We start from the raw sequence: 72089 nt of genomic DNA on the forward strand, positions 1-72089 counted from the left end.
AATTACCCACACATCCCACTTCCTTTTTTCTATAATATCATTTAAGCCTGATAATTACTAAAGCAATTTGTCTGAGCATGTCTGTGTGTGTGTGTGTGCGTGCCTCTGGTTGTGTGTGTCGGGCACACCTCAGCGTTGTAATTACAGCGAGGGCTTTGAAGTGGTGGAATGTTGCCGGTGATGAGGAGCGGCGGCTCACACACTGTTTACATTCCCACCGCGACTCCTGCCACCGAGCGGCAGACCGGAATCACCGGAAGCGGAAATCAAACGTGAGAACGTCAGCCGCGGAATGTGAGTTACTCCTCACGTTGGGATGAGTTGCTCTACTTCCTCCTGACGTTCCTGTGGTTTTATTTCCGCTTTCAGACTTCTCCAATATCAATAAACAGTATCGCAATATGGCATAATCAAATAATCTAATTGATGCACTAACCTGCCGGTAAGCATGAAGTCAAAGTACTTTCTGCTTCTTTTTTTCGGTTTTATTTATTTTTATTTTTGTCTTTGGGTGTATACGTATATATATATATATATATATATATATATATATACCGTATATATAAATATATCATTTTGCCCTGTTTTATTTTATTTATTTTATGTTTATATCTGACATTTTTGTATTTTATGTTAATATATCTAAACGAATAGAAAAAGTTTAGGGCTGTGAAACGATAACAAATTTTAATCGAGTTAATCACAGGTTTTTGTGGATTAATCATGATTAATCACATATTACTGATATTCTCGGTATATTTTGTGAGAACATAGAGATTTATGACAAAAGACGGATATATACATTTATACATTCTTCTATACAATGGTGCTGCAACTCAGCAGTTATTTAGCAGTTTTCTTCCATATGGAACATTAATACATCTTCATCCTAAACAGAATGTTTAACCCTCCTGTTGCCTTTCGGGTCAATTTGACCCCATTCAATGTTTAATGTTGGTGTTCTTTGGGGTCAATTTGACCCCAGGCTGTTTTTCACTGTGTCAAACATATCAGAAATATCAACTTTTTTATTTCTTTAAAGGGCTATTTAGGTAGTCAACAAACAAACATAAAGTACCTCACACTTAAACTTTGGAAGCAATATTAATTCTAATAATTTTCTGGAGGTTTTAATTGCTGGGGTCAAATTGACCCCGAGGGTAAAATATGTTAGTAAATGTAAAGGTAACAGGAGGGTTAAACAGAACATGTTTCTCTTGTTTGTCAACCATTAACTCCACCATGATACAATCTAAAGGCCTCTAGTCTTCCTCTAGCAGCTGCTGAGGCAAACTGACTGTGTGGGTTTTCTTCATGAACTGGGCCGTGATGAAAGGGACGGCGGGGACACCGCTGCAAAGCTGAACCCTCACCGGCCCGGACAGGTGGACAGATTGACAAGTGACTTTTTTTTTGCTCGGTCCCGATGCGCGCGCACGGAGCTCTGTGGCGCGCGAGATGGAGATCGATAAGTGTTAACGCAACGCGAAGAGACAGAAATGACATGCTGCTGTGGAGATACGATCAACAACAGACGTTTAGTTTAATAAAAGAACAAAGACGTGCTCTAGAGAACATGTCAGGGGGCGGGCCAATCTCTTTAATGTCATGCCATCTACCAACACTACGCCGCGATCGACTGGCAGGTCGCGATCGACGTGTTGAGACCCTGATCTACAGGAAGTAAAAGTCGTAACAAGGTTTCCGGAGGTGAACCTGCGGAAGGATCATTACGATGAACAGACCGTCTGCATGAGAGCGGACAGAGTTCAGATTGAAGTGGTGGATTGGAAGCTCATTTTGCAAGTGACTTTTTTTTCGTCCCGACGACCAACAACAGACGGATTGGAAGCTCATTCTGCGCATGCGTTAAATGCGTAAAAAAAAAAAAAACTAGTTAAACCTGTAATTGAATTAACTGAGTTAACGCGTTATTTTTCACAGCACTAAAAAAGTTATAAACAATTTTAAAAAGTACTTTCAATTTTTTTCAATTGTGTTAAAAAAAGGTCCCGACTAATTGTTATATATATATATATATTTATATATATAATAATAAATATCAAAAGATATGTTTAGGCTATACCGTTGGAATATGATATATATACTTTGGTATTTTCCTACTTCTAAAGAACTTCATAACTCTTTGATTTCACCCTCCGATGCGTGTGATCATGTGATCATGTGATCAATTTGACATTTAAGAGCGCTTTGATTTTTAAATTCCATATCAGAAGTCTCATTGTTGTGCACGTGACTCTTTGATCTTTCATAATTGGACGTGTAATCGGTTCAGAAGCTTCTGTGTCACTCGGTGGCGGCAGTTGATGTCTTTGTGCTCGACACGCAATTAAAATTTTTGTTTAGCATGTTAAAAAAAAAAAAAAAAAAAAATAAGATCATTCATTAACTTTAATTTATTGATTTCATACTTATTAATCTACTTCATTCACGTATTTGCATGACTTTACTATTGTTTGACTGCTGGACTTTTATTTTGAAGGTCTCCCACGCTCTCATGTTCTGCAAAAGCAACCTGCAGGGCGGAAGCTTCACCTCCTTTTGAAGAGAAGAGAAATTAAATGTTCCATAATGTACATTTAGAGTAAAGTTCTTCCCTGTGAGGGACTGGTCCGACCGGCGGGGCCGACATTACCAACTGACACATTCACACACGCACAATCACCGGGCCTGTCGTCACACACCTACACATCCCCCCCCCCCCCCCCCCCACCCGAGCCTCAGCCTGTAATGCTCCTCAATGACTACCTTGAATGCCTCGCCGGCCGCCCACGCCTCTCTCTCTCTCTCTCTCTCTCTCTCTCTCTCTCTCTCTCTCTCTCTCGCTCTCTCTCTCTCTCTCTTTCCTGTAACGTGAAAGATTGATGCCCACTTTGCTAATGACAAGAGGAGTCAGGCCACCGGCCGCTGGGCTCGGCCCCCCGGGGCCACGGTACAGGAGGGTCAGCTGACCTGAGGGGGGGGGGGGGGAGGGGGAGTCACTCATGGGATTGAATGGGAGACGCACAGGTACATGCACACACATGTTTGTTTACAGACTCTGGGTCAGAGGTCAGCAGGTTCGATCCCCACCTGAGTCCAGGTGTCCTTGAGCAAGGCACTTAACCCTGAGTGTCTCCCTGGAGCTGCGTCTACGGGGTATACATGTAACACGTATGACCTCATGGAACCGACTTCAGGTCACGTATGACCTCATGGAACTGACTTCACGTCACGTATGACCTCATGGAACCGACTTCACGTCACGTATGACCTCATGGAACCGACTCCACGTCACGTATGACCTCATGGAACTGACTTCACGTCACGTATGACCTCATGGAACCGACTTCACGTCACGTATGACCTCATGGAACTGACTCCACGTCACGTATGACCTCATGGAACAGACTTCACGTCACGTATGACCTCATGGAACCGACTCCACGTCACGTATGACCTCATGGAACCGACTCCACGTCACGTATGACCTCATGGAACCGACTTCACGTCACGTATGACCTCATGGAACTGACTTCACGTCACGTATGACCTCATGGAACAGACTTCACGTCACGTATGACCTCATGGAACAGACTCCACGTCACGTATGACCTCATGGAACCGACTTCACGTCACGTATGACCTCATGCAACCGATTTCACGCCACGTATGACCTCATGGAACAGACTCCACGTCACGTATGACCTCATGGAACCGATTTCACGCCACGTATGACCTCATGGAACAGACTTCACGTCACGTATGACCTCATGGAACCGACTTCACGTCACGTATGACCTCATGGAACAGACTCCACGTCACGTATGACCTCATGGAACCGACTTCACGTCACGTATGACCTCATGGAACCGATTTCACGTCACGTATGACCTCATGGAACTGACTCCACGTCACGTATGACCTCATGGAACAGACTTCACGTCACGTATGACCTCATGGAACAGACTTCACGTCACGTATGACCTCATGGAACTGACTTCACGTCACGTATGACCTCATGGAACAGACTTCACGTCACGTATGACCTCATGGAACCGACTTCACGTCATGTATGACCTCATGGAACTGACTTCACGTCACGTATGACCTCATGGAACAGACTTCACGTCACGTATGACCTCATGGAACAGACTCCACGTCACGTATGACCTCATGGAACCGACTTCACGTCACGTATGACCTCATGGAACCGATTTCACGTCACGTATGACCTCATGGAACTGACTCCACGTCACGTATGACCTCATGGAACTGACTTCACGTCACGTATGACCTCATGGAACAGACTTCACGTCACGTATGACCTCATGGAACTGACTTCACGTCACGTATGACCTCATGGAACCGATTTCACGTCACGTATGACTTCATGGAACTGACTCCACGTCACGTATGACCTCATGGAACAGACTTCACGTCACGTATGACCTCATGGAACCGATTTCACGTCATGTATGACCTCATGGAACCGACTTCACGTCACGTATGACCTCATGGAACAGACTTCACGTCACGTATGACCTCATGGAACCGACTTCACGTCACGTATGACCTCATGGAACCGACTTCACGTCACGTATGACCTCATGGAACCGACTTCACGTCACGTATGACCTCGTGGAACCGACTCCACGTCACGTATGACCTCGTGGAACCGATTTCACGTCACGTATGACCTCGTGGAACCGACTCCACGTCACGTATGACCTCATGGAACCGACTCCACGTCACGTATGACCTCATGGAACCGACTTCACGTCACGTATGACCTCATGGAACAGACTTCACGTCACGTATGACCTCATGGAACTGACTTCACGTCACGTATGACCTCATGGAACCGATTTCACGTCACGTATGACTTCATGGAACTGACTCCACGTCACGTATGACCTCATGGAACAGACTTCACGTCACGTATGACCTCATGGAACCGATTTCACGTCATGTATGACCTCATGGAACCGACTTCACGTCACGTATGACCTCATGGAACAGACTTCACGTCACGTATGACCTCATGGAACTGACTTCACGTCACGTATGACCTCATGGAACAGACTTCACGTCACGTATGACCTCATGGAACAGACTCCACGTCACGTATGACCTCATGGAACCGACTTCACGTCACGTATGACCTCATGGAACCGATTTCACGTCACGTATGACCTCATGGAACTGACTTCACGTCACGTATGACCTCATGGAACAGACTTCACGTCACATATGACCTCATGGAACTGACTTCACGTCACGTATGACCTCATGGAACCGATTTCACGTCACGTATGACTTCATGGAACTGACTCCACGTCACGTATGACCTCATGGAACAGACTTCACGTCACGTATGACCTCATGGAACCGATTTCACGTCATGTATGACCTCATGGAACCGACTTCACGTCACGTATGACCTCATGGAACAGACTTCACGTCACGTATGACCTCATGGAACTGACTTCACGTCACGTATGACCTCATGGAACCGACTTCACGTCACGTATGACCTCATGGAACCGACTTGACCTCATGGAACCGACTTCACGTCACGTATGACCTCATGGAACCGACTTCACGTCACGTATGACCTCATGGAACCGACTTCACGTCACGTATGACCTCGTGGAACCGATTTCACGTCACGTATGACCTCACGGAACTGACTCCACGTCACGTATGACCTCATGGAACCGACTTCACGTCACGTATGACCTCATGGAACCGACTTCACGTCACGTATGACCTCATGGAACTGACTTCACGTCACGTATGACCTCATGGAACCGACTTCACGTCACGTATGACCTCATGGAACCGACTTCACGTCACGTATGACCTCATGGAACCGACTTCACGTCACGTATGACCTCATGGAACCGACTCCACGTCACGTATGACCTCATGGAACCGACTTCACGTCACGTATGACCTCATGGAACCGACTCCACGTCACGTATGACCTCATGGAACCGACTTCACGTCACGTATGACCTCACTCCACGCCGTGTCGTTACAGCGTCACGTGTCATGGCGGACTCCTTCCCATGTGAGTCGTTAGCGTGTTGCGTGTCAGCAGAACGCCGTGACGCGTGACGCGTGACTCAGGCGTGAGGGAAAGCCGGCCCTCCGGCCGCGCGGCGGGTAACGACCGGTTGCCCTGAGGCCGCGATGCTCTCCGATGAAGTGTTCCACGCCACCGTGTACTTACACCGCGGCGTGTAATGGAGGCGCGGCTTCACCTCGCCGGAACCCGTCATTATTGGATCTCGCTCGACAATCTCAGGAACTGAAATATTACACTCGACATCTTCGCCTTCCTCGTTTCCCCGTGTGCAGGTCAGCTGTGACAGCGCGAGCCAGCAGCTCTTTAAGACGTCACCTCCGTGGCTCGGTGGCTGATCCGGATTTTTCGACATCTTGCAGGAGAAGATGCTGACGTTGCATTCAGAGGTTTTCGGAAAATTGACCACCGGGTGCCATCGGGATGAGAGAAAAGGAGCATCACCGGACCCCTGTGACTCACGATGGCCCCATGACTCGGGTTTAAATGTGTCCGCAGAGCGAGAGAGAGAGAGAGAGAGAGAGAGAGACTCGCCAGCTGTGCAGCTTCCCTTTGACACACTACAGCTCAATCCTTTGTGACAGGGTTGATTTATGACGAGGTCGTCATGTAAATCAAAAAGGAGGCTTGTTATTACGGAGAGGCTCTGAAGTGGTATAATTGTTTTTAAGTGTTGCTGAAGGCCGTGTGTGTGAGTGTGTGTGTGTGTGTGTGTGTAGCATCTGATCCTGTGAACTTGCCCAATGTTCTGGGAACTTTTCCAGCGTTTGGGGAAATCCGACTTTCAACTCGACAAACAAGTTAAACCACAAAAACAAATCTGTTTTAAGACGGTTATTTTCTTTCTCATTACAGCGAATAACATTTGATGGTCGTATAAAAGCCTCGACTTTCCCAGCCGCCACGGCGGCGTTACACGCACCCTCAGAGCGACATGCACACGGGAACAACACAAGGGCACGTTGCGCAGGAAGAAACATCCTCAATGTTCCATTCACATTCAATGTGTTTTGACCATCTGCATTAACCCTTAAAACTTAACTGGCATTATGCTTTCATATTTTTATATATATTAGACATTTTATTTATATATTTTTCTTTTTGTCATTTTTTCTTTATTTATATTTTAATATATATTTTATTTTCAAATATATATAATATTATATACATTTATTTAATTTATATATCTTTATTTTTGTTATATTTTTAGTTGTTTATTTATTCATTTATATTTTAATATATACATTTTATTTTCATATATATATTATATACATTTATTTAATTTATATATTTTTATTTGTGTTATATTTTTAGTTGTTTATTTATTCATTTATATTTTAATATATACATTTTATTTTCATATATATATATATTCTATTTATATATTTTTATTTTATTTGTATATTTTCATTTATATATTTTCCTTTTTGTTATCTTTCTTTGTTTATTTATTTACATTTTAATATATATATATATTTTGTTTTCATATATATTATATTTATATAATTTTATTTTACTTATATATTTTCATTTATATATTTTTATTTTTGTTATATTTCTTTGTTTATTTATTTACATTTTAATATATTTTATTTTCATATCTACATTTTATTTTCATATATATATTATAATTACATATTTTTTATATTTTTTATATATTATTATCTTTTAATTAGTTTTAATTTTATTGAAAGTAGGCGTTAAAGAGACACTTACAGATTTCTTTCAGACATTTGGCATGTGCAGATTTTTAGATGATGCTCTTTTTATTTGTTTACATATTTATAGCAAGAAGTGTAAAACAGGATAAACAACAACAAAGAGACAAAAAGAAAACAATGTATAACTAGGGAGTGATCTATTCTCTATTATTCATTAATTAATTAATACAATCAGGTCGATGAGGTGCTACGGATGAAACACATTTTTCCCAATAAGGCATTTTTTTTAAATAAACTGATTTATAATTATTTATATCTCGTTCCTCATGGACTTCTGAACATCTTTCCCTTCCTACCACCGGAGTTTCTCCGTCTCCTCTCTTTACTTGGTGGCGCCGGCCGGTCCGGCTTTACATCTTTTACGTCTTTAGAGATTCAAGTTTCCGCCCCGTGTGTTTTGCGTTATACCTTTGAGGTGAAGTGGGTGTCCAGCGAGAGTTTTTTATGGAGTCATAAAGACCAGAGCACTTCACCGAGTAAACAAAGCGGCCGCTCGGCCACGACGGGAGAACAGAGCGACTTCAAAGCTGCTGCTGGTTCGACCGCCGGCAGCCGGCTGGGCTTCACTCTGCAAGACGAGCGAGAAGCTCACCGAGCGCTGCCCTCTGACGGAGTCCTGTCTGACTCTGTGTGTGTGTGTGTGTGAGTGTGAGAGCTTCGCTCTGACCCTGCGGAGGGGGAACCGCCACCGGGGTCCCTGGCGGTGACCCATTCCTTCGCCCACGGGGTCAAAGGTCACGCACCCCTCTACATGTGTCCTTTGAAACGCAGCAACAGGGGCCGTACCTGCAGGAGAGCGATTACCCAAATACTTGTCCAATATATATATAAATATAGACAGACAGATAGACAGACAGACAGTCGATGTAAACAGAGCAACATTGAAATCATAAACAGAAGTCACGTGAAAGTGGATCTTACATTCGTCAATTTGCCAGATGAACGACTCAAAATAGTTTCTCATGCAAAGTCTAAATGTCATGAAATGACATATAATAACATGTAATATCAATATAATAACATGTAATATACATATAATAACATGTAATATACATATAACATGTAATATACATATAATAACATGTAATATACATGTGATGACATGTGATGTAATGACATGTAACAGTCTTATGTAACTGATTCAGGGTCCATGACCCCGTGAGGTCATCAGGTTCTGCAGGTCTAGAATTCTCTCTCTCTCTCTCTCTCACACACGAGCCTTTCAAGTTGAGCTGTCTGCTGATCTCTAGATAATGGTAAGACCAGCCAGGAAATGGGGTGATCAACTCCAGATGAGGAGGGAGAGAGAGGTAGGGAGGGGAAAGAGAGGGAGGGAAAGAGAGGGAGGGGAAAGAGAGGGAGGGGAGAGGGAGTGAGAGAGGAGTTAGAGGGATGGGAGGGAGGGAGAAGGATGGAGAGAGAGAAGGAGGGAGAGACTGAAGTACAGATATTCTCCGTGTGAGGTCACACAATCATGTTCCTGGTCAAATCCTCATCAGATTAAAGTAGACGAGCATCAAGGGCTCTGGAGTCGACGCCTCACTAATTGAAAGGCAACTACCCACAATCCAACAGCATTACCCACAATCCAACAGCACTACCCACAATCCAACAGTGCTGGAGCGGCACTTAAACACACGATGCGCTCGTGTTCTCGTCCATCTCTCCGCCCTCAGTGACTGACACTGTTTGCCTTTCGGAGTAATGGCCGTCATTACGGGGGAATTACTCCCCAACGCCAACACCCAGCCCCCCCCCCCCCCCCCGCGGTGCCTCGTTACAATCAATTAAGCTGATTACAAGCTCTATCTCCACCACTTCAAAGGAGCCACCGCGGCAGGTCAGACTGGCTGTCTCTCCGCCGCTCGCCGCTTCACCAACGTCACACGCTCTGCCGCTAAAAACACGCCACGGAAAAGAACGATTTCTTTTTTTGGGGGGTGTTGAACGCTGGAAAACGGACAATTCGTCTGGCGCTGATGAAAGGACGAGCGCCGAGCCGGAGCCGATCGGAGGTGGACCCGTCGGCGGGTCAGACGATACGCGGAGCGAGACGCCGGGTCTAGACGGCGTGGTTAGGGACCCTCCCTGATTGCTTTGTTCTGCGCCATGTCGAAAGATAATTACCTCCTCAAACCACCGGGAGCCGTCGACATGGGCGAGGCGGACGAGACGGAGGAAAAGAAAATTAAAGAAGGAAAATTATGAAATGAACGAGGGTCAGGACGGAGCGCGTGAGAATGACCCGCTCTTTCAAATATCTACGATGAAAGAGATATTCATGTTTTTGAGATTAGATTTGGCTTTATTGGTCGAGTAAGGCGTGTGTTAGTTTGACGACGTTGATACGACATTTCTTTGAATGCATTTACATAGAAATATAAATAACAGCTGGACAGGTGGAGGTAAAGAAATGACTGTTGTGAAACAGTATGTTATATAATCTATACAACAATAAGGTTGCAAACAAAGACAAATAAAAAAACATATATACTTAAATTAAATAATGCTAACTAGAAGCTAAACATTAACATGCTCAGTTGCCCCCGAGTCGTCTTTAAATGAACGGTGTTACTGCCGCTGACAGATAGGGGGCAGCAATTCACCACAACAACACATCCAAAATACCTAAATGTATCGGAGTTGAACACAACATCGCACCCGACATCGAACGTGACATCGCACACGACATCGAACACAACTCTTTCCTCGCGGGTCGTGGTACATTCCACATGTTTTTCTTGTTGCTGGGCGGATCACACTTCACCCATAAGCATGCAATGTACTAATCTTTGCAAGAAATCTATTCAATAGAGGTGTCAATCATACAAAACAATAACAATTATGAGTATAGTGATAAGTTGATGATGATTACAGTGATTAACTAGAGTTCCACCACACACACATAATTACTAACGTAGCTGCGTTGCCGCTGAATGATCAGCCTATTAACTCTTGCTTTAGACATTTATTTTATTTATTTGGTGAGCGTTATTATTTATTTATTTCAGTGCAGCGAAATGCATTTATGTGTGTGCGCCACAACTCTATTTTCTTTCAAATTAATTTGGTTTAAAAACCAACCAAGAATCAGTGGTTTAAAAAATGTAATAAATAAATAATACAATTGCAATCATTGAAGATACATTATGTTGGACCAACATCCAGATGGGAAAACGGCAATAATAAAACCGTATCTCATCAAAACATGAATAAGATGACATTTAGATTCAGATATGATGAATTATGGTCAATTTGTAATTATATCTTTACTTGATTAGAGGGCTTCTCCAAAATCAAATGTCTTTCTGAATCTCCCACGAAGAGCTCACAACCATACAGTCAAAACAATGTTTGCGTTGCCTTTTTATGATCATGAAACACGAGCGTGAATCATTTATGAAAAGGGGAACAAACAATTTGATGGTAAGATGTAAACTCACACACTTGATGAAGGACAGATCATTTACTGCAGGAGGCTTCAACCCTCCTGTCTCGTCATATCGATCACATCACTCACGACTTGTGAATATCAATCAGCTCAGAACTAATGAAATGAGTAAGTGCAGTACCTGTCATGGCCTCCAGGAGTCTGAAATATGCTGGTGCAGTACCTATCATGGCCTCCAGGAGTATGAAATGAGTCGGTGCAGTACCTGTCATGGCCTCCAGGAGTCTGAAATAAGCTGGTGCAGTACCTATCATGGCCTCCAGGAGTATGAAATGAGTCGATGCAGTACCTGTCATGGCCTCCAGGAGCTGATGCAGTACCTATCATGGCCTCCAGGAGTATAAAATGAGTCGGTGCAGTACCTGTCATGGCCTCCAGGAGTCTGAAATAAGCTGGTGCAGTACCTATCATGGCCTCCAGGAGTATGAAATGAGTCGATGCAGTACCTGTCATGGCCTCCAGGAGCTGATGCAGTACCTATCATGGCCTCCAGGAGTATGAAATGAGTCGATGCAGTACCTGTCATGGCCTCCAGGAGCTGATGCAGTACCTATCATGGCCTCCAGGAGTATGAAATGAGTCGGTGCAGTACCTGTCATGGCCTCTAGGAGCTGGTGCAGTACCTATCATGGCCTCCAGGAGTCTGCATGGTCAAGAAGCTGAACAGACATTTTTCTCCTGATCCTGGAGCTTCAGTGGAAAGTGAAATACCCTCTGGCATGAGGTTACCATCGACTGTGTGTGTGTGTGCGTGTATGTCTCTGTATGTGTGTGTGTGTGTGTGTGTGTGTGTGCGTGTTTGGTTGTGTGACTATGTATGTGTGTGTATGTGTGTGTGGAACCTTAAAACTCAAACTATTCCTTGGATGAAAACAGACACACTGCAATAGTTTTGCTTGAAGAAAAAACAAACATTTTAAATGTTGGACTAACAGTTGCCGACCTTGCCCTTTCACTCACAGGCACACACACACTCACACAAACACACGCACACTCTGCAATATTGCTCTGTCAGCCGACATTTAAAAAAGATTAACCTCTAAAAACTTGCCCAAAGGCATCCTGACTCTCCTCTCCCCGCCCCCCCGCCCCCCCCTCCCCCCCAGCCAGCGCTCCCCTCTCTGTGAATACTTGCGCAACAAGTGGCGCCGCCGCAGAGCCCCCGAGGCATTAGAGGGTTGAGTGGCGTCCCGGAGAGCCGTATAATTACACCTGCCGCCACTCCGGTGATTTAAAGGTCCGGGAACACGCTGACCCGCGCACGGCACCAGAACACGTTACACGCCGACACACGCGTGTGTTCACATTATTTATTCTCCCACCTCGCGTGTCACAATTACATATTTTTAAGTGCAAAAACACATCTGCAAATCATTTTTTTTCTTCATGTTTCAACAGACGTCAAATGAACTTCTTACCTCCGGCAAGAATACACGTCTTACTACCGTCCCTTAAAGGCAATAATAATAATAATAGTCTGATGCAGGTTTTGATCGTCTTCATGAGGCCTTTATGTGCTTTCGGATGACATCATCTACAGTGCAATGAGTTCATTAAGCAGGGTTCATACACATGTGGACCGATGCCTTCCCATGACCTTTCCATGACCTTTCCAGGACTTTAAACCACATTTCTATGACCAACCATTTGGGGAAATCTCGGTGTATAATTGACACAAATGAATGAGAGATTAAAAGAATAAATATTGATTTAAATGTGTATTCTTTTAATCAAACTGCGGAAATCAGGGGTGTCAAACTCATTTTTACCGTGGGCAGCATCATGGCCGCCCTCTTAAAGGGCCGGTACTGAAACACTGTATAAACTACTCCGGAACATATTGTTAAATAACTCTCTTAGCATCTGATTATTGTTTATTTAAGTGTAGAAATAAACTACATCAGAACGTTCCTCTAATGTAACATGAATCCATTTAATTTGAAACCTTCAAAATAAAAGCACAGGATATTTTTCTTCACGTCTTTCAAGTCATCAGGGGCCACATAAAAATGACGTGACGGGCTGGATTTGGCCCGCGGGCCTCGTGTTTGACACCTGTGGCATAAATATAACATTTACATAACTTTTCCAAAACTTCTAATCTTTTTCAAGGACTTGAAATAACCATTTTTAAATTCGATGACCTTTCCAGGTTTTCCATGAACAAACAAACTCTGTTCAAGGAAACACAAAACTGCATTTGTACAACCAATCCTGCTAAGTGGACACTTTTAGAAAACAAATGATAATTGTACACAAATGATACTCGCAAGAACGTTGGACTTCTGACAGGCTGTAATTCAGGAGAAAGGGTTGATCATTATGTCCGCTTAGACTCCGCCCCTCGCAGACATCGTGGTGACAACAGGGAATGCTCCTCTTTGAACAAGGTCAGGGCTAATGCTGCTTAATGGGAAGGGGATGTCCCTCTGGCCCAGCACTCCTCTTCAGTCCTCTCTCTCTTATCTTCTCTCGTCTTCTTCAGTTTAACAAGTTGTTGTGAGCGAGCGGTCGCGGTGATGTCACCGGCATTTCATTCCACCCTCTGGAATCTTTTGATGTTGCATTGAATCACAGACTTTACGCCCAGTTCTGCACATGGACACGCACATGTGAAGCTCTAAATAAGTATTGTTGTATGGGTGTATATCTGACGGAGAACCCCTGGAGTTCTCCAAAAACAACGAGTCACGTAATAAATGTGCCATCTGTTAACTCAAATGGCACAGATGGTGCTTAAATGCGCCTAATTGCACATTTTGGGGACCTCGCCTAAACTCTCTTTACTAAAAACTCTAACTTTTTTCTGCTTCTTTTTTTCAAAGTCAAACTTTGCAGAGAGGCTGTTCACACGCTGTGCTATTATCTGACTTAGTTTGGACCTTTGCTCTGCATCCTTCCCAGAGATATTCATCCTGAAAGTGTTTCTTTTTTTTCCAGGCAAATCTGAAACTTTTATTTTTGCTGTGTTTCATATTTATTTACTCTTAACCAGTAACATATATATATACTCATATTTACACATCTGAACAAAAGTTCACATATGTTGCCTTTATTATAACACCAACATTATTCAAATAGCCTTTGTGGTTGCAGAGATACACCTCTTTTATTTTGGGTATGTTATTTCGAGCAAAAACCAAAAAAAATTGATATTTTAAAAGGTTAAAGGAGAAAGAAGGCGGAGGGGGAGGAGCCTAACAGATGAGCATTAGTACAAAGAGAGATTATAAATGCTTTCCTTTCACTGAGGGTTTTCTCGCTGTTAGCAAATGAGGTATTAAAGTTTCCTTTTTTCCTGTTGAGATTTCACGTCTGACATCATTACAGAAAGTATACCTTTATACTTGTAATCCTGCACATTAGGGCTGTAGGTGCAGCTCCATTACTTCAGGAATGACTCGGGAGAGAATATAATGGCTTCTTAATTGGAAGTTTTGAAGTGCATGAAATACCTGAGGCTCAGCCTGCCGGCTCAGCGATAGTAAGTTCACAGATTAGCTTTTTTAGTTCCAAACTGGCTCTCCTTTTCTTTTTTAAACCAAACTCTTTATTGTATAGTTATTGTGTTTTTATAACGATGTTTGCACTTGTGACATGCAAAGGCCTCCATGAGAGATCTGTTACGCCTACTACTGCAACTGGAAAAATACAGAAAAGACTATATATACATACATATATTTATATACATATTATACATGCATAAATATAGATACATGCATATATTTATATACATATTATACATGCATAAATATAGATACATGTGTAGGAGCGCGGGAATGAATGATATGGACAAAGTCACTTTCTTTGGCTGCACACCTCTGTGGCCGTTTATTTCCTCACACAAAACATTTCCCCCGTGACACTGACACCTCGTGACCTTTAAACCCCTCGACGCCACCCCGTTGCCCTGGTTACGCTCCCAGCTCTTAAAGGGACCCGGTCACATATCCTGCACACCACCCTACTAGTCTTGTGAATTATGTGCTCCCAACAGAGTCCCCTACACATGCATATATTTATATATATATGCAAACATATGCACATATATATATATGCATAGATACATGCAAATATATAAATGCATATACATGCATACATAAGTATATATACATGCATGCATACTTACACACTCACAGTATCAAGTGAGTAAGAAAAGCATGTCTTGTGTAGAACATGCATACATACACACACATATATATATATATATATAAACGCACACACACACACACAGTATCATGCGAGTAAGAAGAGCATGGGTCTTGTGTTAACACCATTGTCACCCAGCCAGCGCGGTGAGGCTGCACCGTGACACCCTTCATTATCCTCAGGCCTGACATCTGTCCAGCCGATGATGCCGTATGATTACCGGCTCTGACCGGCCGTAGTGGACGGGTTAAGTCCCGTCCTTTGTCCTCAGAGACGGATTCAAAGTGTCCATTAGCGACAACACAAGACTCGCAACCGACACTCGGATGCCAACGGATAGTTGTCTCACTGCGGGGAGCTAACGGAATTCTCACACATTGAATCCTCTCCAAGAAAGACAACGTTGGAAGAGAACATTTATTCTCCATTTTTAATATATTCGTGCTTCAGATTTTTCCAGCAGTGTTTTTATTTTATTTTTTATACTTTTTTGATTTTTGTCTCGTTTTACTGAACAAAAAAGAACCAAGTCCAGACTAATACTGTACTGACTAGTGTGATAATACACATACCAGGGTTCATACACGTGTCGACCAATGGGTGTCCAGGACTTTAAACCAAATTTCAATAACCAAACATTTTTTTGCAATCTCGGTGTAAACATGAAAAAGTGAGAAATGACTCAAATGAATGAGACAATAGTTTAGATTAAAAGAATAAACATTTATGTCTTTTTTAGTTACGGTGCGTTCACTTGCAGCGCGGAAAAATGTGCGAAAGAGCGTCTGCCGGCATATATTTAGAGCGTCTTTCTTTTAAAAAGCATATTAATTTAAAACTCAGCATTAATGAAAATTGAGTATAACATTTCCATGACTTTTACAAAACTTTGGGGACTTTTCCCCCGTGACAAAACATTGGAAATGACAAAAATAACTAAATTAAAATAAAGAAAAGACAGATACAAGTCCAACATATATAGTTAATAGCAGTGTTTTTTTATTGTTGGTTTTGGGAGTCCACCCCCCAGCGCTGACTCCCATTTGCACACATGAAGGACTCAAAGAAAAGGACGCGTGACTGTAACCCTGCTGCTGTGACGTCAGTCGCTGTAACTGAGCCGCTCTATTAAGTTACTGCTAATTCAAACCGCCACAGTAGTTCACATGAAAAAGCCTGTTTATCAAAACAATGTGAGTTTTCACTTTAAACCCACATGTTCCTCTTCTGAGGTATTACAACAACAACAAAAAGAGCTGTTCATTATTGTATGAAATAACACGCAATGTTGCGTAATCACCCACAGGACCGGGAAGTGATACGCGTCTTTCTAACATAGGAAGCTCGCATCCGGGTAAACTGGCCATAAACACCTCAACACTTACTCCTATGATGAGCTGTCAATCTGATGGATCTCGTTTCACTTCTCAGGCACGTTGACGTGCATCAAGACAAACTTCTGCATAAAAAATAAAAAAACCATCATCTTCCCAGGCCTTCGACCATGTGACCTGCATTGTCGCCGTGAGAACGAGGCGCCGCCGTTTCCGATCGAACAAGCGGTGGAAAAACGAAAAGAGGCTGACGGGCAACAGGATGTCAATTACACGGCAGTTGGTGAAATCCACACTTCATGTCGGCTTAAAGCTGTCAGCTGTCAACGGAGGAGAGGAATGCCAGACAGAAGCGCTGGAGTCGGCCTCGGAGAACAGAAGGCCGTGTGTGTGTGTGTGTGTGTATTTATACATGTTGTAACTGTAATTGGAAACAGTCATTCTCCCCTTCCACAAGTGTTGCACAAACAGCATTTTCACATCGGGCACACAAAGACGCCTCTGACAGCAAATTACTAGGAAGAAAAAGAACAAGTCGTGGACACTTTTGCCAGGAATCAGACGGGTGCAATTATCACGTTAGCCGGTTTCTGCGTCGGCGGCAGCGGCAGTCGGCATTGTTGAAGACGGACAGATTGTTGTTCGCTTGTTTAGACACAACCGGAGAGAAGACATGCAGAGAGGGAAGGTGTTACACCGAGTCTGTTCTCTCAAGTTCCTTGACTCCTGATTACTGGACTTTAAATGATTGACAACGCTAAACGTCTAATGCTAATAAAGCCGTCCTGTGAGGCTCGGTACACCAAAGTCAGTAAGTAATTAGTATGCAAGTAAGTGAGTGAAGAAGTAAGTAAGTAGGTAAGTTAGTAGTAAGGTAAGTAAGTAATTAGTAGGCAAGTAGTAAGTAAGTAGGTAAATAAGTAATTAGTAAGTGAGTAAGTAGTTAATAAGTAGTAAGTAAGGTAAGTGAGTGAGTAAGTAGTTAAATAAGTAGTAAGTAAGGTAAATAATTAGTAGGTAATTAATAAGTAAGGTAATTAAGTAATTAGTAGGTAAGTAAAGTAAGTAAGTAGGTAAATAAGTAAGGTTTATTTATATTGCACTTATCACAGACAAAGACTAGTTTAAAAACCCTCTGAGCCAAAAGTTACTCACAACTTTACTTCTAATATCCACTTAAATCTACTTTTAGAATTTGCATTAAAACTTCAAAAGAACATTAAGAAGAAATAAACTAAAAACTAACGATGTGACTGGAGTTTATTCTATTGTTCCAATATTTACACACGCTGATTGCACTTAGCAGGAGATAAGTACAGCGGTCCGTGGTGACTGCTGCTTCCCATCGGCTCCCTGGCAGCGTGGAATCAACCGGAGCTTTTTATTCGTCTCTGAAAAGAGGCTTTGCTAGATGACAGAGCGCTGTTGTCCACGTGCCCCAACTCACCACTCAAAGGGTTTGTTAGCACCCTGTTGACACCCCAGACCTGCATGACTGGAGAGACCAATGGGCGTAGGCAAGCGGGATTTAATACATTACTAATTAACTTTCGCTTGAAATTATATTGTAATAATTATGTTTTTGCGGCCTTTACAAGTCTGAATAACCTTGAGTTGAAAGACGCTGAAACCGGACCCCAGAATGTGTGTAGAGCGAGCAAAGACACACACACTATAATTTAGTGGGTAAATAACTCAAACCCGATGGGAAATTGCAATTGACCCTGTGTGTGTGTGTGTGTGTGTGTGTTCTCTTGTGCGTGTTTCCTCTAAATTAAGGATTTATTAGGACTTAAAAACGGTCTCCTATTTCACTCTGGGAACCTCTGGGGGAAACGAGGATTACTCTTCAAAGCCAGCGGCTCTTTTTATGATGTAACACTTAATATTTAGTGTTGGATTGATGGTCGGGCCTTCAGAGAGGTCACATGTTCGCTCTGCAGTAGCCAAGTGTGTGTCTCATGGATCTGATCGTCCTGACAGAAAACAAATGACTTACAAACATTTAGTTTGGCCGTACAGTCACAACTTTGATCCTCGTGGTCTGTTTGTTGTCGTTTGCTTTTAAATTCAATTTAATATTTGACAGATTTTGAGACTCACTCAATTTTCCAAACACCGAATATCCCGTAAAGGTAATAATTGGAAATTACCAAATACTTTAGTTTATTTTGATGACAGGAGTCCAGAGCGACTAATACTGACTAGTGTGATGATGATACATACACCAGGGTTCATACACATGTTGACTAAAGGATTTCCAGGACTTCAAACCAAATTCCCATGACCAAACATTTGGTGAAATCTCAGTGTAAACAAGTAAATACCTCAAATGACACAATAGTTTAATTAAAATAATTAAGACTTATATAAATGTGTATTCTTTTAATCAAACGTAGCGTAAATGAAGATAATACAACAAATTTCCATGACGTAAAAAAAAAAAAAAAAAAGTTGAGGCCTGGACATAACAATTTTAAAATTCCATGACTTTTCCAGGTGTTCCATGACCTCATGATATACACATCCATATGCAGCTAGTATTGAAACATAAACTTAGAGCAGCATCAAAGAGTTATGGTTCATAGAAAGGGACGTTTCACACTGCTGTAAATATAGCATGAAGCTGGAATATTGCATGAAGGGTTTCCAAGACAACGAGGTGTCCAATCAGGGCCCGTTATGCCTGCAGTTCATACGTCTTACAGGGGTCATACACGTGTCGACCAATGGGTGTCCAGGACTTTAAACCAAATTTCTATGACCAAACTTTTTTTTAAGCACACATGAAAAAGTGAAAACATTTTGTATTTAAACTAACAAAGAGAATTCCAGAGCATACACTTTAATTTACTCAGCACTTTACTTTGTTTTCCCCCTGTATATTTAGTATTAGTATTAAGTTTTGTGTTTTATATTTATTTTCATTGATGCTCTGATGTGCACTGCTGCTGTGATTTTTGAAATTTCCCCACTGTTTTGTGAATAAAGGAATATCATATCATATATAATCTTAAATGACTCAAATGAATGAGAGACAATAGTTTAGATTAAAAGAATAAACATTTATGTCTTTTCAGTTACGGTGCGTTCACTTGCAGCGCGGAAAAATGTGCGATTATATGAAAGAGCGTACGCCGACTTATATTTAGAGCGTCATTCTTTTAAAAAGCATATTAATCATAGAAAACTCAGCATAAATGAACATATGAATATAACACTTATCCATGACTTTTCCCAAACTTTGGGGACTTTTCTTTTTATTCCCACGACTTTTTTAAGCCTGGACATGACCATATTATAATTCCATGACTTTTCCAGCTATTCCATGACAGTAGGAACCCCGATCTTCACATTAACGGGCACAGAGGGGGAATATACGGCTGCTTCAGAGTCGGAAGAGATTCTTAATGACTTAAACTCCATAACAAAGAAAAAGGTCGTGATTAAAAAGTCGTTTATCTGCGAGCCGGTGTTTACACGTGTCTTCATCTGGAATCAGACTGTTTGCCGACTGTAGTCAGGGAGTCGTCCCGACTACAAAGGCCGCCGTTGAATAAATATAAATCGTTGTAATTATCGGCTAACCTTTTAAGGAACAGATCTACGCACATGAAAGTAATGCGCGTAAGGTAAATATATACAAAGACGGGGGGTAAATTAGTCGATTGATGAAAGCCGTGCAGATGAAAATGGGATAATGATGTTGTGGCGCTCTTGTCACGTCATGTTCTAGTCAATGGAGTCTTTTATTATGATCAAACCTGTGTGGAGATGTCTCCTCACCTCACTCCGCCTGTCATCAGATTGCATTAGCTCTCTGGTCTAAATGCACCGAGGGGGGGATATCACATTTCTCACGGCATTGAGACAGAGACGGATTGTGAATCAAAAAGGCCCGAGACGGGTCCCCGGTGGAGACGGTCCTCAGGACAGTGTGGGGCTCATTGTTCTTTGGAGTCTGACACAACAAGGAAACTCTACCCGTCCCCATCATGACGGACTCACTCATAAACGTCGCGGCTCGGTTTCAAACCGGAGAACCTGTTTTGTGATTTTTTGTTGTTGTATGCCCGTCACTTAACCTGCTCACGACTCATCGCCCATTACAACCGTCTCTGGGGAGGTAGGCTGGGCAGGGTGTGTGTGTGTGTGTGTGTGTGGTTACAGGAATTGAAACCGTTTTCCAGTGTAATTTTTTTTGCTGTTTGTTTTTCTCTATTCATACACAACAGTTCAGTCTGTTCCCCAAAATGCAAAGCATATGCAAAATCAAAAGTTTTATTGTTGTGGGTTGCCATTTTCTACGTGTCAGATGGAGAGGGAAGTGTATAAATTTGTTTTAATATGTAAAGTTTTGGAGCTCTGTGTAGAGTACAAGTTCAAACGTAGGGCGACTGTGGGTCAGTCTTTCAACCAGGGGGTTGGCGGTTCAATCCCCGCCCTAGTCGATGTGTCCTTGAGCAAGACACATGACCCTGAACCGTTTCCTGTAGCTGATTGTACGTCTCTTTGGATAAAAGCGTTAGCTAAATGATGTAATGCTACAGCGGGACTGTAGTATCCCGTGTTCGTCGACGTCCTTCTCGAGTTCTCTCCGGCTCCTGGTCAACGACTTTGCCTTGGTCCTCAGTCCGGTGTTCAGTCAGCTGATGTCGCGTTTTCTCGTTTTCATACCGTCTCTTGTCCAGAATCCTCGTCGTTTCACATGAAGCTCTCGTGAGTGAGCTGCTTTTCAGTGAAACTTCCAGAATCGCTCAAATCAACGTCCGCTCATGTTACCATCAGTGTAACGTAGTCTCACAATCAGATTAGTGTACGGATCTGAGCTCAAGTACTTATCAGCTTTTTTTTTAAACACAATTAATTAGAAAGAAAATGCAACATATTGCTAAATTATTTTCATTATACAATAACATTGCTTTGCTTTTTTTATATCTGTATAGGTTTGTTTTTGTAGTTTGCATTTACTGTCACCAAGCTGGATGTTTGAACTATTTAAGTGAGTAAAGTGTATTTATTTTGCACTTATCAGAGACAAAGGGTCACAACGTGCAGTACAGTAGTCAATTAAAACATTTCAAGAGTTAAAAGAGCAAAGTACAATACACTGTAGAAGAAGAGGCAATAAAAAACAAAATGAAACAAACAAGAAAAATAAATAAACCAAAAAGATAAAAAGCAGGCCATAGAATATTTAAATCAACCAAATGCCAGTGTAAACAGGTATGTTTGGAGATGTTTAAATGATACTATTGAATCTGAAAACCTGAGGGGTGCAGGCAGATTACTCCACAGCGTTGGTGCTGATTCTAGATTCTTTGGATCCCTGCTTGGTATTTCTCGGACGCTCTCAATCAGGTAAAAGTGCTTTAGAAATGCAGTCCATCAGTTTTAAGGTGACTGGTCAACAGGTGTGTCCTGCATATGCAGTTCTGGTATTTATTGGGTATTGCGACACTAAAATACCAAATACCAAACTAATTAGCAATTTCTCTAGCCACACACCCTTAATAACTACACCAGTACTCACTGGAGTACACATATCCCTGATTACGAAACAATGATCTATGGAAATATATGTTCACTAAACGTTTGCTAATTAGAGCGAAGTCAGTAAATTATCTGGTGCAAGTGCGCCCCCTTGTGTCAAGATCATATAGTCACATGTTCTTCATTCTCCCAGGAGATTTTCGATGAGTGCACATTGTTCTTGTTACTGCAAAGTCACCTTTCGTTGAAATTCGCCGTTTTGAAATCGAAATAGGTCATCCACGTGAATCGTGTCGATCCGTAGGTTTTTTTGGGGGGGGTCAACTGGCCGGCCAGCGTTTCTGAGATTGCAGTGAGACGCGGACAGATATTTTATTTATTACTATTATATATAAATGTACCATGGTCACAATATCACTTGTGACAATTTCTTTACCAGCTATGACCTTGGACAAGAACTTCTCAGGAGGAAACTTACCATGGTGGGCAGTGAGGGACAATAAACCTGAGCTGCCTGCTGAAATCTTGCAGGTGAAGGACAGGGCTCCACTTTCCGCAAAGTTTGCTTTTACAAACAGCACCACTGTTTTCTCATATTGTCCAAAAAAAAACCGGAATGTGATACTTATGTCTACTCTTCACAAAGATGCAGCTGTGTCATAAGGAAGTGACAAAAAGCCCACAACCATCCTCGACTATAACATAAACAGGCACGAGACAGCCTACAGGGAGGAGGTTGGATCACTGGTACAGTGGTGCCAGGAGAACAGCCTCGTCCTCAACGTCAAGAAGACCAAGGAGCTGATCGTGGACTACAGGAAGCGGAGAGGAGAGCACACCCCCATCTCCATAGACGGAGTTGCAGTAGAGAGGGTCAGCAGCTTCAAGTTCCTCGGCGTGCACATCTCCGAGGACCTCACATGGACCACGCACACCACTCACGTGGTGAAAAGGGCCCAACAACGCCTGTATTTCCTTAGGCGACTGAGGAAATTCAACATGGCCCCCCGCATCCTCAGAACATTCTACACCAGTACCATCGAGAGTGTTCTGACAGGTTGCATCACCGTCTGGTACGGGAACTGCACCGCCCTGGAGCGTAGGGCACTACAGAGGGTGGTGCGGTCGGCACAGTACATCGTTGGAGGTGAGCTTCCTCCATCCTGGACATATACACCAAGCGGTGCGTGGCCAGGGCCAAACGGATGATGAAAGACAATAACCACCCGGCCACAAACTGTTCACCCTTCTACCGTCAGGCAGGCGATACCGCAGTATCAAGTGCCGCACAAACAGACTGAGGGACAGCTTCTTCAGTCAGGCCATCAGGCTGCTGAACAAGGACTGAGACCCTCATTAACACTACACACCAGAACATATTCTGTGAATATCTATGGCCATGGTGTATATTTTATTACATTGTTTATATATATATATATTGTATATATATATTGTATGTATATACATATATATATATATATTGTCTCAAAAAAGTGTATATTCTATTACATTGTTTTATATATATATATTGTCATGATGTATATTCTATTACAGTTTTATATATATATTGTTAATACTTTCTTCTTTTTTTGTGTGGATATTGTATAGTCTATTCTCATTCTTATTCTTTTTTTAGTCTGCTACTGCTGTCGGGTGTTTTGCACATAAGAATTTCACAAACCGATTATACTTGTATAAAAGGGGATGTGACAATAAAAACTTGAAACTTGAAACTTGAAACAAAGCAGGAGTGTATCTGGACAAGCTGACTGCCAGATACACTTGCCAGCGAATGACCAGTGTTACCACCAGGCTCACGGCTGGTAACAAAAAGGGAGGCCACACATCGATCTTTATAACGAAACTATTTATTGCAGCAACAAAACACGACAAGAAGCACATGCCGAAACTGGTGCAGCAGGCCCAGCTGAGTGAGAGCATCATGAGCGCAGGAGCGAGAGAGAGCCTCCCCTTGGTGCTTCCTTTTATGCTCTCTGGTAGCTCCTCCCACCAGGAAGCCCTTCTAGGCCAGGTACCCAGCTGCAGCGGGGGAGGGTCGTCACACCATGGCTGTGTCTACTACCGCTCACTTGAGCACTTCGAGCACTGACTTTCAGTGTTCGAAGTGCGCCACTGAAAAAACCAGCAGAATTCAGTGCACTGAAAGTACCCGGATGGCACTGCAAACGGGCAAAAAATGTAGTGTAAAACGATGGACACTACTCGCCCTAAGCGGCCGCCATCTTGGCGACGTAGCGGAAGAGGAGGAGCCCTTTCGCCAGCTTTTCATTTTATTTCTAAAACAATGGCGGACGAGATGGCGACGGTAGCACAAGCGGTCGACCACGGAGCGACAGACCGTACATGTAAGTATCAGCGGTAATTAAACATTTACTGGTATTAAAATGTACTACTAACATGCCATTCTCAGATTAAAGCCAGCGACATGAGTATTTGGTAGAGTTAACGATGTATATGATGTATACCGACAGTTAGCATACCTAGGTAGCATTAGATGCCATTGGATCTGCATGGCAGTTATGATAAGCTAGCTGGGTCCTCTTGCCAGTCCGACGAAGGTGCACTTTTATCGGACACTTTTCGCTTGACGAGCCGGGGCAGGTCGGCTCCAGGCGCTTGCTCCAGCGGCAAGTCCGACGACAGATAGCTATGTCAGTCATCGGACAGTGTTAAACAACGGCTGTTCTGTTAAACAATCGAAATAGCAATTTTAATAATGGATTAACGAGAGAGAAAGAAAGCAACGGACTGGAAAGGTAAAACAAAAAAAAGTTGAGAAAATGAGCATCAACAGAAAACGCAGCAAAATATGGACACATTTCAATTACATTGACCAAACAAAGGCAGAATGTAGAGTCTGCAAGACTAAAATCTCATATCGAGCTGGCTCCACAAACAACCTGCACAGGCACATGAGAACTGTTCATCCGTTAGTGCAATTGGAAGAAAAAAGACAAGCAAGTGAGCCTGATATTCATGAAGGTGCCAGTATGTCTACTGCAACTGCAGTGTCTACAGCATCGTCCAGTACACCACCACAACCACCTAAAAGGTGTGCAGAGAGTGACAGCTGAGCACCAGACCAGAGTAACGACAGGGAAAGTGACAGAGTTAGTGGCTGCTCTCTGTGCATCCATGGACAGAAAGTTCCACAGAATTGAGTATAACCCTATTCTCTCAGAATCCACCGTTCTTGACCCAAGATTCAAGAAGCTGGCCTTTCATGATAACAGAGCGGTTGATGAAGCTCTCCAGAGAGTAACTGCAGCAGCAGCAAGGTCCGGCCAGCCAACTTCACTGCCAGAGGGAGAAGACGATAGTGGAGTTTTTCCACAGGAGCACAACAGCCACACACAAGCTCAAATCTACCCAACTACAGATGGGCATGCCTGAGCTGAAGCTCAAACAAGACTGTGTCACAAGGTGGAACTCCACCTTTCATATGATAAAACGGATTCTGGAGTCCAAGGATGCAGTCATCTCTACCCTGGCTGTTATGAATGCATCAGTTGATCCTCTGAGCCAAGAGGAATGGGAGGTACTGCAGGAGGCATGCACTGTTCTGGAGCCATTCGAGCAGGTCACTGTGGAGATCAGTGCAGACAGGTGTAGTGTACAAATGTTATCACGATTATTATTGTTATTATTTGTTGTTGTTGCATTATTGATATGAAAAGCGAATTAGACATGACCAGAAGTAAAAATATATACTGCTAAATAAAACAAAGCATAATTTTAACACTTATTGTTTACTCTTTTTCAGCTATGTCACAGCCTCCAAAATGTTAATCCTCTGCAAAGGTGTGCAGAGAGTGACAGCTGAGCACCAGACCAGAGTAACGACAGGGAAAGTGACAGAGTTAGTGGCTGCTCTCTGTGCATCCATGGACAGAAAGTTCCACAGAATTGAGTATAACCCTATTCTCTCAGAATCCACCGTTCTTGACCCAAGATTCAAGAAGCTGGCCTTTCATGATAACAGAGCGGTTGATGAAGCTCTCCAGAGAGTAACTGCAGCAGCAGCAAGGTCCGGCCAGCCAACTTCACTGCCAGAGGGCCATGAGGGAGAAGAAGCAGCAGAGCACGAGGAGCCACAAGCATCTGCTGTTTGGAGGTTCTTTGAAGAACGTGCAAGTGGCGACACTACAAGAAGGAATCCTTCAGCAGATTCGATTCTGGAAGTGAGATCCTACCTTGAGGAGCCCCTTTTCCAGAGAAGTGCAGACCCACTGAGCTGGTGGGAGACCAAGGCTTCAGTGTACCCACGCCTTACTTGTGTGATGGCACGGAGACTATGCATTGTAGCAACGTCAGTCCCCTCAGAGAGAATCTTCTCCAAAACAGGGCAGATCATTACAGAGAAGAAACAGGATCAGCCCCTCAAAGCTGAGGCACTTGATCTTTCTCAATGCAAACCTTCACTGAAGGACAAAACTGCTGATTTTTTTCTTTTTGTTTTACACATTTTAATTTATATTTTGTTGTGTGACTCTGTAAGCTTCTGTATGTTTCACTTTAAATTTGTTCAGTATTAAAAAGCTAAAAGTTTTAAATAGTTAAAAGTTAGTTAAGTTCATTTGTAAATAGTTAAACGTTTGTTTTTGCACTTTCTAATTATTATTTGTTATCACTCTGTAGAGTGTACATAAGTGTATTTATATAATAAACATTTGATATAGTGCATTAGTAATTCATATTGTGCATCATTTTACATTATTGTTGGTAATAAATTAATTTAAGCACCCAAAAATCTGAAGAGCCATTTGGGAGCCGAAGATGGCTCAGTGAGCCGAGCCAAAAGAGCCGGTTCACTAAAAAGAGCCGGAATTCCCATCACTAGTGTCGTGGTCACCAGAGACTTTGGATACATTTGCTTTAATCTCATCTACTTCTCGCTGGGTGTAATGAATACTGTCCTTCATCTCCTGTACATTCCTGTTCATAGAGTCAAGACGCTCGTTGGTGGAGTCCAGAATCACCCGGACAAACTTATTAAAGGTGTCAGTTTGTCTGTCCAGCATCTCTACGTAATGGGCTTTCTGCTGTGTCAGCATTTGGTTGATCAGCTTTCTGACAGAGTCCATGGTGACCAGCTCAGCCTCTTCTTCAGCCGGAGAGGAGGCCTCTCCCTCGTATTCACTGGCTTGTTCATCACTCTTGTTGTTCTTGCCCTGCTTCTTTCTTGCTCCTCCTGCCATCTTCCCAAGCTGCTTGCCGCTCCCTGGTGAAAGCTGCCTGCTGCCTGTTGGTGGATGGCTGCTCCTAGGGCCTGGTGGCTAGCTGCTTCCAGCTCGCTGATGTTACCTGGTGGTGGGTAGCTGGCTGCCTGGTGGTAGCTGGCTGCTTCCCAGTGGTGGCTGGCCTAGTGGCTAGCTACTTCTGCTACCTGGTGAAGGCTGGCTGCTGCCCGTTGTTGGCTGGCTCAGTCGTTAGCCCGTCGTTATCAGTAACACTACTGATCCCGAGCCAGACCTCGTCCCTCGTGTGCTGGTTGAATTTACGGTCCTTCTGTATATCTCCAGCCCGGAGACATTAATGATACTGCCGCTCCTCCAAAGCACGTCTTTCTGTCTCAGACGGCATACGCCACTTGCATGGTGCCCACCACTTGCATGTGAACACACCATATATGTTACTATAGTTAATAATATTCAAATTTAAAAATAAATAAAACTAATTTATTTAAGAGATGTGTTCTAATACCCCTCAGTAATAGTCAGGTAACACAACAACCCTTTATTTATTTATATGATTCTCTTGAGGTTTGTGGCAGCTGTCTCTGATTTGGCCTCGGCTGCTGGTGATTGGCAGTCAGTCAGCAGCCGAGGCCACCCTTATAAAAGCTCCCACTTGAGTGGAGGGAGGAGTGAGCAGAGGCGCAGGTTTTGCGGTCTGCTGAGTGTGTGCAGTGTTTCCCACACGTTGATATACCTGGGCGGGCCGCCCAGGTATATCAACGGCCGCCCAAGTATATTTCAGGACCCTTTTTTATTTTTTTTATTTTTTACCCGTCCGCGGCGCGAGTACAACGCCATCTGCGATCGACAATGATCCCTGGATCTACGCCTCCTGTACAGTGCCTGTTCGCTCTGCGATCGATTAACTAGGGGACAATAATCCCCCCCTGTTCGCTCTGCGATCGATTAACTAGTCGGTGATCCCTCGCTCTACAGTAGGCTACACCTCCTGTATAGCCTGCTTGGAGCGAAACGAACGAGAAGCCCCTGACTGCAGGCCGCAGTACCTCAATGAGCTCAACGTGGGCGGGACCTCAACGTGGACGGAGCTTCACAGATGACGCGTTACATCCTGTTTCGCGGGTCGTTCTGTCACTCATAGCGGCAGAGTACAATGGAGGTAAGTAGCTCTGACATCACACCGGAATCATCAATTCATTATATACATTATATTATATTATTAAAATTAATAATATAAGGATTTAGAGTAAATTAACTATTTGTGGTTTGTTTTTGTAAGTCAAGTCACACTACGGTTTAAAATGTGTTCATTTCAACTAAGTCTCACTTATTTGCTGTCAAATGTGAGCTGTCAGTCAGTACTATATGACGTGAATGTATACAGCTGGGTGGACGGGAGAAAGGACGCGCTCGTGTCAACGGGGAGGGCTTCATGGGAGTTTCGCGGGTCGTTCTGTCACTCAGCGGCAGAGTACAATGGAGGTAAGCAGCCCTGACATTACACCGGAATCAGAATCGGCTATGGGGATCTAAAGTGTTGTATTGTGAATTGTGTAGCAATTATATATTATTATATAATTGTATATATTTATAATAGTTTCTGTTAGCCGGTAACTACTGTACTATGACCGGTAATTTATGCTGAAGACCAGCACATCTAAATCTCTCCGGTCAAAATGTCCGTAATATAATTTCTTAGCAGTTTGGTATTTATAATAACCTGTATTTTAATTCGACTTTGGTAGGTGCTTCGGAATATTTGAAAGAAAGTGGCAACTAAGGGTGTATTTAACGTAGTTTTCTCTTGGCTATGCCAGTTAGAAGGACACAGATTAGCTTTAGCTAAGACAGTGTTAATTGTCCCTGCATTTACTCCTCAGAGATGAGTATTCAAAACTACTTTAAGAGAATACGCGTGAGGATGAGGATGAGAGACGAGGAAAGGAGAAGAGACCACAGGTAACTTAGCCAATGTTAGCATTCAACAGTGAGTTGCAATGCAGAGAGCAAACTAGAATCAAGCTTGTTTTCAATTCTAGCCGGTGGTCAGTGAATCTGCTGGCACAAACAGTCAGAGTACTGAGGGAGAGGCAGCAGGTCCCAGTGTGATAGGAGCAGCACCAGGTCCCAGTGTGGTAGCAGCAGGTGCAGGTGAACAAGCAGCACAGTTCCAAGCCATTCAAAGAGATAGACATAGTATAAATAGGAAGGAGAACTCTACCATTTAAATACAGTAATACCAATGCATTATTTTCAGATTCCAAGCATCGCCACTCAGGATGGAACCCTGACTGGCTCAAAATGCCACAGTTCAAGAATTGGCTCTACCTCACCCAGCATGGTATGAATGCCATTTGCAAGGTCATATTTGTAATAAAACTTGATTTTATTTTTTTAAATAATTAACGTTTTTTTTTTTTTAAAGGAATGTTTTGCCGAATCTGCAGGCAACACAAGCCTCCAGTTAAGAAAGGCCCCTTAAAACGGGCTTTCATCGAAATTGGTATTCTTGTTTTCCGCATGGATTATATGGACCGCCACATCTCCTCAGAGCCTCATCAGTATAGTCTGAAGCAGCAGGTCTCACTTGCATCAGGTAGATAATTTTTTCATGTATTGCTAATTTCTGCAACCTATCAACCATGTTTGGCTCATATAATGAATTATGTCTTTGCCCTTGGTCTAGGCTACTCAGTGATGCAGGCTTTTGAACCCACAGTAACCATGGAGCATGAGGCCGTCATAGGTGGAACATCTGACGATCTCATGCCGTCCATTCTACCTTCCCCGGGAGTTCAGCTCGGTCATCACCACAGCCGTCTACATTCCACCACAAGCGGACACCGACGTAGCACTATCGGACCTACATGATGTGTTATGTCGGCATCAGAACAAGTATCCCGACGCGGCTGTGGTGGTGGCTGGGGACTTTAATAGGGCTAACCTAAAAAAAGTCATGCCGAACTTTCACCAGCACATTACGTGTGCTACCAGAGGGGAAAGAACGTTGGACCACTGCTATACGCCATTCAAGAGAGGCTACAAGGCTGTCTCTCTCCTTCCGTTCGGAAAATCAGACCATGCCGCCATTTTTCTGCTTCCGGGGTACCGGCAAAAGATCGGCCAGGAAGCGGTAGTGACGAGGAACGTGAAGCGGTGGTCTGACCAATCAGAGGCTGAGCTACAGGACGCTCTGCGTGTCGTCGACTGGGACATGATCCAATCCAGTTCCAGTGACGTCAGCGAGTTTTGAAGTAGCAATGAGCCTCATAGCAACGCTAACGGACACCATCGTCCCCACGGTAAAAGTTAGGGTCTTTCCTAACCAAAAGCCGTGGGTTGATAGATCCATCCGTGAAGCTGTGAACGCCCGTGCTGCTGCCTATAACTCCGGTCTTGTATCCGGCAACATGGACGAGTACAAGGCAGCGGTCTATGGACTGAGGAGGGCGGTGAAGGAAGCCAAAAGGAGGTACCGAGACAGAGTGGAATCACAGATGGAGCAGCGCGACACCAGGCGCCTATGGCAGGGGCTACGGACTATCACAGACTACCAGAGCAGACCCGGTCGATGGTGAGAGCCGACACATCCCTAGCAGGCGACCTTAACTCATTTTATGCACGGTTTGAGGCTAGCAACAACAGCGCTAGCTCGCCGCTAACAACAACACCGTTAAGCGTGGCCGAGGTGAGTTCTACCGCTGGGGATGAACACACACTCTCTGTGACCGAGCACAGTGTGAGGAGGGCTCTGTTGAGGGTGAACACCAGGAAAGCTGCAGGTCCAGATGGCATATCTGGGCGAGTACTGAAGACCTGTGCTAACCAGCTAGCTCCAGTGTTCACCACAATATTCAACCTCTCCTGGCTGAGTCCGTGGTCCCCGCCTGCTTCAAGAGATCCACTATTGTCCCTGTGCCCAAGAATGCTTCTCCAGCATGTATGAATGACTACCGACCGTGGCCCTCACCTCGGTGGTCATGAAATGCTTTGAGAGGCTGATAAAGGACTACATCTGCGCCTTCCTCCCTTCCTCCATGGACCCGCTGCAGTTTGCTTATCGCCCAAACAGATCCACAGATGATGCTGTCTCCCAGGTACTGCACACCACACTCTCTCATCTGGACAGCCAGAGGGGGCTATGTGAGACTGCTGTTCATTGATTATAGTTCAGCTTTCAACACCATAGTCCCTCCAGACTGGCCGGCAAGCTGATTGAGCTGGGACTGAACACCCCTGTGTGCTTGGATCCTGGACTTCCTGACCGCCAGGCCACAGGTGGTCAGGGTGGGCAGACACACCTCCAAATCCCTCACCCTGAACACAGGATCAACCCAGGGTTGCGTCCTCAGCCCCCTACTGTACTCCCTGTAGACACATGACTGTGTGGCCAGGTTCAGCTCAACACCATCATCAAGTTTGCGGATGACACAGTGGTGGTGGGCCTGATCTCCGACAACGACGAGAAGGCCTACCTGGAGGAAGTTGCTGATCTGTCACTCTGGTGCCAGGACAACAGCCTCATCATGAATGTCACCAAAACTAAGGAGCTGATTGTGGACTTTAGGAGGGTACAACAACAGAGGACGTACTCACCACTGGGGATTAACGGGACTACTGTGGAGAGGGTGAGCGGGTATAAATACCTGGGAGTCCACATCACCGAGGATCTGACATGGTCAACGAACACAGACACTCTGGTGAGAAAGGCAAGGCAGCGCCTCTACCACCTCAGGCAGCTGAGGAAATTTAAAGTTTCCCAGAGGATCCTTCAGTCCTTCTACTCTGGAGCTGTAGAGAGCGTCCTGACAGGAAGCATCACAGCCTGGTTTGGCAACTGCTCCGCTCAGGACAGGAAGGCTCTGCAGAGAGTAGTGCGTTCGGCTGAACGCACTATTGAACTACACTCCCACCCTGCAGGACTTGTACACCAGGAGGTGCAGAACCAGAGCCGGCAGGATCATGAAGGATCCTCACCACCCCAACAACAGACTGTTTCAGCTGCTGCGGTCAGGCAGGCGCCTCCGTAGTCACGCTGCAAGAACAGAGAGACTGAGACGGAGTTTCTTTCCTCAGGCCATCAGGACTGTGAACTCCGACCTCACCAGGACCCCCACATAGACCCACACAACTGCCCCTCTTAGGCACACACACACACACACACACACACACACACACACACACACACACTGTAAATATTGTGTTGTTTTTTATTGTAAATAGTGTGTACTTGTTGCCCTTGCACATTCCTGCTGAGCATTGCCACTTTCATTTCACTGCACACCCTGTGTGTGTATGTGACAAATAAAACATCTTGAATCTTGAATCTTGAAATGCCTTTACTGGCTGGTAAAGAATGAGATTGCTCACCACACCAACTACCCTAAGCTTTTAAGTTTAGCTCAGCTTTTGGGTTGTGATTATTTCGAAAAGCTGAAGGTAAACCTAGTACAAATTGATGCTTGTGAAACTAAGAACTTTAATCAGCTAAATGTTAAATTATTTGATTTTGATTTTTTTTCTCAGGTGGATCAAAGAAACAATTATCAATCCCACAGGATAGTTGATGAAATGCTGGAGATCCTTGCTCAGATTGTAGAATTGCCTATTTTGCAAGATATAAGGTCCTCTAATGCAATCAGCCTAGAGGTGGATGAGACAACAGATGTATCTGTAAACCGCCAGCTGGATATCCATGTTAGGTGGGTATTTTTTAAAGGAATGATGTGCATTTAAATAAAGATGTAGGCCTAGTTAAACTTAATACTTATTATATGTGTGAAAACCTATTCATTTTATTTTAGACACCTTGATAAAGATGGTTGCGTTTTCAACCACTTCCTTGATCTGGTCACTCTGGAAGATGGGAAAGCTGACAGTGTTGTTGCTGCCATCAAGACTGTCCTAGAGAAGAAGGAGCTCGGTAGACAGGCTCTATGGACTCGGGACAGACGGTGCAGCGTGATGACGGGTATGGAGTTTATTGTTAAATATAATGGATTGTGTGACATTTTTATTGTCAGCTCACTGTTATTAAAGCAAACAACACTACATTTCATTCTTAAACCTAGGCCGTCTGAATGGAGTGGCAAAGCAGCTCACAGACAGTTACCCAAAGCTGGTTTCTGTAGCGTGCTGCTCACAGACTAGCACTGCATGCAAAGACTCCTCAAATGCTGTAAAATATATGGCAAACTTCCGCAACCACCTGCAGGAACTGCACCTATTTTTTAGAAATAGTGCAAATAGGTCAGCCACCCTGAGATCTGCGCTACCACTCTTGGTCTGAACGACCTGAAAGTAAAGGTGTGTTTTCACCAATTTTCATAATACTATTGTGGTGTCATATTATTTTATTTACTTACCAGTTTTTCTACTTGTTGTTAGGAGGTGAAAGATACAAGGTGGTTATCGCAGCACCTAGCTGTTCAAAACCTTCAGAGGAACCTTCCTGCTATGCTGGCTGCTCTGGCAGAAGAAGCAAGCTCAAGGAAGTGCCCAGTGGCCAAAGGTTTATACACCTTCTGTGCCACATATCGCTTTGTGGCTGCCCTCTACCTTCAGGCAGATGTGCTGCCCCATATAGCGATGCTTTCCAAGGTCTTTCAATTCAATTCAATTCAATTCAGTTTATTTGTATAGCCCAATTTCACAAATTACAAATTTGTCTCGGAGTGCTTTACAATCTGTACACATAGACATCCCTGCCCCAAAACCTCACATCGGACCAGGAAAAACTCCCAAATAACCCTTCAGGGGGAAAAAAAGGGACGAAACCTGGAGGAGAGCAACAGAGGAGGATCCCTCTCCTAGGATGGACAGATGCAATAGATGTAATGTGTACAGAAGGACAGATTTAGAGTTAAAATACATTCAATGAATATGACAGAGTGTATGAATAGTTCATAGTAGGCATATTCCACGATGGAGACCTCCACGATCCATCAGGCAGATGGCGGTGGGGAGGAGGAGTGGGCGGAGTCTCAACAGGACAGTGGCGTAGTCATGAGCAGGAATTCCACGACCCAGACGATCCATCAGGCAGATAGAATCTATGCCGTCTCATAGGGTCCGATGACCCCATGAGACGTAAAGTCAAAAGGACTTCCGGGGAGAAAGCAGAGTTAGTAACGTGTGATTGAGAGATGAAAATTCATCCTTAAGGAGAGAAAAAGAGGAGATAGGTACTCAGTGCATCCTAAAACGTCCCCGGCAGCTATAAGCCTATAGCAGCATATCAAGGGGCTGGACCAGGGCAAACCTGATTCAGCCCTAACTATAAGCTCTGTCAAAGAGGAAGGTCTTAAGTCTACTCTTAAACGAGGTGACTGTGTCTGCCTCCCGGACTGAAATTGGAAGCTGGTTCCATAAAAGAGGAGCTTGATAACTAAAGGCTCTGGCTCCCATTCTACTTTTTAAGACTCTAGGAACTACAAGTAGTCCCGCATTTAGTGAGCGTAGCTCTCTAGTGGGGCAATATGGTACGACAAGCTCCTTAAGATATGATGGAGCATCACCAATCAAGGCTTTGTAGGTTAAGAGAAGAATTTTAAAAGTGATTCTTGATTTTACTGGGAGCCAGTGCAGAGCAGCTAGTGCAGGAGTGATGTGATCTCTTTTCTTAGTTTTAGTGAGAACACGAGCTGCAGCATTCTGGATCAACTGGAGGGACCTAAGAGATTTATTAGAGCAGCCTGCTAATAAGGAGTTGCAGTAATCCAGTCTCAAGTAACGCGTGAACCAATTTTTCTGCATCTTCTTGAGACAAGATGTGCCTGATTTTTGAAATATTACGTAGATGAAAGAATGCAGTCCTTGAGATTTGCTTTACGTGGGAGTTAAAGGACAAGTCCCGATCAAAGATAACGCCAAGATTCTTTACAGTGGTGTTGGATGCCAGGGCAATGCCGTCTACAGAATCCACATCACCAGATAATTGATCTCTGAGGTGCTCAGGGCCGATTAAAATTACTTCGGTTTTGTCTGAGTTTAACATCAAGAAGTTGCAGGTCATCCATGTTTTATGTCTTTAAGACATGCTTGAATTTTACAGAGTTGGTTGCTCTCCTCTGGTTTTATCGATAAATATAGTTGAGTGTCATCTGCATAACAATGAAAGTTTATGGAGTGTTTCCTAATAATATTGCCCAAAGGAAGCATGTATAAGGTAAATAAAATTGGTCCAAGCACAGAACCTTGTGGAACTCCGTGATTAACGTTGGTGGTTATCGGCGTCATCGTTTACAAATACAAACTGAGATCGATCTGATAAATAGGATTTAAACCAAATTAGTGCCGTGCCTGAAATGCCAATCGACTGCTCCAGTCTCTGTAACAGGATGTCATGGTCAATGGTGTCGAATGCAGCACTAAGGTCTAACAAGACCAGGACAGAGAGGAGTCCTTTATCTGCTGCCATTAAGAGGTCATTTGTAATTTTCACCAGTGCCGTCTCGGTGCTGTGGTGTTTTCTAAATCCTGATTTAAATTTCTCAAATAAACTATTATGATGTAGAAAGTCGCACAACTGATTTGCGACCACTTTCTCAAGGATCTTGGAGAGGAAGGGGAGGTTAGAGATCGGTCTGTAGTTAGCCAATACCTCTGGATCCAGAGTGGGCTTCTTCAGGAGAGGTTTAATAACAGCCACCTTGAAGGAGTGTGGTACGTGGCCTGTTAGCAGAGACACATTGATAATATCTAATAGAGAGCCGCCAATTAAAGGCAAAACGTCTTTAAGCAGCCTCGCGGCATGGGGTCCAAGAGACAGGCAGACGTGTTCGCAGTACAAAGCGTTGAAAATAATTGTTCACGGTTCATAGGAGAAAATCCCTCCAAATATACACCAGGGCATACAGCGGTTTCCAAGGCCATTCCACTTGAGAACAGATTGGCACTGGTTATGGGCAAGAGATTATTAATCTTGTCCCTAATAGTTAAAATCTTTTCATTAAAGAAGTTCATAAAGTCATTACCACTAAGGTTTATAGGAATGCTCGGCCCACAGAGCTGTGACTCTCTGTCAGCCTGGCTACAGTGCTGAAGAGAAACCTGGGGTTGTTTTATTTTTTCTATTATTGATGAGTAATAGGCTGCTCTGGCATTACGGAGGGCCTTCTTATATGTTTTAAGACTATCTCGCCAAACTAAGCGGGATTCTTCGAGATTAGTTGAACGCCATATGCGTTCAAGCTTTCGTGACGCTTGCTTCAGTTTGCGGGTCTGAGGGTTATACCAGGAGCAAACCTCCTCTTCCTCACTGTCTTCTTCTTCAGAGGGCTATCGAGTCCAGTGTCATTCTCAGAGAGCCTATGGCACTGTCAACAAGATGATCAATCTGGGACGGACTAAAGTTAGACCAGGAGTCCTCTGTTATATTGAGACGTGGTATCGAATCAAATACAGAAGGAATCGCTTTAAATTTAGCTACAGCACTGTCAGTTAGACATCTGGTGTAGAAACTTTTGACTACTCGGTAGTATAAATTCAAAAGTTATGAGGTTGTGGTCTGACAGAAGAGGATTCTGTGGGAAGACGTTCAAATGCTCAATGTCAACGCCATAAGTAAGAACAAGATCAAGCGTGTGGCCAAAGCTGTGAGTGGGTTTCTGTACTCTCTGACAGAAGCCAATCGAGTCCAACAAGGAGATGAATGCAGCACTAAGGCAATCATTATCAACATCCACATGGATATTAAAATCTCCAACAATAATAACTTTATCGGTTTTAAGAACCAAACTTGATATAAATTCTGAGAATTCAGATATAAACTCTGAATATGGACCTGGTGGCGGTACAGAATCACAAATCGAATTGGCTGTAGTGTTTTCCAGGTTGGATGTGAAAGACTAAGAACAAGGCTTTCAAATGAGGTGTAGTGTAATTTTGGTTGAGGATTAATTAATAGGCTCGATTCAAAGATGGCTGCTACTCCACCTCCTCGACCGGTGCCTCGAGGAATGTGAGTATTAATATGACTTGGAGGAGTCGATTCATTCAGGCAGACATATTCTTCATGGCTCAGCCAGGTTTCAGTTAGGCAACATAAATCAATGTGATTATCTGATATTAAATCATTCAGTAACACAGCTTTAGATGACAGAGATCGAATATTTAGGAGACCACATTTAATAGACCTATTTTGTTGCACTGCTGAAATAATTGTGTTAACTTGTATAAGGTTATTGTGTACGACTCCTCTTCTGCTTACTTTTGATTTATTTAATTGAAGTGGCCGTGGGACAGACACAGTCTCTACTCTAAAGTCAAGGGTGGGTAACTGCTCGAATGGAAGAGCAGAGAAGGGTGTTAAACTACAACTCTGCTCCCGGTTCCTGATCTGAACCCTGGGTTGTCATAGATTAAGTCCGTGATCAACTTGGTCATATTCGCAGAAATGAGACGCGCTCCGTCCAACGTGGGATGAATGCCGCTCTCCTCATCAGATCAGGTTTTCCCCAGAAAGTCTTCCAGTTGTCTACGTAGCCCACATTATTCGCTGGGCACCACCTCGACAGCCAGCGGTTGAAAGACGACATTCGGCTATACAATTCGTCTGTCTGCAAATTTGGGAGAGGGCCAGAGAAAATTACGGTGTCCGACAACGTCTTGGCATAAGCACACACCGATTCCACATTAATTTTAGTGAGTTCCGAGCGGCGGGCTCGGGCGTCATTACCACCGGCGTGTATTACAATCTGACTGTATCTCCGCTTATCCTTAGCCAGCAGCTTCAAACAAGACTCCACGTCGCCCGCTCTGGCCCCCGGGAGGCACACGACTCTGGTCCGTGGCTTCGCTATTTTCACGTTCCTGACTATAGAGCTCCCGATAACCAGGGTGTGTTCCTCAGCGGGTGTGTCGCTGAGCAGGGAAAACCGGTTGGAAACGTGAAGTGGTTGGTGCACAGCGGGCTTCTGTGTAGACTTACGACTCCTGCGAACAGTTACCCAACCACCCGGCTGCACGGTTACCGCCGGGGAACAGCTATCAGCTGACTGTAGCTCCGCGCCGGCTACGGGAGAGGGCGGGCTAACTAGCATAGCTGTCTGAGCTTCGATAGCGCGGAGCCGTGCATCTAACCCACTTAGACCTGCCTCCAACCTAGCAAATAAACTACACTTGTTGCATGTATCGTTATCATTAAGGGAGGCAGGGGGATAACTATACATGAGACACACTGAGCAAGAGGGAGCGGGAGGGAGAGAAGAAGAAGTCATGCTCGCTGTTGAGCTGGCAACCAGAGCTTACCGGAAGAGTGAGATGATGCGTTCAGGAGCAGCTGGGAAAATCCAACAGAAGCCTTGATCATCAGCAATGCAAAACAACAGCCACTTGTGTTGATGTGGGCTGATGTGAACTTTCTCCACATTTTGGGCGGCTTTAGCTCAGTGGGGTAAGGGGGTCGTCCTGCAACCGCAAGGTTGTGGGTTCGATCCCCGCTCTCCCCATTAGTTGCAAGTCGAAGTGTCCTTGAGCAAGGCACTGAACCCCCAGTTGCTTCCCGGGCGCTTCACCGCAGCCCACTGCTCCTTAATAACTAAGGATGGGTTAAATGCAGAGAACTAATTTCCCCTTGGGGATTAATAAAAGTGTATATTCTTATTCTTAAAGGAGCAGGTAGATTACAAAGACATGCATTTGATGCTCCCAGTTATTTGCATTATATCCATCCTATTATATTGTTGTATGTTTCCACATTTAGGTGCCAGTCACCCTTCTTACTCTGGGGAGAATTCGGGAAGCAGGCGAGACCCCCCTCCCGGGAACGTTCCTTGCTCGGCTAGACCAAGACCTGGACAACCCAGATGGACTTGGGGCCTTCAGCATTGCAGGAGAGGAGGAGAGGATCAGGAGGGGACACGGAGTTCTGGGAGCGCCTCGGGAAGAGATGTGGGCCAGATTTGTCAGAGATGTAAATACATCCTTCTTACATTTTATTTCAATATTTTTTTTCCTTGAACTGAAAACTTTATAATATTATCATTCCAGGTCCTCAAACCTTACATCTCTAGCCTGGAGAGCAACATGGAGAGGAGGTTCCAGGATATTGAAGTGCTGGGGGCCTTCAGTGTCCTGGGTCCAAAGGCAGTCGCCTTAAATGATGAAGTCACTAACATTTCAATGTTGCAGACTCTCACAAAAAAATTCATCCCAGGGCAGGAGGACACTGTTATACAAGAGTGGACCTCCTACAAGCAGCATGTTCACGTTGGAACATTTAAGGTAAAATTACCTGAATTAATATATGAACTGAATTGATTTCTGTCTAATCTGTCTTGACTGTTAGAATTGCTTGTTTTGACATCTGTAAATGTTTCAATTATACTGTATGCTCATTTGCCCTGCCTTGGATAATTTCTGAAGGACAAAACACAAGCTGAGGTAATGCAGCTCCTGGCGAGTGAGAAGGATGAATGGGCAGAGATTTACCCAAACCTCTGCCTTTTAGCTTCAGCTGGGCTGGTCATCCCAGTCTCCAGTGTCAACTGCGAGAGGGATTTTTCCACAATGAACAGGGTAAGTGTTTTGCATTTCATTTTTGTATAGTTCATTTAAAAGAAACTGTCTGTTTTACAGGTGAAACTGTCTGTTTTACAGGTGAAAACTGACCTGAGAAACAGGCTGAAAGGGGAGCACCTGGCTGCATGTCTGCGGATAGCAGTAAATGGACCAGCACCAGAGGCGTTCCCATACTCAGAGGCGTTGGAGCTGTTCTTCACCAAACCCAGAAGGATTAAGTGCTCTGACAAACAGTGCCATCTTTGTCAATAATGAAAATGTTGGTCAACTCAAATATTGTCATATGTCAATATTAAGATAATTGTTCTAACATCCCGTGATATATTATTTTACTCGTATTGCTCAGCCTTAGTGTTAAGTCTTATTATTATTTCACATTGGTTTAACATAGTGCATATTCCAGAACATATTTGTGTAAATAAACACCACCTAATATAATAACTATAAACTAATATAGACTATACATAAAGAACAAAAAAGTGGGCGGGTTAATGTGGCCCCGGGTCCAGTTCAGGTTCAATATATTTCACTATAGTCACATTACGAAAGGAAAACAACTGATGATCAAACATGTTAACATAAATAAACATGTTAATACAAACGTTTTTGTTGATTGTCACATGTTGTTGCACGTCACAAAGCTGCTTACCGCTCACAGACACCCACGCCACCACCCCCCCAGGTATATTTCAAATCTGTGGGAAACACTGGTGTGTATTGCTGAAATAAATATGTCGTTGAGCAAAACCTCGTGGTGCCTGGCTGATCCTTGGTGCTGGAGGGGGAAACCCACGGGTAACGGACACGATCCTGTTACAAGGTTCATTTCAAAACCGACCCGTTAACAAAAGAGATGCTAACACAGGAGGAAGGTTAAATAATTTTAAAAAACATGTTATGGTTCCAGCTTCTTAAATTTGAAGACGTGCTATTTTTCCTAATTTGAATGATTTTTAAATATTGTTATACTTGTGTTCGCCAATAGGGGGCAGTAGCGGATTTTGCCATGACTGGCGCCGTAATTGACTTAAAAAAACAAGTTAGACCAGCAACACAGACAGTGACGCAGCTGTTAATGAGTCTCTTGGTGTTTACAGGTGAGAAATGTACACAAGCGCCATATATATATTAATGTGACGTTCGCTCGCTTTGGTGGTGATATATTTTGATAGTTATCAAGTGTGTAATAGTTAAAGAGACTGTTCATTAAGGCTAGCGCTGTTTAGCTAGCGGATGCATGGTGAACTGACAATCTATAGAATACATCAACCTTATTAAGACATTTAAAACTAATTTCTGACTGTGCCAAAATAAATGCGTTGGGCAGATGCCAATCATCCGTCAGATTCGGAAGAGGAACAGGAAGATGAGAAAGTGGGCCCAGGAGGTCAATTGAAATCCGGCCTGATGTTACCAGGGGATGGGCAATGCAAGATCCCACAATACAAGAAGAAACACCACATTTCAATTTGAGAAACCAACCTTCCTTCCGAGAGGTTGCTTAGCTACTTGATGCAACGCCTTGGCGTCAACATTAAAATATTCCAAGTGCTGGAACCGATGCGTCTGATAAGCCGAGTGGCGAGGGAGTCGCCCTCCAGGAGGCTCGGCAGGCCGGCAGTTTGTCCCCTCCGGACACTCCTGTCAGAGGACACTCCTCACCCCTGCTGAAGATGAGGATTCCCATATATCACCACCGCAATCAGGCAGCACCCAGGGCGGTGCATCAACTTCAGGGAGCGGCACCACCATCGCCTAACCTCCGGGACCCCAGACATCATCGCCCGTGGGAGGGCATCCTGCGCCAAGAGGAGGCCAATGGAGTACTTTAGGCTCCTCACCACCACCCTGAATCACGGGTTGAGGGAGAAACCCCATCAGTTATACAACTGAGACGGGGTTTCAGCTGGACTCCTCAAGGAAGGTTGTGCCTCCAGAGACATAAAATGCCCCAGGAACGAGGGACCACATCACCGTCCTGGCCTCCCCGCTGGGGAGGATGTTCCCCCATTCATCATCTACAAGGGGGGATATCAAATGGACCCCTATAACAAAGAAGGGGTTCTCGATGTCCTCTACGGGAAGTCGCCAGCAGGGTATATTGACAGTGAACCACAAAGGAGCACCCGCAACTGCTCATAATGGTTACTCTGGATGGAGGTCAACATCGACCATGGGAGGGCATCCTGCGCCAAGAGGGGGCCAATGAAGGAGTACTTTAGGCTCCTCACCACCATCCTTAAGCGGGTTGAGGGAGAAACCCCATCAGCTATACAACTGCGACGAGACGGGGTTTCAGCTGGACTCCAAGGAAGGTTGTGCCTCCAGAGACATAACATGCCCCAGGAACGAGGGACCACATCACCGTCCTGGCCTGCCATTCATCATCTACAAGGGGGGATATCAAATGGACCCCTATAACAAAGAAGGGGTTCCCGATGTTCTCTACGGGAAGTCGCCAGCAGGGTATATTGACAGTGAGCCACAAAGGAGCACCTGCAACTGCTCATAATGGAAGGACACCAGTCCCATCAGGATCCAGAGCTCGTCCAGGCATCATCCTCTTGTGCCTGCCACCACATACGTCTCACATCCTTCAGCCTTTGGATGAGTTTCTTCGGACCCTTGAAGGCAGATTTCTCTGGTGTTACAGGAGATCTGTCGGCAGTCAGCCACTCTTTCTTGGTTGTCTAATGGTGTGTTCACACCGGACGCGTCAAAATTTCAACGCGCGTCGAGATTACATGTTAAGTCAAGCTGCGTCTTTCGAGCAGCAGCGTCAGACGCGTTTGAAGCAGGAGAACAGAGGGTTTGTCGGGGCGAACTGACGAACAGAGGCTGAGCGCGCGAGTTGAAATTTCCCAACTCTGGCAGCAAAAACGCGTGAGTCATAGTTGCGTCAGCCAATCAGCGTTGAGCAGCTCCGCTCGTCATCGTCCTGCCGGTTTAGAAAATGGAGGAAAAGATTATTGTCGCAGTTTGTGGGTACCCCGAACTTTGAATGCGGTCCATAATATCTCATCATATCTAATAATGCGGTGCACCAACACTCAACCCACCTTCGAGGGGGCAACACATCTGTTCTTCAATTTACTCAGAACCCACAACCACCTAGACGACTCAAAAAGGACCACGTTACCTCGAGTGACCCCAGTCCACCCGAGGAAGATTCATAATCGCCCCCCGTAACCACTCCTCCCACCTCCAGCATAAAGATTACCACCCTGGGGCAAAATGTGGGCTCCCTTAAGTCCCATATGGATAAACATAAACTGGAGGAGCTTCGTAAAACTACGATTGGAGTTATATCTCAACATCTCACAAGACCGTCCCGAATCGATTACCAGGAGGTATGGAGGATAGCAGTCACAAGACTCTATAAGAAGTTTAAAAGGATCAACCCAGAGGTTCTTATTAGGGCCGTGGAGGACCTGGAGGCCCTTGTTCTATTGATCCAGGGACCCCCAAACAGCCCCCAACCTCCCGTAGAACCACTAACCGGTCCTCTACCCATGTAGAACAACCAACAGTACCAGCTGTGGAGGAGGACAGAGCACCCGTGTTACCTGGCCCCTCAGTCCCAATTAGACTGGAGGATTTTGAGTTCTCCTCTCAGACCCACCCCTCTCCACTACCGCAGGCCTTTAAACATCACGGATACAGGGACAACAAGCCAGACAATTGGTCCCTCGCCCCCTCAAGACCTATACTTATCATTGGGGACTCCAACCTCTCCCGACTACCACCAATTGAAGATCCTAGTATTCAGGTGGACAGTTTCCCGGGTTGCAACATGACCCAGGCCACTTTCCTCCTTAAAAATAGAACCCCAACCTCCATTTCCACCAACACGGTGATCTTAAACTTTGGTCTCAGTGACAGATCCAATAGTAACAGGACCCTGGTAGAACAGACCCTTAAAAGTCTATTAGAAACAGCTGAAGCAACCTTCCCGTATGCCAAAATCTGGATCCCGCTCATTAATATTCACCTAACACTAAAACAGGAGGATAAATCGAACTTAGAATACCTCAACTCCCTTATACAGAAAACCCCTAACCCGATTCCCCTCCTTAGCGACAATTTGTTTACCGGGCCCGCCGATGGAATCCACTGGACCCCGGGGACGGGTAAACAAATCTGGGCGCATTGGAGACGCAACACCTATTGCCGCAACCCCAACCACAACGATGCACAAATCAGTCATTAATCTTTCAACCTCATTCCATTTGAACCCGGCACAACAAAAACTACTCGAGAAAGGCCTTTCATTTATCCAAACCTCCAAGGATAATCCCAAACAAGAACAGGAGTCACTAACCCAGCTAAAAACGTATCATCGCCGGCTTAAACTTCACACCTTCTTTAGCGGTAAACCAAGAACAAAACCCCCACCATTCCAACCACAGTCAGTCTGGGAACCGGAATTAGCAGCTCTTGATCTCCTTTACCTTATCGAGGCAGACCGCTCCACGATTAGGGACATCCCTCGACAACAGGATAAGGATAACCTGAGCCCAGAAGAAAGACAGGCATTAGCAGCGCTGAAGAAAAACACATCCATAATTATCAAACCAGCGGACAAGGGCGGCTCGACAGTCATCCTCGACAGGAGTAATTACGTCCAGGAGGCCCTCAGACAACTCAATGACACCAGGTACTACATCCCGCTGGAAACCCCAATCTACAGGGAGACAGCTAAACAAATAAATCAAATCCTGAACTCAATGGTACTTGACAAAGTAATAACGGTAAAGCAACGAAGCTACCTTACCACGCCAAAACCGCACAAAAAACAATTCTACCTTCTTCCAAAGATCCACAAAGCCCCGGAAACCTGGCCAGCCCCATTCATAACACCTGCAGGGCGACCAATAATATCAGACTGTGGGAGTGAAAGTTATCAAATAGCCGAATTCTTAGACTATTACTTAAATCCACTCTCCAACCAACACGAGTTACCTTAAGGACACTTACGACTTCCTACAAAAGGTCAAATCCATCTCAGTGGAAGAACCCTGCATGCTCTTCACTATGGACGTGGAGAGTCTCTACACAAACATCGACACGGAGATGGGCATGAAAGCCATTAGGGAAACCCTTTACAAGTTCCCTGACAAGACCCGACCAGACCAATACATTCTCAGGTTGCTGGAATTCAGTCTGACTAAAAATGACTTCGAATTCAACGGAAGACAATATCTTCAGACCAAAGGGACAGCGATGGGCAAGAAGTTTGCCCCCGCATACGCGGACATATATATGGCCGCGTGGGAAGAAACTATTCTTCCCCAATGCTCTAAGCGACCCCCACATTACTTCCGTTATCTGGACGACATATGGGGAACCTGGCCTTACTCAGTCGGAGTTTCAAACGTTCCTGGACACACTGAACAACCACCACCCCTCGATCAAGGTCAAAGCAGTAACTAACCTTAAGGAAATAGATTTCCTTTGTCACCACCTACAAGGGGGCCGACTTTAACACTACAGGCAGACTGGACACTAAGGTTTACTTTAAACCTACAGACTCACACACACTTTTGCACCGCTCCAGCTTCCACCCCACACACACATTCCAGGGAATAATAAAATCTCAATTAATCCGCTTTGAGAGAATTAGCTCCCGAAAACCAGACTACGAAAAAGCGTTTTTTACCCTTTTTAACGCCTTAAGACAGAGGGGCTACAACAGGACGGACCTTAGGAACATTCAGAGGAGGACACAGGGAAGACCAAGAAACCCAAAGGTTCACACGAGGACTGACAACGGGATAACCATTATCCCTTTTGTCACCACCTACTCTTCCTTCGCCATAAAAACCAACAAAATAGCCAAACAAAACCTCGAGAGAATCTTGGAGAACACCCATGCGAAACGAACCATGAGAATAGTTTCGGCCTACAAGAGAAACCCTAACCTTAAAGACATTAGTCCATGCCAAAATGCCCACAATAAAGGACAACAACAAGACTAACTAATTGGAACCCGAGGAATACCGTGACTCGGTACTTAACTAAATAGCATATATCTCCCCCTGCCTCCCGCACTCCCCCTAAGTGGAGTAACGGGTAGATTTGCAGACTCGCCCATCAAGGTGAATGAGGGTCCTTGGTGCATCTGTACACCCCCCCTCTCAGTTCTGCTTCCGGTCCTGTTGCACCCTTATAGTCCAGGCAATCTAGCCAATTTTACCATTAAAAATGGAAATAAATGCAACAGAATTTATTTTTGCACAGAGGTCTTCTATGAAGTGTCCTGAATAACATACTAAAAGTCCTAAGAAATTACTGTTGCGGAAAAAGGTTAAATATGCAAAAATCCAAGATGGCCGCCATAAATACATAATGTCTCATATCTCCACTTTTATAAGAGACATTTGAATGATTTAAAATACGATTACACATTTTGACCGAGCCACCAAATCAAACGCCGTAATGGCAATATCAGACGGGCACTCGGTCGCGAAAGTGACCCTGTACGAAGAGTACAAAGCAAAGTGAGAGAGGGAGGATGCTTTGTGATGCGGGGTTATGGAGTACCAGATAAACAACGAAGGACACCGCCTTCTATCGGAGCAGCGAGATTCTTTTAACTGCAGAGCTGAGAAAAGAGGCAGAAGCCCTCATCAATCCCCTTTAGACTCTTACCCACCTCAACACCTGTGAGGGTGAGGAAGTAATGTTCTGTCCAACAGGACTGCAATGTGGAAACAAATGTAGTATATTCCTGGAGAATACAAAAATATTAAAGATTGTTTATCAAATGTGGAAATTAACATACAATTCCATTGTGTTCAGGTTTCTTCTAAGAAGGTGGTGGTGGCGGCGAGGGACACCGTCCTTCTGCGGAATGTCACCCTGAAGCAGGTAGGCCATTCAATAGACCCATATTGTTAGCATTGTAAAATTATATATTTTTATTTCCAGGGGGACACGGTTAAGCTCCACGAGTGTGGAGGTGGTCGGGGCTTATGGCGTCATCGACATGGAGGGGAGTCCAGGAGAGCTGGAAGTGCTCCTGGAGGACAACAGGACCCCCATCACCCAGGAGAAATGAGAACCAATCGCCGCAAAAACTAAAATGTCTGATTAGAAATTAGATCGACAGCAGAGGTCGTCGAGTAATATTTGTATTATTTGTTAAACTGTGTTCTTTGATAAAATGTATTTTTGTTCTAAATATTGTTCCCATATTATCTATAAATGTTCTCACTATATATAAAAAAATTATTCAGATTGAAGTTGTTCCATTATAAATAAATGTTAAAATAGTCAGCTTCATTTCACAAGCCTGTTGAAAATCCATCAACAAATACAGGCATTAATAGATTGCCGTAGATATTAATTAATCCAGCGTCGTATTTAAAAGAAGTCTATTTTGTAGGTTCTTTAAAAGCATTCCAACAAATAAAAAGTTGAATACATATTAAAAGAACAAAGTTCGCTTTAGCTAGCTAACGTTAGCCTTCGGCATCAGCTGTTGAAGATGATGGTCAATCAGCCCCAGTGGTGATTAATCAGTCTGTGTGAGTATATCTCTTCCCAAGAGCAGTAGGAACCGAGACACGGGAGAAGGAGCTTGTATATTATATGTAGGGATGGGCATCGAGAACCGGTTCTGTTTTAGAACCGGTTCCCAGTGAACCGATTGTTTGGGATCGTTAGCCAAATTCTTTAACGGTTCTGCTAACGGTCCTCTGTGGCGTTGCGCATGCGCGAACTTTTTTAGTTTCCTCAGACTGCAGCAAACATGGCAACTAGGCAGAAGCGCTCTAAAGTTTGGCTCTATTTCACAAGACAAAATGACAACTACGCCACTTGTAACGTGTGTCAAAAATCTATTTCGTCGAAGGGAGGAAATACAACTAATATGAAGAAGCATTTGAACATGCACGGAATTAAATGACAGGAATGTCATGTGTTCGATGCAGCAGCTCAGCTAACGTCGGCGCTTCATCTCTTTCTGTCCAAGGTAAACTCCTCAAAAGTGATCACAACCACTCACTGTGTGAAGCAATTTGCCTTTATTGTGTGGAGTCGATCAAGTTATCTTCTGTCCCTTCGTTTGAAGCACACATTTGAGCTCCGGCATTGGTCCCATTATCGATCACTTCACGTTTGGATTTAAAGTCCAGTTTTGAGAAATGTTTGATCGTAACGGTATTAATTATTGGAGGGCGTGTGTTATCAGCAAACGTTCGCGTTATCGTGTTAACCCATTATTAAACTGAGTATATCGATTTTTAATCCATTATTAAACTTAGCATATAGCTATGCTAGCTTAGCTACAGAATCTTCCATTGTCACCCTACATTGAGGCGAGGTAGTGTTTGCCTCCCCTCTTAATGTGGCTTTATGTCAGCTCAGCAAATTCAGCGATTTTGTTCGTGCCATTTGTTTCATTGTGTAAACCAGCTTTCACTATATAAATAATCTCCATTGCCATCCCATTTAGCTGATGAGGTTCAGAGTCAGACCGGTTCAGAGGCTGGTCGTCTGTCTGGGTCACAGGCTACAGCGAGCACGTCTTGTACACCTCCTCATATCTTTGTGTTCAGGCATCCTCCACCCCATCTGAGAGAGTGTTCTCCACGGCTGGAGACACAATAAGTCCTGAGAGATCGCGTATCCTCCCAGAGAAAGCAGACATGCTTATTTTTCTGCACAAGAATTGTTGATGATCCATACAATTGATGGTTGCACACTTGGTATTTGCCACTGCTCGTTTCATTTTTGGCAGCTCAGTTCATATACCCTTTAAAAAAAAGGAAGGAGCACTGTAATTTCTAGGAACATGTTTAAATTAAACAGAATACATTTTATTTAAGTTATGTACGTTTTATTTTAAGTTCAAGAGTAATATCGTATAAATGTTTTTGGTGATTTAAAAAAAGTAAATGTGTATGTATACATCCTGTGTGTGTGCAGCATTATATAAAAGAAAATTAATGTGAATAAACCCGTTTGTGCTCTTTTTTTCACCCATTGCCCAAAATAATCGATAAGAGAATCGATAAGGAATCGAATCGATAAGCAGGAATCGATAAGGTATCGGAATCGTTAAAATCTTATCAATTCTCATCCCTAATTATATGTCTAGTTAAAGGTTCTGTGAACCGTAACAAGCCGTGTGCGTCTATTCAGTCCAAGACTCTCGGGAGAACAGAAAGCTGTTGGGAAAAGCCTGTTCGAAATTCCCCAATGTATATAGAGGCAACTGATTGTGAAAAATATATATATATCAAAATGTTCCAGAATTTTTGTTAAACTGACCTATTCTTTAAATCATCCTTTAGTTAACTTTGTTTTATTATTTTAGAATGGCATTACACGCTTTTCTATTGACAAAGCCCCCCACACCATATTACATACCCTCACCCATATGTGTGGTTAGGGTAGTGGAGCAGCACAGGGTGGTGGCTTGGGAGTTCAACTCCACTGGCGTGAGACCAGTGACCACGAAAAATAATATTTTAGCATGCATTTCTGACGGAAAGACGGTGGCCAAATTCACAGCATATGAAGTTTGGTAATACATTTAAAGAGTGCGGCCATTATATGGTCAAGGGACATTCCCTCAGAGGGCTCTCCCCCTTTCTTTTTGAACGAAGGAGACATAGTTCTTCAGAAGTGCTCCTATAGCAGTATCCAAATAACTGAAAGAGCAAGCGGAGGCTCTAACCCGTCCCCTCTCTCCACTGACCCTCCTCAGCACCTGCAGGGATGCCAAGGGGTTCGTAACAGTGCAGGGGAGAGTGGTTGAAGAACATTTCTTAATTATGGTGTAAATTAGATAACAATTAATCTGTGCATATTAGCATACAATATGAATTAATCCACAAATCGATTTGGTTCAGCTGTCCACATTGAAGGAGATTTCCAAGGAGAGAAGAATTCTCAGTGCAACAGAAAGCTGGAGCAGGTAAGCAATCTACTTTATATGGATGGGCAGAGAAAATGGGATTTTAAATATTATTTCCCTTCACAGGGAGAAACACAAGTGCCTATGTTTCTGTGGAAGGAGACTGCAGTAGAAATGAATCTTCAGAATGGGACACAAGTCCAGGGGTCCCATCTGAAAGCCACCAGCTCCCGACTACAGCAGCACATCACCCCAGTCTACTAGAGTTGAAGTAACTCCGTTATTGCTGTTGAATTTATTATCCTTTAGAAAATATATGTGTATGTTATTGGAAGAGGCATTCATTTTAGTTGACAATAGATGTTAAGTGACAATAAAAAATGAAGCAGGATAAAACGTTATGTACGTTTTTGGATTAATAAAATAGAGTGATTAATGATTTGGTAGTAGGTGACTAAGGGAGATTATCTAACAGAAGGGTACCTATATGTTTCTCTCTACAGGTCAACTCAGAAGACATGGAGCTCTAGGCGTTATGGATGAGGAGGCGAGCCAGCATGCTTTTAGAAAACGGCCGCACCGCGCTAGTCAAGGAGGAATTGTGGAAAGTGGAGGACAAACTGATTGAACCTCCACTGAAAATGAAAAACAATTCACTGAAAACATAGTTTCAATCATTGTAATGAAAAAAGTAAAAGTTATGTTGTTCAGTTAAAAAACTTTAAATAGAGTATAATTAATTGGTTCCCTTTTAATGTCGTGTTCAAATGTTTATATTTCTATGCCTTTCCATTAAATAAAAAATATTTAAAGTATAACTCAACCTTTGTCATGGTGTGCATCATTTCATGTAAACTTACGTTACACCTGTACTTTTTCCCCCTCCTCAGAAACCAGCTTAAAAGGGATCCCCCACAACCATGTGTGAATTTGAATCCTATAACCTGAAAACAAAAATAAAGTATACATCTCTAAAAAATAAGTGGAAAAGTTTAATATAAGCTGTTACACCTGTACTTCACTGCCCCCTCGTGACACAGACCCCTCAGACGTTCATGAAGCAGTCTCATTAGAAAGTCTGTCGTTCCTCTCATGGTCAAAGCAGACACCCTCACGATAATGTGTAAAATGCCAGGAACATAAAATAAAAATATATGAATAACCGAAGAACTACGGCGTGGTCTATACTTCATGAGTAACTATAGAAGTAGTTCACCCTGATGGTCGTAGGTGAGTCGGGTTTGAGTCCACGCTGATCAACTCTGTTTATCCTGGACCACCAAATAAAAAAATACTGTCCAGGTGGAGCAGTCCAACGTTTTCATAAAGTAATGCTGCGTCCAGCTGCTGCTCCCAATAGTCGACACCCCAATGCTGAGTTCACACTGACGTGAGTTTACTCACTTGGCTATTTGTAGGTTTTCGCGCGCATTGGAGGGGGCGGGGCTCGTCTCTGAGGCTTTACTCATGGAAACAGAACTAACCACTAGTTCTGCTTTTTACTTGTTTGAGGACATCCCAGAAACGTCGAAACATCTAACGCCCTCGTCTTTGGGTTCATAACATTAATATATGTATTTATAATTTTTTATTTGAATTTATTTAACCAAGAAATGCTTCATTGAGATTAAAAAAATCTCCTTCACAAGAGTGTCCTGGCCAACAAAGCAGCAGCACATTACATAAAGTGTCAGACCTACAACATAAAAGTGACAGACAATATAAAATATATTTAATGTATATATACATAACATCACCTGTAGGCTCACACAGCTTGGTGACTTATACCAACTACATCTGAGTAACTGCTGCTTCCAGCGCCATTACAGCAGCAGTTAGATTCGCCAACAGCGGAACATTTCAAGAACATTTCAAGGCCGATTGGCTTTCGTAACTCGGCGTTGGGCTAATTTTTTGCCAAATTCAAAATATTTCAACTTGAAGCATAAGAGGCACATTTTTCGTGCCATGCAATTCTCGTCCATCGCAACCACTCACGTCTGTACGTTGACTGGATGGGATCTACTAGCGTGAAAAATTCTGAATGCTTTTGGTGTGAACCAGCTTTAAAAATGGGGGATAAATAATCACTAGTTTTTATTCACTACGAAGTACTTGGGTATTCAGGAGAGTACCGGTCTGTCAGAAAGAGTTAGTTGATCGGCATAGACTTCTCCAGCCCAGATTCCCCCACAACCATGACTGAACTCAAATACTTTAACAAAAAAAAATTATACTCTGAAAATAAGTGGAAAAGTATTTTAAACTCAAGTTACGCAGTTACTTCTTTGCCTCCTCGGGACACGGACTGAAGCCCTTGGGCGTTCATGAAGTGGTTCAAGAAACAGATCATGTGTGAAATCCAAGAGCATAACGTCAAAATCTACGAGTAACCGGAAGAACTAGGGCGTCTATACTTAATACATAACTATAGAAGTAGCAGGGCTCTCAAGTTTTGAAGACAGGCAAGCGTGAGATTTCCATCAGCACTCGATGCTCACCTGTGCTGAGCGTTGCGGGTGCTAGTGACTAAAATATAATACTCTGAAAATAAGAAATGAAAAAGTGGATTTTAAACTCCGTTACACCTGTACTTCATGGCTGCCCCAGGACACGGACTGAAGCCCTTTACATTGAATTCATGAAGAGGTTCAAGAATCAGATCATGTATGAAACCTAAGAGGATGAAATTATATCAGATAACTTGCTGCGAGATAATCGTATAAAGCCAAGATCAGTTTTGTATTTATTTTATATTTAGTTTGCAGATGACACTAGTGATTATTACCACAAGAGGGCAATGGTTGCACAAAGATTAGACCGTAAAGTAATATGGCTGCGGTCGGTTGCCTAGGAGGGACACAGGCCGTAACATACATATACAAGAGATACAGCTTCAGGGTCTCCAAGGCCAACACTAAACCAAAAACCTAGTGTTGTTACGAGATGTGCCGACGCTTCGAAGCGTGTGTCGAGTAATGGAGGGGGCGTTTCCTCGAAGCGCGTATCGAGGCTTGCTTCATTTAGGGGAGGGGCCAAAAATGATGACGTCCGAAGCCTCGCTGCCCGGCTGTACCACGTGACTGCTTCGGGAAGCGGTTCAGATTTTGCCGGGAGGTTTGACAGCAATATAAACCCCTCAGGCTCCATTCAACATGTGGGTTGTTGGTTGAGAGTTTGGAGAGTTTAGAGAGAAATAGTTTGGAGAGTTAGGAGAAGGATAGGTGATAAGATGGAACTGTTGAGAAACTGTTATTTCTAAATAAAAATGAATAAAATGTCCCTTGTCCTGTACATCACTGTCCAAGTTACACAAGCATATTCAGTCCCCTCTTCCTAGTTACACACACACACGTTCACTGTCCTCTGCCTGCTTAAGCCCATGCCATTTTCCTAAAGTGACATAATAACATTATTACACAACCTGCCGTATCATATGATACTACCATTTTGGGAACATTAACACACAGAATACATTCAAAAAATATTTTATTATGCACATGTGATAATTTATGTACAGAAATTATTTGGTCATACATTTTTGTAATTAAGTCATTCCCAACAGCCATAACTGACACACACACATTCAATGAATCACATGATGTGGTTCAGATACAGCTGCCTGTGATTATACACTTGGCCAGTAGGTGGTTTCGTGAGCACATGAAGCTTCGAGAAATGAACCCTTTCTCGAACCAATTGGCTGAAGTGGTTCGATGCCTCATGAGGCTTCATCTCACCATCACTACAAAAACCCCATGCTAACTAGAAATTAACAGGTCACACTGTACTACCGAAGTAAAAGGAAAAACAATACTGAACACAATGTCTAACCACAACACAGGCGAAAACAGACCCAACTAAAATGGCAGAGAACCCCTACACAGCTTCACCAAACGAGACACAACTGGTGGCCTACACTTAGGCGCCATGAGGTTTTGGGGCAGGGATGTCTATGTGTACAGATTGTAAAGCACTCCGAGACAAATTTGTAATTTGTGAAATTGGGCTATACAAATAAACTGAATTGAATGACACAATGTCCACAGTTTATCAGTGAAGAGGCCATGCACTTGATCTGGGAGTATATATGTCCCACTGATTACATGATGCCTCTCAGGTGGTGTTGCTCCAGGCGTGCCACACCTGAAACAGTTAGACAGCCCTCCCCCAGGAAGAGGGTGGGGTTAAGTCACGGGACGTAACACCGTAACACCGCCCCGGAGCTTTCAAATGTGCATATTTACAAAAAGTCCTGGAAATAAAAGTTATTCATAATAGTTTTAGCTCAAAAAAACAATACAAATGAGTGCTAAAAGCAAGAACTCTGGATACAAATAATTACTTTCGTTAAATTATACGACAAACTAATTTGAACTTGATTATTGCTGTGCACATGGATATATGACTTTAAAGCACAAGTAGTCAACTACTGTTGCTCATATGCTCCCATCAGCCCAGGTTTATTTATTTATGTTGATTAATTAATTTTCTTCCAATACCTTGGTATGTGTTTGTATCATAGACTTTAAATAAAAATGACTTGCATACAATCCTTCTATTGCCGTGGCTGTTATTTTTGACACTCATATTTACGGTCACCGGCTTTGCGTCTCTCACAAAGAAAATAACAAAAGGATTCTCAAAACAATGGTTCTTTTGTATTTACATTTTTGGATTCAGTTATCACTGTTCAGGTAAAACACCATATTTTAAAGGCCAGGTGAATTATCCATCATGTATCAACTATTTAATTGTATGTTGTTTGCGCAGCAATTATATTTTTAAATCAGATTTGTTTAAAACTTTTATTATTTTTTTATCTGGCAGTCTAAACCTTTTAGATTCAGTGTTAACGGAATCTCACAATAGGGTTTCATCCAATATAGGTAGATTAAATGATTGTCATGAACTGTAGAGTGCCTAAGATTAGTGTTAAGTAGAGCTGCACCGATCAGGTTTTTTGTGCCGATCACCGATCACTGAAATCAGTATCTGCCGATCACCGATAATACCGATCACCGATCACGGTGTCGATTGAAGCATTCTATTTATTGTGTAGCATTATTGCCTAGGACTGTGAGGAAATACATGTATAAAGCAACTCAAACATTAAAGAAATTACAGATTTCTTTAAACATTTAGGACTTTTACTTTGAAAAATGTCCTAATTGATACATTAAAATAGTTTGATTGCTATTGTAGGGGATTTCAGATATGTATGGGGTGCTAGTGACTATTTTTTTGCTCCATCCCAATGCGCGCAGGCCGGCGTCGGAGCTCTGCAGCGGAACAATCGATCGGCGTATTGAGCACCCCTGCATTCAAGCATTAAATAGCCGAGAGGTTTTTTCAGCGTGAGGAATTCGATGTGTGGCAGGAGTGCGTGAGATAAGACCGAAATGCGTGAGTCTCACGCTCAATGCGTGAGACTTGAGAGCCCTGTTTTGAAAAACGGATGTTGTTTCACGTGGTTCTTTCCGCTAACTTTGCAAAACCGGATGTTGTCACATAAATCCTTCCGCTAACGTTATCAAAACCCTCTTAGCTCCCGATGGAATGTGTTTACCGTGAGCATCAGTCGATCGGGGCAGACATGTGAGAGTCGGCTGAGTTGACCCAGAGATTCAACTCGGGGGACGGGGACGCCGCTCGGTGGTGAGGATCCCCTCGTGGACCTCTCACTCTGCCCTCGCCGGGCGATCGTCTCCGTTATGCGCGGCGATTGAAACGCCTGATAGTTCTCGCAGATGTTACGTCATCTGATCGATCGGTTTGATCGGCCGTTTTGAGAACGCCGATCAAAACCGATAATGGCAATATCGGCCGATATGGATCGGCGCCGATCAGATCGGTGCATCCCTAGTGTTAAGTCTATACCAATAGACATAACCTGAATGTGGTCCCCATGGTGAAAGACAATTAAGGTTTAACATTTTTGGGAGCGTTTGAGGTTTAACGTTCATTTCGTGTACACAAAAAAATATGATTTTAGCAGTTAAAACTATGTCTCTAGACCAGGGGTTCCCACACTTTCTTGGCTTGCAAGCTACTTTTAAAATGACCCAAGTCAAAAAGATCTACCTACATTTATAATGCTAAATATCTATTCAAATAAATATCTGTGTAACATATGTACAGGGCAGGGTACAAGTCGTCTCAGACCATGATTTCATTTAAAGCATTTTTTTGCTCCTGCATAAAACAAATAAAACTTCAGATCCGCCAGACCGCAAGAGGTTTGGTTCAACGACATATTTTTTGGCCCACACACGACACCGAGCAGACCGCAAAACACGTGCCTCTGCTCACCTCTCCTCTCCACTCTCGAGTGGCAGCTTTTATAAGGGTGGCCTCGGCTGCTGAGTGATTGCCAATCACCAGCAGCCGAGGCCAAATCAGACACAGCTGCCACACTCCCCACCACTCGATTTAGGCCGGGACTCCCCCCCGCCCCCATGAGAGCTTGGGCGGAGGAGGGGCCCTGGGGGACCGGGACAATGCTCGGCCGGAGGGGGCTCCGGGGTCGACTGCTTAGGAGGTGGGGGCTCTGGGGTTCGGGACGGGGGGGACGGGGAACGGGGAGCCGGGACCGGCCGGGAAGGAGCCGGCGCAGCGGTAGCTGGTACCTCTGACAGGGCCCGGGGATCCGGAGTCGGCCCTCCACCGACGGGTCGGCTCGGGGGTCGGCAGCTCTGACGGATCCTGGACCTCGGGGTTCGACGGCAGCTCCGACGGGTCCTGGACCTCAGCGGTCGGCAGCTCCGACGAGTTCTGGACCTCGGGGTTCTGCAGCTCCGACGAGTCCTGGGGCTCTGGGTCCGGCAGCTCCGACGGCTCCTGGACCTCAGGGGTCGGCAGCTCCGACGGGTCCTGGGGCTCTGGGGTCCTGGACCTCGGGGGTCGGCAGCTCCGACGGGTCCTGGGGCTCTGGGGTCGGCAGCTCCGACGGGTCCTGGTGCTCTGGCTCCTGGACCTCAGGGGTCGGCAGCTCCGACGGGTCCTGGACCTCGGGGTTCTGCAGCTCCGACGAGTCCTGGGGCTCTGGGTCCGGCAGCTCCGACGGCTCCTGGACCTCAGGGGTCGGCAGCTCCGACGGGTCCTGAGGCTCTGGGGTCGGCAGCTCCGATGGGTCCTGGACCTCGGGGGTCGGCTGCGGCGACGGGTCACGGGGAACGGGAGTCTGCCCCAGCGCCGGCGGGTTTCGGAGGGTTCCGAGGAACAGGCGGCTCTCCTCCGCCTGTGCCCGCCCCATCTCCTCTATCCGGGCCAGTATCTGGCCCAAGCTGCTCATCAGCTCTTCCTCCTGGTCTGGCTCCCTCCCTTTCAGGCACTGGGTCCTCAGGGGCCCCACGTTGGGCTCCAATGTAGCACGCCCGAGGCCGCCACCCGTGGGTTTCCCCCCCCCAGCACCAAAGATCCGCCAGACCGCAAGAGGTTTGGTTCAACGACATATTTATTGGCCCACACACGACACCGAGCAGACCGCAAAACACGTGCCTCTGCTCACCTCTCCTCTCCACTCTCGAGTGGCAGCTTTTATAAGGGTGGCCTCGGCTGCTGAGTGATTGCCAATCACCAGCAGCCGAGGCCAAATCAGACACAGCTGCCACAACACCTTTTGGTACATTTTGACCAGGGTAATTGAACACACCTTTTGATACATTTTGACCGTGGTAATTGAACACACCTTCTGGTACATTTTGACCGTGGTAATTGAACACATCATTAGTTCTCCGTTAAGGAACTGGATGTAAATGGGTGAATAAGTGGAAGCCGTTTTAATGTCTCTGCTAAAGACAGATCAATTTAGTTTCGCCTAATTACTCAGATGTCTTTGGGATTAGTGGCAGCTCCGATCAAAGCGGCTTCCACCACTTCACAGCTCCATGAATCCATTAATCCGTACGTCTCTTTTCCGTCTCCGGCCTCCGTTCACAGACTCTGCCTTCCAGACTTACCTCCTCACTTACATCCTGAGCTCACCGTCAGCCTCGAGGAACACGGGGACAGAGACAGTCAGGCCAATACGAAACAGATTGGGAGCAACAGATGACAATGTCAAAGGGAGCAGGCCTCATCAAAGAGCTGCTCCTTGTGAAAATCATTTTAATAATGTACACGGTGTGTTTATTGCAGCTGTTTTTCGATATGTGTGGTGGGAACAGAATGATGTTCAGTAAATACAAGTTCAACAACTACAAACCCCTACACAGGTTCACAAACAAAAGGGCAAAGGTCAAGCTTCTGCAGACGCAATGACACCAACAGGCACCAGTTATCAACAACAACACATTTTTTCCCCACAAAAATGGTTTAAACCATTCCCACACTCAGGTGGGTCTGTGTTGATGTCAATGATGTCATATCATTTGTTACCCTGATTTATCGGAAATGTTCATAACTGGTAAAAAGCACAAGAAGTAAAAAAAAAAAAAGGATTAAAAGGCCTAAAATTACAGCTTACTTATCATATAAATGAATCACATTGAGCAGGATGTGTATGTTGAATTCTGTGCTGGTAAAAGTGTCAACAACTAGCAATGGTATGACAGTAGCTTTACTTATTTATTTTTTTAATGAATCTGCAAACAGAAGCACTGGCCTTATTAAAGCTGCGTGGACCAGGCGGGAAGCTGCTGCTTCTCAGTGGGAACGACAGTAAAACAAATGAAACCGCAGTGAAACTGCAGAAAGCTGAATATTTAATGTGTGTAAAGCTCATCTACAGTGTAATTCACATGAAGAACTCATAAACCCCCCATTGTGAACATTAAAGCAGTGACCTACATTCATTGTCATTATACCACCGGCATAAAAACACTTAATGTTATCGAATGGGAAAGATAACCATTGTATTTATTACTGATGAATTATAGGCTTCACACAGTTTTACATAGCTGTTAGCCAAAGGTCACAATTCTCTTTTTAAGAGGGAAAAAAATCCATATTTACTTTCCCCACATCCAGACATGGTGAATGTCGAGGACAATGCACTGCCTGGGATTTAGCTTCTTTCTCTCTTTTTTTCACACTCATCATTCCTTTGCCCTCTCCTCCTCTCTTCCCCATGTCCGTCTTATTTTTTTGGGTAGGAAAGGCAGGGTATCAGCCTCTCTCTCTCTCCCCCTCCATTTTTTCCATTCAGTCAGCTGCAGACCGAAGCAGTGAGAAGGATTATCCTTCCATTTCTATTAGTCACACACACACTCATAATCCATGTCTCACTCTGAAGCTTTGTGTCAGCGACTCCTCACCCGGACTGGAGGAACTTCTCATTATCGGCGGATTGAGTGGTTTTTAGTCTGAAAGTCAAAGCAAATGCATTTCACAGATTACAACATGGCGTGATGTGTTTTTAGTTAATTGGTATATTAGTTCAACTTGGACACGCATTTGTGAAGAAATGTCGGACATATCTTTATTACGTTTTTTTAATTTTTTTAAACCCACATAATCTGTGTTTCTTTTATTCTATTTTAGCCGTACAACAACTAGTCCCAGTTACTTGGGGAAAGTGCCTCTTCCCTCATGGACAGACACACTCAGCCGGTCCAACGAGGCTCTTAAAGGCAGAATTTGGATGCAACCATTTTGGTAATTGCCGCGTCGAGTAGTCATTACAGCCACAGCCGACTCCCCACTCCCACCCACCTCCTTTCCTCATCGGTAAGCACGGCCATGCTGCCCTCGATAAACTGCAGGAAGACTCCACGCTGCTCTGTCCCACAGACCGATGGTGTCAACGTGCCGACCTTCTCGGGGTCGCGCTTACGATGATTTAATCTCAACTATAACAACGTTCTTAAGGGACATCAACGCCACCTGGGGACTTACACCCCAAGAAATACAAATTTAACAACCCCTATATATACGCTGAGAAGTGTTACGGACACAGATTTGTTCCTGATATTTGGCCAGAGACGAACCAGAAGTTTATTACAGGAAACCTTGAAAATAATCGTACACGAAACAATTAAAAGCCAAAACATGCAGAACCAATTTACAACAACCAAACCATGCACAACAAGTAAAAACAGGCACAACAGAGCGGCAAAATAGGGGCAGCAAAACAGGCAAAATAGAGGCAGTGTGTGTGTGTGTGTGTGTGTACAGGAATATGAGTTGGTCGTCTGACGGTGCGACGGTCTGACGGTGTTACGGTGAGACGGTGTTACGGTCTGACGATGTTACGGTCTGACGGTGTTACGGTGAGACAGTGTTACGGTCTGACGGTGTTACGGTGAGACAGTGTTACGGTCTGACGATGTTACGGTGTGACAGTGTTACGGTCTGACGGTGAGACGGTCTGACGGTGTTACGGTCTGATGGTGAGACGGTGTTACGGTCTGACGATGTTACGGTCTGATGGTGAGACGGTGTTACGGTCTGACGGTGTGATTGTGTGACGATTGTGTGACGGTCTGACGGCTGGTGGAGACGATGGATATGATCTGATGAACCGCGTGGAACAGAAGTCCATCTTCGTCTCAGCCGAGGAGAACTTTGAGTTTAAACACATTTGTTTTATTCTATTCGGCGCATGGGGCCGTGTCACGCTCCGTCTTTGGTTATACATTTGATTTATTGTCCTTTATTTAATTTCTCCTCCCTGTTCGTGATGTATGGAGAACGTGGAAGCAGACAGCTCCCTCTGTACTCATCCATCAGTCGTAAAGACAATATTAATTCTCTTCTTTAGGTCTCGACCAACTCCCCGAGGGGAATATTTCATCTCTTCTAGCTTCTGAAGGCACAAAAAGCGTCGCCAGTTGCTCACGTCAGTGTCGTTTGATGCAGGAATAATTTTCTTTATTATAGCCAAACAGAAAAGTCGCGGAACAAAAAGAAAAAAAGATAAATGGATGAATCACGACCTCGATGATTGAAAACGTAGACCGACTGAATCTAACAGTCGTGGCTCTGAATGGCCGAGTGGCCTTCAGCTTCACTTCATATTTATTTAGACGCTGAACATAGAGAGCAGATCATCTCTGACACGCCGCACATCTTCCTTTAATAAATGGGGATCGATACGCTTCCTTGTTTTTAGCATATCGTGAGAGATCTCCAGGTGTGCCGTGTGAAAATGTACAATTTCACTAAGGCCACGTTTACACATAGCCGGGTATTTACAGAAACGAAAATTTCTACCCCTCCGTTTTCGAAAATAACGTCATACACACAAGGTCGTTTTCAAAAAAGTTTCTGTTTATATGAACCCGCATAAATACGCCCCCGGGCGCCGTCAGAACTATGCCAAACCTGTAGTCGGCAGTGTAACGAGAAGGATAAAGACATGCAAACCAATCAGAATTCTCAAGACTCGAGACCTCCGAGGAGTATCCTCATGTCAAGGAGGAAATAACTCGGGCGCACCTGACAACGAAAATGAAGGCAGTCGACACTGGACGGAGGAGCCAGTGTTGCCAGGTCCGGTTTTCCGCGGAATTGGGCTACTTTTGAAGTGTTGCCGCGGGTTGAATTTGTTGTCCGCTGGTTCGGATAGACCTATTTTGCATGCAAATTACATGAATATCTTTAAATAAAAATCCATATTTTAAATGAAATAATTTATTTATACACAAATCCTACCAAACTGACTCCAGATCAGCGCGTACACACATGGACATTGGACACGTCCACATACACACACTTTAAAAGCAGTGTATATGGTTTGGCATGGGCATATTTTGAGTTCTGATATTGGGCTGGTACACACATACCTGGCAACCCTGGTAGGAGCGGCCAAACTAACTGTAAACATCGGACGCTCACATGACGTGAAGCATTTTTAGTCGCATACTGTGACGTTTGACAACCTAAAACTCCGTTTGACCTAGTTCACACGCAAACACAAAAACGGAGTTTTCAGAAATCTCCACTTTGGCCGGAGTTTTTAGAAATGATCGTTTTCCGTGATAAAACCTCCGTTTTTGTGTAAATGAAAGGCCAAAACGCATGAAAATATATGCATTTTCCCATCGTGTAAACGGGGCCTTAATCGGTGTAAAAAAAATAATATTTAGTTGACGCAAATAATGTGCCGTTGTTGAGCGTCTGAGCCTGTGATGGTACGTACACACCAAAAGCAGTGCAAAAATCACGGCGCTTTTGCTGTGTACGTAACATAATACAGTGGCTGGCCTAGTAATTAAATACCCTTCTGTGCCAGTAGGTGGCGGTATGTAGCGCTGTAATTACTTGAACATTTAAGATAGTAGAATTGGTAAATGATGCGCTGGATGTGGTGGAGAACGGCGATGGAGAAATATTTGAAAAGTAATATGTAGACTCTGAACTGACGTGATGTAATTGTTTTGGTGTTGGCGTGACACAGGATTTAATTATTGTTATAAATGTGCCGGAGCTTAAAAAAAGGTTTTAAAAAAAGACTGATATAAACAAATACATCTCCTTTTCGCTGCAGTCTGGTTCTCATCCATTATCTTACCACAGAGATTGGGGGGGGGGGTGGGATTCATTTATCTGGGATGAAGCCTCCCACCTTCCGATGCTGCCGCAGCACATGAACTATAGGGAGGGTTCCAAGTGCAAACATCTGTATGTTAGCAGAATATTGTAAATGAATATGAAGATATTTTTCTGGGCACAATACAGATTATTTAATGATACTAATGCATTAAACCACATCTGGAGACATTTATGTTCAGTTACCTTCATATGTCGGTCAGTCTTAAATGGATATAAATCTAGATAAGTCTTAAAGGGATAGACATCTAGATTATAAATCTTAAAGGGATATAAATAGATTATAAATCTAGATTATAAATCTTAAAGGGATATAAATCTAGATTATAAATCTTAAAGGGATATAAATAGATTATAAATCTAGATTATAAATCTTAAAGGGATATAAATCTAGATTATAAATCTTAAAGAAATATAAATCTAGATTATATATTTTAAAGGGATATAAATCTAGATTGTAAATTTTAAAGAGATAAATCTAGATTATAAATCTTGAAGGGATATAAATAGATTATAAATCTTAAAGGGACAGTTCTTCTCTCTACTGCTATTTATTGATTGTGTGTTTTCCTTGTAAATTTCTCCGAGACTATAACGTGTTGCTGCATTATTCTCAAATGTTATTCCCCTTTTCTTTGCCCTCATCAGCCCCGAGGCGGTGTTCATGAGGAACAGAGCAGCGGGCGTGTCCACGGCAGTGAGTCCTCGCTCATTAAGCTGCCGGTGGACAGCTCGTATACTTATCTCACCCACTCAGTGGACGACATGGAGAGCAGCTCTGGTTCCTGAGGGGACGCCGAGGCCGGGAGACCACTCACTGCACAGAGCGCCGCGACCACGTGAGCAGCCACGCTGTGGTGATGGTTCTTTATTTGTATTTTCTGTCCAGTAACAAAAATGTCTGAAAATTCCAGGTTTCAACTCGTCTCTTTTCACAGCAGCAGGTGACAGACACTGTTCGTGTTCCTCTACAGTCCATGACTGTGAGTAAAGAGTTTCATTTTAGTGTTTTGAACACATGTTTTAGTGTTTTTGAACACATGTTTTGGTGTTTTTGAACACATGTTTTGGTGTTTTTCAACACATGTTTTAGTGTTTTTGAACACATGTTTTGGTGTTTTTCAACACATGTTTTAGGATATCTGAGGATATCAGCAACAACTGAACAGGATGCTCGTCAACGCTCCGCTGGAGGCGGAGCTCAGCTGCTTAGACGGGGAAATGTTCATCTGACGTTGAATCCTTGAATCCCAAACTGGGCATCGTGCTCTTCCAATGCTCAGCGTTCTACAAACAGGATCCCTGAGAGTCCAGGACGCGTCTTTATATATTTATAGTATATATGGACTATTCCCAAAAGGGTTTCTGGAGATCCTGCAGCCTATTTCTGTCATTGAACGTCTCTTCACGATGCATCTATCATATCCATTCCTACATCCTCGTTACCTACTCTCTCATGTCCTTCCACTAATTGAAAGGCCTCTCTCTCTCTCTCTGTGTCATTCATCTCTTCCTCCTGAGTATTCTCTCTCTCTTTCCGCATGTGAGTGAATAAGTTTTCTTAGTGTGTGTTTGCATCTGGTGTTTTACCACTCATCTCAGAAAACTGGCTTTCATATGAAAACTACATTATTCAGTGAGATTGTTCGAGGTGTTTTGATGCTTGGGAAGAGGCACGAGGAGCAGATGTGACATTGAGGATGAAACGTGAAGAGAAGAGCCTAAACTGAAGAAGCAGTGAAATATTTGGCACATATATATATATAAATATATATATAAATATTTGTTTATAAAACGAGTAATTCATTTTTAAAAAGAACACATTTGCAGTTACTGTATTGACAATCGTGATATTAGAGTTGTTTTTTAAGAACTTTTAATATACTAACTGCAGCTCAGACATACAGGTGTCTCCTCCTGCTCATGATTATTTCCACGTTTAATTTAGGCTGTTTTGTCCTCCCCTCTTCTATTCATTTGACACTATAGTGGAATGAATGAGGCAACCCACCCCCCGTACACGGAGGTATTTTATTGCTGCGGGTCATTTTATAGACACACTGCAGGTTTATTATTCACAGACACAAATAGGCCCAAATAATAAATCCCCTCCCACTGCGTTGACGCTCCTTCGATAGAGGAACAGAGTCAACGCTCCGTGAAGGAGGTTTGTGTTTCTGGAGACGAGGGCGAGCTCCACCTCGACTCTCTCGACATGTTCAGAGGATGACGAAGATGATGAAGAGCCATCTGCGAGGAGAGACGGATGAAGCGTGTGGTTTTTTTTAATGTCGTGACCTCTGTGAGATTGTTTCCTCGATTCAAGTGACGCACAGACGAAGAAGAGGTCAACGGGCTGAGCTTCACTTTGCACTTCATCTATTGTTTGATTCCAAGAGACACAATCAGGCTCTGAGCCGCGTTCTGGGGATATTTATTATTTATTATTATGAAGCAAAAACAATTCCACACATATTTGATTGACTGAAAAACTGGTTAGAAAATAATTATGTGGAGACGGAAGAAGATTGACGTTGATTTCATCTCCCGGCCGACGATCCGGTTTGTTTGAGTTCTCTCGGACGCTCCGCCCAGCCGCCGGCCTCGGGACTGTGTGTGTGTGTGTGTGTGTGTGTACATCCAAACATATCTGTAGAATAATAATAATACATAACATTTCTATAGCGCTTTTCATAATTCTCAAAGATGCTTTACAACACATAATTTAAAAAATCCTAAAAGCTATGCATTAAAAATTACAATAAAAACAAACGATAAAAGCAAATAAGAACGTTCAGAGCACACAATCACACATTAAAAGCAGTTTTGAACAGGTGGGTTTTGATTCGTGATTTAAACGATGAGAGTTCGGTGCAGTCACGGATGATTTTGGGGAGAGAGTTCCAGAGGGAGGGGGCAGAAATGGAGAAGGCTCTGTCACCCCATGTCCGGTGCTTGGTCCTGTGAGGAATGGAGAGGAGGCATCAGAGGAGCCGACGGGATGGAGTGTGATGGTGAAGCAGATCGGTCAGGAGGGGGCCTGGTTATGGAGGGCTTTGTTAGTGAGGAGAAGGATTTTGTACTGGATACGTTCTTGGACGGGGAGCCAGTGGAGGGTCTGGAGAACAGGGGTGATGTGATCACGGGAGCGGGAGTGGGTGAATATACTGGAGTTTATTTAGAATTTTGGATGTTGTGCCATATAGAATGCTGTTACAATAGTCTATTCTGGAGGCGATGAAGGCGTGGATCAGTGTTTCAGCAGCAGATGTGGAGAGTGATGGGCGGAGACGGGCGATGTTTTTTAGGTGAAAGAAGGCAGTTCGGGTGGTTTGTTTGACGTGTTCAAAGGACAGGTTGCTGTCAAACACGACTCCGAGGTTGCGGATGTGTAGGGATGGAGACAGAGTGCATCCATGGCGAGGCAGAAGGTAGGACAGGTTTTGGTGAGAGATTTGGGACCGATGATGAGCATGTCAGATTTATCACAGTTCAGTTTAAGAAAGTTGGTGTTCATCCAGGATTTGATGTCAGTGAGGCAGTTGGTTAGAGGAGAGTGAGTGGCAGTGGTGATGGTCTTTGTGGAGATGTAGAGCTGGACATCATCGGCGTAACAGTGGAACATGAGACCGTGTTGGCGTATGATATTTCCAAGGGGGAGTAGGTAAAGAATAAATAGAAGTGGACCAAGCACTGAACCCTGTGGGACGCCCTGAGACAGAGGAGCAGTGGAGGAGGTGCAGTTGTTGATGCTGATGAATTGTCTGTTTGTCAGATATGATTTGAGCCAGGATAGAGCAGATCCGGTGATATTGAGGGACGTTTTGAGGCGGGAGAGAAGGATGTTGTGGTTGATGGTGTCGAAGGCTGCAGTGAGATCCAGGAGAATGAGGATGTTGAGGTGACCGGAGTCAGAGGAGATGAAGAGGTCATTGGTGACTTTCAGAAGTGCCGTTTCAGTGCTGTGCTGTGAGCGGAAACCAGATTGAAACGGCTCCAACAGATCATTGGAGGTGAGGTGAGTTTTTAGTTGTGCAGCGACGACGCGTTCCAGTATTTTTGCTAGCTATCCACTGCATGCTACTGTGGCTGTCAGACCTGTCATGCAAGAGGGAGGACAACATGGATGGAGAGAGAGAGAGGGGAGGGAGAGGGAGAGGGACAAGGAGAGAGAGAGGGAGACAAGGAGAGAGGGAGGGAGAGAGAGAGAAAGAGAGGGTGGAAGGGAGAGAGAGAGAGGAAGAGAGACAAGGAGAGAGGAGAGAGAGGGGGAGACAAGTAGAGGGAGACAAGGAGGGAGGGAGAGAGACAAGGAGAGAGAGAGGGAGACAAGGAGAGAGAGAGAGGGGGAGAGGGTGGAAGGGAGAGAGAGGAAGAGAGACAAGGAGAGAGAGAGGGAGACAAGGAGAGAGGGAGGGGGAGAGGGTGGAAGGGAGAGAGAGAGGGGAAGAGAGACAAGGAGAGGGGGAGACAAGGAGAGGGAGAGAGGGGGAGAGGGTGGAAGGGAGAGAGAGATGAAGAGAGACAAGGAGAGAGGAGAGAGGGGGAGACAAGGAGAGAGGGAGAGGGAGGGAGAGAGGAAGAGGGTGGAAGGGAGACAAGGAGAGGGATGGAGAAAAGGGGCATGAAGGGAGAGGGAGTGAGAGGAGAGGCAAATGGTAGGCTGTGTGTCATGTGACCTGCTGATTGATTGAGGGGGGGCTGAGTGCATATTTTAGTGTAAAGAAAGAAGTACGGAGGAGGAGGAGGAGGAGGAGAAGAAGAAGGAGGAAGGAGGAGGAGAAGAAGGAGGAGGAGGAGAAGGAAGCTTCACGGTTTCTTTGGTCATTTCATGACTTTTTTCCATTTGGTGATTTGCTGTCGATACTCAGAGAGATTAGAGATGATTAAACAACAGGTGAGCAGAGAGGTCACAGCGGAGGAGGAGACGAGGCGATGAAGACGAGGCAATGATGCTCTGTAACTCTCTACTAAATGAGCATCATGTGCGTTAAAGACGACTTAAAACTCTCCTCGAAACCATGAAGTCACGTTTGAGTCGTTTACCGGGGAACCAATCAGAATGCGTCTCTGCACCGAGGCGTCAACACGACGACGACGGAGAGTCAAAGAGACGGAGTCACCGACTGGAGGTGTGAACGGCAAAAAAACAACTTAACCTCCACATGACGAGGAGGAAGAGTATCTCTGAAAACTCATATCTCATATTCACGGGCGACCGTATAAAGAAATCAACTATTAAAGAATAAGCAACACGTTAAATATCCTGTTGTGTTTGTTTCTTCCAGCCGTGATGCTGAATCATCAAAGTGTTCAGAAAGGATCCTCATCACTGCAGTTTGTACCTCGTCAACAACAACATGACGAACAACACAAACAGATTCTAGTGGAGTGGAGTTATTCAGCCTCCAGAGGTCAGAGGTCAATCAGGAGAACTCGTTTCATGGAAAATACATCTTCAAACAATTGTTTAGGAACATTGAAAACATCGAAATCTAGACTGCATTATTTTGCATCTTTATGTCTTCTTCTCCTCGTTGTGTCTTCTTCTTCTTCTCGTCTTCTTCTCATCATGTCTTCTTCTCCTCCTCGTTGTGTCTTCTTCTTCTCCTCATCATGTCTTCTTCTTCTCCTCGTCTTCTTCTCCTCATCATGTCTTCTTCTCCTCGTTGTGTCTTCTTCTTTATCTCCTCGTTGTGTCTTCTTTTCCTCGTCTTCTTCTCCTCCTCCTCCTCGTTGTGTCTTCTTTATCTCCTCGTCTTCTTCTCCTCGTTGTGTCTTCTTCATCTCCTCGTCTTCTTCTCCTTGTGTCTTCTTCTTCATCTCCTCGTCTTCTTCTCCTCGTTGTGTCTTCTTCATCTCCTCGTTGTGTCTTCTTCTTTATCTCCTCGTCGTGTCTTCTTTTCCTCGTCTTCTTCTCCTCGATGTGTCTTCTTCATCTCCTCGTCTTCTTCTCCTCGTGTCTTCTTCTCCTCCTCCTCGTCTTCTTCTCCTCGTTGTGTCTTCTTTATCTCCTCGTCTTCTTCTCCTCGTGTCTTCTTCATCTCCTCGTCTTCTTCTCCTCGTTGTGTCTTCTTCTTCATCTCCTCGTCGTGTCTTCTTTTCCTCGTCTTCTTCTCCTCCTCCTCCTCGTCTTCTTCTCCTCGTTGTGTCTTCTTTATCTCCTCGTCTTCTTCTCCTCGTTGTGTCTTCTTTATCTCCTCGTCTTCTTCTCCTCGTTGTGTCTTCTTCTTCATCTCCTCGTCTTCTTCTCCTCGTTGTCTTCTTCATCTCCTCGTCTTCTTCATCTCCTCGTCTTCTTCTCCTCGTTGTGTCTTCTTCTTCATCTCCTCGTCGTGTCTTCTTTTCCTCGTCTCCTCCTCCTCGTCTTCTCTCTTTTCGATGAACGCTCCGCTGCCTCCACTCGGATGTTTCCCCCGGACAGCCGACATATTAATTACAAAGCGCTCGCCTGTAATTTCCAGAAGCTTCTATTGTTGTCCTCGTTGTTGTTGCTTCTCTCCGAGGCGCCAGGGGGGAGGAGGCGTCACTCATCCAGGTCTTCTTCCGGTACTCTCTTTAGCTCATCACCTCGTCGTCATGACAACCACCGCATCTCTCTGCGAGCTCTGGAACGTTCCTACACACAGATAGGTATGTAACGTGTGGATCCGAGGAGGACCCTGACTCCCCGGGCGACTCGGCAGTGAGAGACGGAGACACTTCAGGTCACAGCTGCTTTTTATTTAGAATTCAAACCCAGAGAACGAGGACGAGGACGCACACTGGGAGGTTACACCGGGGACCGCTACGCATCGACTAACTACGTCACAACATCTCAGAGAAAGCGCTCTGGACGACTTCAACGTCACAGAATGAAGAAATAACTAAAAGCGAAGTGCAGGTGAAGACGAGCGGTGTGGGGAGGAGGCAACGACGTTCACGCCGCCTCCCCCCCACACCGTGTTCTATGTCAGGAACCGGCATGGGAGGACGTGTGAGGGGAGTTTAAGGGATAGAAAGTTGAAATTATGAGATGGAAAGTCATTATTATTATTATGATTATTATAATTATGACTTTCTATCTCATAATTTCGACTTTCTATCCCTTAATTATTTGTTTTTAGCGGCGGTTGAGAAACAGAAATGAAATGCTACTACAATGCACACACACACACACACACATAAATAAACTGGCCTGAGCTCAGCTGTGTGTCCAGCTCGGGTCACTATCAGATGTAAATGGTGAAACACGTTGAATTGTCTCAAAAAATGAAAAGCTAAAATAATGTGTTTAAAAAAATGTGTCACAGCAATTAGAGACCACGCTGACCCCACGCTGACCCCCACGCTGACCCCCATGCTGACCCCACGCTGACCCCCACGCTGACCCCACGCTGACCCCCACGCTGGGGTGGGAATATGAAGAGATCTCAGAGAGAAGGTCGGTGAATAAACATTAAACACAGACACACACATTCAGCCTCGACTTTGAGCCGTTTGTACAAAGATAACCACGAATCATCGTTATTACAGAAAGAAACGAAGAGAGAGAGAGAGACGGCCAATCAATAATACATTAAGAGGACGAGAGAGAGAGAGAGAGATGGCTGTGTGTGTATGGCATGTGTGTGTGTGTGTGTGTGTGTGTGTGTCTGTGTGTTTATGTCTGCATGCATGTGTTCATTCATTTTATTACACTGGATGTGTTTCTGTTGTGCACCTACACCTGGAGGGGTGTGTGTGTGTGCGCGTGTGTGTGTGTGCATAATGTGCGCGTGTGTGTGTGTGTGTGTGTGTGTGTATGTGTGTGTGTGTGTGTGTGTGTGTGTGTGTATGCGCGTGTGTGTGTGTGTGTGTGTGTGTGTGTGTGTGTGTGTGTGTGTGTGTGTGTGTGCACGCCCTTGTTCCTCCCTGCATGTTCCCCTCCACCCCCCTGTGGGCTCAGTGGCCCCCGGCGGCGGCGGCGGGCGGCGGGGGGGGCTTGGCCGCCGCCCCCCCGGGCAGCCAGGGGGAGACGGCGTGTGATTGGCTCTGCTGGGCGACGCTGTAGTGGCTGATCACCGTGTAGAAACGCCCCCTGGAGGCGGCGTCCTGCGTGGCGTAGTACGCCTCCAGAGACGCCGGGATGCAGCGCTTGTGCTGCGAGGGGGAGGAGCATAACGAGGTCATGGTTAAGGGGGCGGGCTTTAGTCTGACCCTCTTCCTCCTCCTCCTCCTCTTCCTTCTCCTCTCTTCCTCCTCTTCCTCCTCCTCCTCTTCCTCCTCCTCCTCTCTCCTCTTCTCTGCTCTCCTCCTCTTCCTCCTCTCCTTCCTCCTCTCCTCCTCCTCTCCTCTCCTCTCTCCTCTCCTCGTCTCTCCTCTGCACTCCTCTTCCTCCTCCACCTCTCCTCCTCCTACTCCACCTCTCCTCGTCATCCTCTCCTCTTCCCCCACCTCTCCTCATCTCTCCTCTTCTCTGCTCTCCTCTTCCTCCTCTCCTTCCTCCTCTTCCTCTCCTCCTTTCCTCCTCTTCTCCTCTCCTCGTCTCTCCTCTGCTCCCCTCTTCCTCCTCCACCTCTCCTCCTCCTCTCTCCTCTGCTCCCCTCTTCCTCCTCCACCTCTCCTCCTCCTCTCTCCTCTGCTCTCCTCTTCCTCCGACTCCACCTCTCCTCATCATCCTCATCCTCTCCTCCTCCACCTCTTCTCAGCCTCCTCCTCCACTTCTCCTCTCCCCCTCTCCTCTCATCCCCTCCACCTCCTCCTCCTCCTCCTCCCTCTCCTCTCCTCCTCGCCAGTTTGTGAAAGGTCACCTTGGAGGTCTGTGTCTGCAGGAAAAATCTGGGCTTTAAGGTGAATACATATAGTTCAGCCCAAAGAGAGGAGAGGATAGAAGAGGAGGAGGAGAGGAGAAAAGAGGAGGAGAGGCTGTCTGGGTCACAGGAGAGGAGATGAAAGGAAAGGAGAGGAAAGGAGAATGAGAGGAGAGGAGAGGAGGAGAGGCTGCGTCACATGCTGCAACACTCTAAACATGGAAGCTTATTATTGATAATCTCCTGATGACCTCGTCTCTGTGGTTTGGGTTGTGATCAGAACGTTATTGGTTAACAGGCTGAGAGTCTGATCATCATCTAATAGTCGATCAATAAAGTCTCTTCCTCTGGCGTCTGTGTCCAGTCACAAAACAACCAATTATATTTAATTATATTTAATTATACGGGTCATAACAAAACCACTGATATCCCTGAATGATGATCATCTCGTCTTCTGAGCCTTATTAGCTTCCTCTAATATATATATATATATATATATATATTTGATATAATATAGAATATATGATAATATATATATGATAATATATATATATACATACATCATATATATAATGATAATAACATATATGATAATAATGTATATATATATATATATATGATAATAATATAATAATATATATAATAAATATCTGGTCATATATATATATTTATATGTATATATATGAATATATATTTATATATATATATTTGATATAATATGAACCAGGGTCCTTTAGGGGCCCCCGTCTGGTTCCATACAGAACCTTTGAACCAGGGTTCTGTAGGGAACCCCGTCTGGGTCTCACCTTGTAGATGAACCCGTCGGGGCAGGCGTGGTCGTAGGTGAACGCTTTATACACCACCAGGAACACGATGCAGGCGAGGAAGGCCAGAGCCAGGATGATGAGGATCGTCACCTAGAGGGGGGGGGACAAACACTGGTCAGTGTGTGTGCGTGTGTGTGTGTGTGTGTGTGTGTGT

The 72089-nt window shown here is 44.4% G+C and overlaps 3 protein-coding genes and 3 long non-coding RNA genes across 9 annotated transcripts in view; 4 read left to right on the forward strand and 2 right to left on the reverse strand.

Moving 5' to 3' along the window:
- The first annotated feature begins 25297 nt into the window (after positions 1–25297).
- Positions 25298–27024, forward strand: LOC130190938 (zinc finger BED domain-containing protein 4-like). The gene is made up of 2 exons (XM_056410587.1): positions 25298–25866; positions 26024–27024. The coding sequence occupies exons 1-2, from the start codon at positions 25640–25642 to the stop codon at positions 26793–26795; spliced, it is 999 nt and encodes a 332-aa protein (XP_056266562.1). The 5' UTR covers positions 25298–25639; the 3' UTR covers positions 26796–27024.
- Positions 27025–28258: 1234 nt separating this feature from the next.
- LOC130191901 (uncharacterized) lies at positions 28259–30089 on the forward strand. Of its 3 annotated transcripts, none has more exons than XR_008831284.1 (4): positions 28259–28617; positions 29339–29609; positions 29716–29799; positions 29884–30089. It is a non-coding gene; the product is annotated as an uncharacterized LOC130191901 (long non-coding RNA). The 3 variants fall into 3 exon arrangements; XR_008831285.1 differs by having other exon boundaries at positions 29339–29417; positions 29498–29799; XR_008831283.1 differs by having other exon boundaries at positions 29339–29799.
- A 2707-nt stretch (positions 30090–32796) lies between these two features.
- LOC130191900 (uncharacterized) lies at positions 32797–33371 on the forward strand. Its single transcript, XR_008831282.1, has 3 exons — positions 32797–32897; positions 32985–33160; positions 33263–33371. It is a non-coding gene; the product is annotated as an uncharacterized LOC130191900 (long non-coding RNA).
- A 701-nt stretch (positions 33372–34072) lies between these two features.
- LOC130191902 (uncharacterized) lies at positions 34073–38783 on the reverse strand. Its single transcript, XR_008831286.1, has 2 exons — positions 38709–38783; positions 34073–34562 (listed from the first exon to the last, which is right to left on the reverse strand). It is a non-coding gene; the product is annotated as an uncharacterized LOC130191902 (long non-coding RNA).
- A 559-nt stretch (positions 38784–39342) lies between these two features.
- Positions 39343–40585, forward strand: LOC130191903 (zinc finger protein 862-like). Of its 2 annotated transcripts, none has more exons than XM_056411643.1 (4): positions 39343–39372; positions 39450–39683; positions 39825–39977; positions 40038–40585. In XM_056411643.1, the coding sequence occupies exons 1-4, from the start codon at positions 39349–39351 to the stop codon at positions 40230–40232; spliced, it is 606 nt and encodes a 201-aa protein (XP_056267618.1). In that variant the 5' UTR covers positions 39343–39348; the 3' UTR covers positions 40233–40585. The 2 variants fall into 2 exon arrangements, with proteins under 2 accessions (XP_056267618.1, XP_056267620.1); XM_056411645.1 differs by having other exon boundaries at positions 40059–40585.
- A 29587-nt stretch (positions 40586–70172) lies between these two features.
- nsg2 (neuronal vesicle trafficking associated 2) overlaps positions 70173–72089 on the reverse strand; it is a 16040-nt gene continuing 14123 nt past the window's right edge. Inside the window, exons 4-5 of the mRNA XM_056406167.1 lie at positions 71915–72025; positions 70173–70458 (exon numbers count right to left, since the gene is read on the reverse strand). Coding sequence (XP_056262142.1) covers positions 70261–70458; positions 71915–72025 — 309 coding nt within the window. The 3' untranslated portion in view covers positions 70173–70260. The remainder of the gene's footprint in view (positions 70459–71914; positions 72026–72089) is intronic.

The sequence above is a fragment of the Pseudoliparis swirei genome, chromosome 3, assembly GCF_029220125.1.
Source record: "Pseudoliparis swirei isolate HS2019 ecotype Mariana Trench chromosome 3, NWPU_hadal_v1, whole genome shotgun sequence".
Classification (NCBI taxonomy): Eukaryota; Metazoa; Chordata; class Actinopteri; order Perciformes; family Liparidae; genus Pseudoliparis; species Pseudoliparis swirei.

Bases quoted from the DNA above. Each gene is read 5' to 3' on its own strand.
- LOC130190938 (XM_056410587.1), top strand. From the start codon at position 25,640: ATGGGCATGCCTGAGCTGAAGCTCAAACAAGACTGTGTCACAAGGTGG. The intron at 25,867-26,023 runs GTGTAGTGTACA...ACTCTTTTTCAG, and splicing joins GTGGAGATCAGTGCAGACAG to CTATGTCACAGCCTCCAAAA.
- LOC130191903 (XM_056411643.1), top strand. From the start codon at position 39,349: ATGTGGGCCAGATTTGTCAGAGAT. The intron at 39,373-39,449 runs GTAAATACATCC...TTATCATTCCAG, and splicing joins GGGCCAGATTTGTCAGAGAT to GTCCTCAAACCTTACATCTC. The intron at 39,978-40,037 runs GTAAGTGTTTTG...TCTGTTTTACAG, and splicing joins ATTTTTCCACAATGAACAGG to GTGAAACTGTCTGTTTTACA.